This window comes from Cibotium barometz, chromosome 15 (genome assembly GCF_041138505.1).
Source record: "Cibotium barometz isolate CiBa-2024 chromosome 15, ASM4113850v1, whole genome shotgun sequence".
Lineage (NCBI taxonomy): Eukaryota > Viridiplantae > Streptophyta > Polypodiopsida > Cyatheales > Cibotiaceae > Cibotium > Cibotium barometz.
Window position 1 is genome coordinate 32,367,258 of NC_141060.1, and position 52,590 is coordinate 32,419,847.

A 52,590-nucleotide genomic window follows, 5' to 3' on the forward strand; every position below is an offset into this window, starting at 1 on the left:
CCAGGCCTCCCAGGCTTCTTCCATGCACCCCTATTGTTACATGCGGAAGCTCTGAGAGTCTTCTTTCAGCCCTAAACACCACTTAGAACATGCTGATGCAAAAATGCAGACAGAAGAGAGTACAAAGAGAGAGATGGCTGGAAATTCAGTATATTCATATGGTACAAAAAGGTACATAAATCCTTGCAGCCATGGGCTGCCTTGAAAAGGTAGTAAAATACCTAAACAAACTCCTAGTTCTATGACCCAGCCAACAAGAGGCTGAATGACTAAAACAATGTGCCTTTTATAGGCTGGAGAATATCCCATGGACTGGCCGACTGCTGGTCTGCCAGCTCCAGGACAAATACTTCACATAATGATGTGTCCCTCCACAAGATACTCCACAGAAAATGCTCCAAAATTTTGGTTATGTTCTGATCTTCTCTTCTTTATCTTGTTGCCTCCTTAGGGTTAGCCTCTGTGAGAAGCATGTACATGTGTGTGCACATGACATCCCCCTCTGCTAAACTTAATGACGGGATTCCAATCTGCTTCATGGATGACTATCATCATCCCATTTTGTTCCCGGAGTCCCTCTGTCATCCTTCCTACTCTGGCAACCTTTTCCCTGAATGCCCGGCCCGATCCCAAATCCACTTAACTCTGAATAAGATCTGTGCAGCTGTTCCATCCAGTCCCCAATCCGTTCCTGCCATGTCTCTTAACACCGTCTTGGTCTTCATTCCTGAGAAATGAGTTTGGCACTCTCACTCCACCCCATGGAGGATCATCCTTCCTTGGAACCGTTGCCCGAAAGCCTTTCCTGGCTCACACGACTGCCATCCCCTTTGGGCTTTGTGGAACATCACCAACCAACCTCCTGGGAGCTCTTCCCGGTCTTGTGTTCCTTGCCTTGGGCTTCGTACCTGTGCACTTTCCTGTACCTTGGACCTGTACACCTTCGTTTGGGACTGAATTAGGGTTTAGCCTTGTTGAGCTTAATGCTCTGATACCAATGTTACATGCGGAAGCTCTGAGAGTCTTCTTTTAGCCGTAAACACCACTTAGAACATGCTGATGCAAAAACGCAGATAGAAGAGAGAGTACAAAGAGAGAGATGGCTGGAAATTCAGTATATTCATATGGTACAAAAAGGTACATAAATCCTTTGAAAAGGTAGTAAAATACCTAAACAAACTCCTAGTTCTATGACCCAGCCACCAAGGGCTGAATGACTAAAACAATGAGCAAACTTGCCTTTTATAGGCTGGAGAATATCCCACGGACTAGTCGACTGCCAGCTCCTGGACAAATAATTCACATAATGATGTGTCCCTCCACAAGATACTCCACAGAAAATGCTCCAAAAATCTGGTTCTGTTCTGATCTTCTCTTCTTTATCTTGTTGCCTCCTTAGGGTTAGCCTCTGTGAGAAGCATGTACATGTGTGTGCACATGACATCCCCTATGCTTTCTCAGGTCTTGTACCCTGTTAGCACTCTCCCACATGTGGGCACCCGAGTAGATATTTGACATCAGTACGTAGCCTGAGCCATCATTCTGATCCCGCTTGACAACTTTGTCGTAGCACTGCACTCCAAGCTCCAAGTTGTAATATGTCCTGCAGCCAGACAGCAAAGACAACCACCCAATAATATCTGGTGCTATTGGGATACATCGGAGAAAATCTCGAGCCTCATGCAAGTGTCCCACACGACCCAGGAGGTCAACCAAGCAGTTGTAGTGTTTTGTATCAGGTAGCATACAGAACTTCTCTCTCATAGATTTCAAGTAAATTTGACCACCTTCCAATAGACCTGCATGACTGCAAGCAGTAAGAATACTAAGAAATATCACATCCTCTGGCTTTAAGCCTTGTTGTTGCATGACTTCAATGCAATGCTTGCCCAAATCGCCAGGGATGGGTGAAAGTCCTTGATGTAGCAAGCCCAATGCCAAAAAAAAAACCAATGGCATGCTCTTGTATCTGCAGGTGTGAGTGTGAAGCAGCATAGCTGTCCACCCAGGTTAGGACTGAAAGTACCCGCCACACAAAGCCCTCCCCCCGTCTTACCAACAGCAATTAGCTTCAGTAGACTACTTGAATGGGTACTATATCAAGATGGTGTATGTCCTGAGCTTTCTGCTATGGCCTGTTTGCAGCATCAGTGTGCCTTCACTTCTACCCTCATTTTGAGCAAGTATTATGGCTTCTAGCATTATCAAAGACTTCATATGAAGACCCACTTGAAGACTTCAATTTTTTATATTATACCAACAACATGGCAGCAAGTTCATAATGCAAGAACTTCTGGCTCAGTTTGCAAATCTGTGCACAGTGCATAGTCCTTTTCAGAGCCTGACACCGACTCAGAAAGTAGACACAGTTCCGGCACATATCCCTCCCTCTTAATGAAGTTGCTTAATCTCACAAACTTCAATAACTTATCATCATATTCTGTGCGGCCTTGACCTTCCACAAGAAACTCATGCACCTTACTATCGACCTCTATCCAGGCCCTCCCAGGCTTCTTCCATGCACCCCTATGCTTTCTCAGGTCTTGTAACCTGTTAGCAGTCTCCCACATGTGGGCACCTGAGTAGATATTTGACATCAGTACATAGCCTGAGGCATCATTTTGATCCCGCTTGACAACTTCATCGTAGCACTGCACTCCAAGCTCCAAGTTGTAATATGTCCTGCAGCCAGACAGCAAAGACAACCACCCAATAATATCTGGTGCTATTGGGATACATCGGAGCAAATCTCGAGCCTCGTGCAAGTGTCCCACACGACCCAGGAGGTCAACCAAGCAGTTGTAGTGTTTTGTATCAGGTAGCATACAGAACTTCTCTCTCATAGATTTCAAGTAAATTCGACCACCTTCCAATAGACCTGCATGACTGCAAGCAGTAAGAATACTAAGAAATATCACATCGTCTGGCTTTAAGCCTTGTTGTTGCATGACTTCAATGCAATGCTTGCCCAAATCGCCATTGCTGTGATTTGCATGGCCTGAGATCATTGCACCCCATGCAACAACATTGTGATCCAGCAATGTGGCCAAGAGTCTGTATGCATCCTCCAAACCTCCACATTTGGCGTACATATGAACAATTGCAGTCCTGCAGTCTACAGCTGATTCAAATCCAGCCATGACTATTTGCTTGTGTATCAGCCTTCCTTGCCCCAAAGCTCCAATGATAGTACATGCTTTCAAAAGTAACAAGCATGTGACCCTATCTGGCCTTACTCCCTCTTGCTGCATTTTCTCAAACAGATCAAGAGCACTAGAACCATTCTCATGCAAGACATAACCTGCAATCATTGCACTCCAAGTTACTACATCTCGGTTCGATAGCTTGTGAAAGACACTAGAGGCTTCCTGTACATTTCCACTCTTAGCATACATGTCGACTAGAGAGCTTCCAACTACCAAATCCAAGTCAAATCCACATTCAACTATCTGAGAATGTACAATCATGCCTTGCTCAATTGATTGTATGCTTTCACATGCTTTCACCATACACAAGTATATAGCTTGGCTCGGCATTATGCCATCCCGCTGCATTTTCTTGAAAAGCTCAAAACCAGTAACAGTGTGGTCGTGCTGGACATATCCAGCAATCAATGCACCCCATGCTACAACATCTCGACACTGCAAGTTGTCAAAAATTATGCATGCCTCATCCAGGCTCCCACACTTGGCATACATGTCAACAAGGGTGCTCCCAAGTGCTACATCGAATTCGTACTCACTTTTGATAACCTCATGGTGTATTAGCCTACCTTGGCTTATGGATCGTGAGCAGCCACATGCTTTCAGAACACACATATAGATCACTTTGTCCGGCTTGATGCCCTCTTTTAGCATTTTCTGGAAGAGTGAAAGAGCAGCAAGACCATGCCCATGATCAGCATAACCTCCAATCATTGCACTCCATGACACCACATCATGCTCTGGCATTTCTTCGAAGATTTGTTGTGCTTCATCTACGTTCCCACATTTTGCATACATGTCTACAAGTGTGCTAGCTGTGTCCACATCTGATTTAAGCTCCATCCTGAAAAGCTGATTATGTATCCACCTGCCCTTTTCTATAGCTCCTATGTTGGCACAAGCTTTCAAGACACTCAGGAGCACACCTTTGTTTGGTTTAATGCCCTTCGCTTGCATCTCCTCAAAAAGTTCAAGGGCTGTATAACCATCCCCATGCAATGCATATCCCCCAATCATTGCGCTCCATGAGACCTCATTTAAGTTTGCAATTGTGTTGAACACTTTGTGAGCCTCTTCTAGGTTCTTGCACTTGGCATACATATCAACCAAGGCACTCCCAATCTTCACGTCAGATTCATACCCAGCTTTGAGTATTTGGTCATAAATGAGGCGACCTGGCCCTACAGCATAGGTGGTAGCACAAGCTTTCAAGATGCTTGGAAAAATCACTTCATTTGGCTTTTTATTTTCTTCTTCCATGGCCATAAAAAGTTGTAGAGCCTGATCACTCTGCCCATGCTGTACATATCCACTGATCAGCGAGCCCCATGACACCACATTTCTAGACAATCCTATAAACACTCTATGTGCCTCATCTAGAGCTCCAAACTTTGCATACATGTCAATCAAGCTATTTCCAACTACCACTTCCGTGTCTAATCCACAACTAATCACACAGTCATGTATCAACCTTCCATGCTCAACAGCGCCTATGCTACCACACACCTTGAAAATACACACAAAAATAGAATTAGTTGGCTCTGCGCCTTCCTCTTGCATCTTTTCGAAAAGTTTGAGAGCAGCTAGAGCATGCCCATGCTCTGTGTATGCTGCTATCATTGCACCCCATATAACAACATCTCGATCAGGCATTCCATCGAATACTTTGCGCGCTTCCTCTACATTTCCACACTTTCCATACATATCAATAACTGCACTGCCCACCATCATGTCTGATTCGCAACCACTCCTCATCAATTGCCCATGGATTAGTCTCCCCATAGCTATGGCTTGTTCATTGCCGCAGGCTTTTAGGACGAACAAAAATGTAACTTTGACAGGAAGTATGCCCTCTTGCTGCATTTGGTCGTACAATTCAAGGGCCCTCTCACATTCTCCAAGCATAACATGTGATGATATGATGGCATTCCACGTATACACACTTGGATGTGAGACCTTATGAAATGCATGTGATGCTTCTAGCAAGCTCCCACATGAAGCAAACATGCGGATCAGATGGTCCCCCAAAACAGTGATCAAATCAAGCCCGTTGCTGATCATTAAGGAATGCACCTGTCTGCCTGCAGTGAGACCCTTCTCTCTGGTGCATTCCTGCACAAGATGATATAAGTCATCCCTTGAGATGGAAACCCCTTGCTGATGCATAAGGTTTGCAGCTTTAATTGCCTCATCTAGCCCCTTCTCCTCACAAATTTTGATGGCAGATCCAACACATAAATCACGATTCCACCATAGTCTGTAAGAACGGGTCAGAAAAAGTACGGGTGATTTGCAACCTGTATGTTTAAAGGGCATTCTAAAACTGTAAGGATGGCCTTCAAATGCTAATAATGGGCTTAACCATAGTCCAAATGATATGCCATTTTATTTGAGTCACAAGCTCGGATTAGGGTTTACAGAGAAGCGTTAATACTCAAACATCAAAACGTGGGGCAAAATGCTGATGCAATTATGGATTTCCAGAATTTTCTGAAGCATCTCGTCACAAGGTGAGAAGGTGGAGTTAGGATAAAATGGAACCTGAGATCCCCATTTTGGCAAACGATCTCAGAAACAGAACTCGATATCGTTACTTGGTGAGGGTCAAGCTTCCGGACAAGAGTTTGGGCAAAAGCTTCCGGTTCTCCTAGTTCACATTAACAATGGAATACGTGCGGACTGCTGGAGTTTTTGGCCGCAGGGTTTTCTTTGGGAAAACGTTTCTGAGTAATGCTTCTCGGCTTAAGAGGAAGGGATTGTCTTTGCTAAATATATCCCTTTTCCTGTTATTACCTTTCAATCTCATCCTCATCCTTATCACTCAAATTCATAAGGGTTCTTAAACTTCAATTGTGCTCTAGAAATGAGCTTGATTGGGACTCAATTGGTCAATGCTCCATGACAAAGACAAGCCATATCACAATAAGTATCTCATGTAGTATCTTCCCCTTATTTGAGATATAATTAGTATATGCTATTGTAAAGTGATCATAGCCATAGAGTAATTTACATGTGCAGTTTCACATTGAACACATCTTGTGCATCTTTACTCCATGCAAAGTTTTGTCAAATGACATTCTTGGTCTAAAAGTGATAAAGTGACGACAACCAACAAGTTTAGTTTAGCAAACATCAAGTATGCAACATAATCTGGGTTGTAAAGTAGATAATCAACTTACCGTAGTAGCACATAAGAAAGTAGATAATTCACATCCATGAATTGAAGTCGTATTTTTATTGGAATTAGAATATTTAGAAATAAGACTTGTATAAATTGATTGCAAATTTACAAAGAAACAAAACACACATTTTAAGGTTTAGCTCACAAGCCGTCATGACACTCTTTAAGCCAAAAAGCCCAAAAAAAAACTAAAAGATCCCAATTCACCTCTTAATGAGAGCCTGAGAGGCACATGCTCCTAACCAACACATCAAGCAAGACCTCCTTATTGTTCAAAGCGTTGTTCAAGCAAAGCCTTTCTCTTTTGCATGGGCAAGGTCTCTTTTGCATGGGCAAGGTCTCTTTAAGCATAAGCTAGTCACTTGGCTAGAGAAAGAGGCCTTGTAAGCTAAGGTAGTTTAAGAATTTTCTCATTTAGGTAAGGTTTTTTTCAACATCTTATTATCTGATGCAACCATTCTTCCCCAGATTCTATCCAAAGCTCCCTATTTTTCTTCATAAATTTTATTCATGTTTTGATGTAAACAAGGGGTTGGTGAATGTGTGTCCTGCATGGGTGGAGTTTGTGGATCTCTCACCCTTTAGATTTGGCCTTAATTAGGAGAGCTTTCTAAATCATTGAATATACCACTCTTTGTCCCTTCCAATCCCTCAATGGGAAAAGCCTTGCACAAGGTTTCAATAATTGGGATACTAAAATCTCTCCCCTTGTGCATGGTGATTCAACTACGCCAATATGGTTAGTTAAGAATTGAAATTCAATTTGAGTCCTTTCTTAATGCATTCTTCCTATGTGTGGAAAGTTTGGTCATTATGTTAAGGATTGTCTTGTTTTAAAAACTGGGAGAGTTGATGAAAGGATGGAAGGAAAGAACCAATAAAGGAAATATTAAACAGAGTTTAGCTACTAAGGGGTGAGAGGAGAGAAAAGGAGAATTGAAAAAGTTATAGAGAGGGTTCAAGTAAGGATGCAAAGAGAGCTAATCCCCTTAAAGGGTAAGGGAGTGATTGAACCAACGCATTGTCCCAATATAAGGCTTCTATAATAAAGGAATAATACTCTTAAAATCACACTCTCGAGGTGGGGAAAGTAGGTAGAAGTCATACTCCTAAAATCATCTTTTGAGGTGGGAAAAGTAGGTAGTTACCTAAGGATTCGAAGAACGGGGTTTTTTTTTGGCAAGCAAATTCGGGTGAGCAATTTCCCAAATATGGCGAGCAGTACATCATTTTACTCCATGAAAATTGTTCCAATAAAATGATACCCCATAACATTTGTGCACATCCCATACATCTCTAAAGTTAAATTATGAACATGAGTTGTCCACTAAACCAAATCAGGGTAAGTTCGTTCTCTGCGTAGACATTCAGTTACCTCCCTTTCTGTCAAAATTGGTTGATGAATAAACATATTTTCATTTTGGCTCAATCCCATGACTCTCATGTACTTGAAACACCAAGTTTAGAAGATTGAAACACCTACACTTGTGTAACTTGTGCATTAATATCTAATGCTTTCTTGATCCTTTTTGTAGCTTCTTTTGAAATGCATGTTCTGTATCTTGTGTGACGGCCATCTCATGACATATCATTTCTAAATGTGTTTATGTCTTCTCTAGGCAATGGCTTATCATCAATGCAATGGCTTATCCTACATGCCCCTAGAAAGTTGACATTCGATGTAGCTGCCTTTTTCCACATGTGACCATCATACTTATGATCCATGCCTGCTTGAGAACCCATGGTGGCAGGAAACTCAAATATTACATCCCCATCATAGATCTAAGAAGCTCATTCACCTGAAACAACCGTGGTAAATGTATCACTACCTTTGTCAAAGTGTTCTCCTTCTTCATGTTCAATAAGAACTCCACAGTGCTTTTTGATTTCACGGGTGAAAGTACTTCATGGTCGGGTAATTGGGTGTATTAGGTAGTGGAGAAGTAGTGTGTGTGATCAGGCCTGTATTCCCTAGCACCCTTTAGACGTATGGGTGCTATTTGAGACAAAGGAGACAGGATTGTACCCGAAGAGTAGATCGACGAGCTTTGGGACAAGGACACATGGATACTTTGCCCATGGTAGATAAACTACCCAGAGGGGGAGTTTCCTCTAGAGGAGGCAGAGTAGTTTCAGAGTACATTTCATTGTGCATAGTAGATCATTTGTATGAAGTATAGAGCTTATTTTTTGGGAATTTAAAGTTCAATGTTGGTTGAATGCAGTAGCCAAGAAAGGCAAGAAGCCTGGCACCAAGCAACAATCGGCCCCCAAGAAGAAAAAGGGTGTAAGAAATCAACAAACGAGGAGCCTCCATTATCCACAATCGAGACACCAATGCCCAAAAAAGGTCACGGCAAGGGGATGACATTGATGAGGGTTTCTAAGAAGATAGCCAATCCAAGGATGATGAGCGGAACTCGATGAGCACAGCAGTCCCACGCACAAGGCGAAGAGAGTGACCCCTTCACATGGTGAGAGCAAGGGGCAAGGATCGGAGGGGTTTTTAAAAAAGCGAGCCTTGAACTTAGAGTTTACGTGTTGTCTAGGCATAAAATTAGAGTTTTTCACAACACAATATATAAATACATCCCAATCCAAAAACAATGCATTCCATAAATTCTTTAGTGCAAATAACTTTCTCTCCTTGAGCTATGCGATCCATAAATACATCCCAATCCAAAAACAATGGAATCCATAAATATTTTAGTGCAATGAACTTTTATCTCCTTGAGCTATGAATTTTATTTCCCAATGAAATATTTGTGACTAGCATTACACTACCAATTAACCAGCTATAAATTATAAAAAACTCTAAACATTGTTGACTCACCAAGACAAAAACTATGCAATCCATAAATTCTTTAGTACAATGAACTTTTATCTCCTTGAGCTGTGAATTTTATTTCCCAATGCAATATTTATGACTATCATTACACTGCCAATTAACCAACTATAAAGTATAAAAGGCTCTAAACATTGTTGACTCACCAAGACATTGCAATCCAAAAACTATGTAATCCATAAATAGTACATCCCAATCCAAAAAACAATGCAATCCATAGATACATCAAAATGCAAAAACATTGTAATCCGAAAACATGCTGCCCAAAATAGGTCTATAAAGAGAAGCCCGCTATCTAATTGTCTTGCAATGGCGATGGGCCACACACAACCTTGGTGAGGCACTCATTCCACACAAAAGAATCACCCTTGATGCAGAGACAATAGCGAAATGTCCCTGCACTAGCCGCACCTAGACCTCCACAGCCTATGAATACATCAATGATGTAATCTTGCTCATCCGTGAAAGTAGTAAGCAACCATCTACAAGGTACACATTACATTCAAAAAATAACATTTCTCAATATATGGCACATGAACAAACTTATAAACTTATGAATATATGCTACATATGAATAGATATGGCAAATCACAAATCTATAAGAAAACCACACCTAAAAAAAAGCATAAGACCATTCTACTTCCCCTCTAACAGGAACGCCATCGACAAAAGTGCGAGTCACCTGGTCCCGTGTCTCACTCTCTACAACAAAGCTCCTAGTCGCTCTGAAAACATCCTCGGACAAATCTCTTCTCCTACCTCTGTCATAGTTTGGGACAAGCTTGTCCCCACGATAAAAAAGACCAATTGTAAGATCACACACCTGCAATATCATATCAAGCATGTAATTACCAACTTACATAATGTATCCCTGCAATAACAATGCAAAGACTCCAAGAAATATAACCTCCTCGAGTGTGAAAGGATGTCTATAGCCACTATCACACATGAGAGTCCATGTACGATGAACACACAAACCACCTTTCCCTACATACTTTGTCACCTTGCCAAAGTGTTCGGCAAGGCATAAAGTGACCAAAAATCCTTCATCCGCAAAGAAACTCGGCTGCAATATCCATCATGCCCTTGATAAGGGAAGTGGAGAAAACATTCCAATCTGGCACATCTATTGAAAAACAGTGTTGCAACCATCAAGAGAGTAAACAATAGAGCATACTCTGTAGAATGGTTTCAAACGAAGTATGATTAAAGCACTCACCACGCCCAGCCCATCCACCAACAAAGACGTCAGAAAATCAGAAATATGAGCCGTGCCACTTCTTTAAATGGAGCCCCATGATAGCTATAATTATATGTCGTGTTCATGCGCTCAAGAAACTTTTAATACTACGAAAACAATTACATATAGAAATGAAGTGTTATGAAGAGTAAACATTACACTTAAAAAGCCAAATATTTTATCACTTTCAAAATAGGGTATTAAAAGAACCATCTTTGTCGAGCAAAATCATCAATACACTGAATATCCACCGAAAGAGCGTCCACCACAATGGTGTACTAGAAGCCTTCAAAAAAGACCATTCGAATAACATGAAATCAAGAACATCTTTTTCCAAAGTCATTGTCTAGAAAAGGTAGCATCCCATATACCTGTTTGTCGTGTAGGGGGACACCTTTTTGAGGATTTAAGAGTGGAGTCATTCACACATGACAACGCCTCACGAACCATGCAAGACTCAGGCACACTTGACAGGCCTCCTAACATTGTACTATCCTCCTCCTCTGCATGTACCTGCTTGCCTTTATCATGTTTCTTTTTGGATGCGTCTTTAGAGGTTGTAGTTTCCACATCTTTCTTGCCCTTCTTTTCATTCTTTGCACCCCCCTTTATATCCACACTCATCTTCTTTGCAACGGGTGTTTCCCCAAGGGCAAGAAACCCTAGTTCCACATATCATGTCATTCATAAATACTAATTGAAAACATTAAGAACACGTAAAGGCTATAGTCCAAAAGACCCAAAACATTAGAAGTACTCACTATCATGCAACTCATGCTCTTGTTTGGGGATCATGTCAATGGGATAACCTATCCACCAAGGACAATGTTCAAACTCCCATTGCATGATTCCTCTCTCCAAAATGGTAGGAGAGAACATGGTAGCCTTGTCTAAAGGCTGCATCCACTCTTGAGAAGCCAATGGCATGGCTTCAGTTTCATTCTTAGCCATGCAATCATGGACCCATCTACAACATATAGAGATTTCATTCAAGACACACCCTTTATGTCTTTATGACAAGAACTCAATATGAAATGGATTATGATGGGAGAAATTTTATTTTTATTACATGTACACTAGTCTTTTGCTTGATGGTTGTAATTTTGGCATAGATGTGGAGTCTCCTGAACTCTTGATTTTTTAGCAAAAGCAAATGACAGTAGGCTTGTTGGATGTGGTTTCTCCTTTGCAATTTGAAGAAGGCCTTAAAGGTTTTCGGCAATTCCATGCCCTCCGTCTCCAATATCCAAACAAGAAGGTAACACTCACCATACATGTGGACCCAATATGCTTCCTTTCTTATGTAGTCTCTGAATTTCTTATAGTCAACAAAATGTGTTGCTTGTGGATCCTTTGCCTTTGTCAAGCTCATGGCGAAGAGAATTTCCTTTTTCCTATGTATCAAAACTCAAAGAGAGCAAATGCAATTAATCCACTTAAACATGTCACAAGACCATATCAAGCTCAAGCTAAAAAGAACACATTGTAAATTGAAGAGCTTCGGGAGTAATTATCCGCATGCTTTAAAACAACGAGGATAAATGGGTACCACTTGAATAGTTTCAGAAGACTATAATCTATTACTAGCTAAGAGGACTTTAAAGAATAGATACCTCTCTAGTGCTATCTTTGATGTGCAAAAGCAATAGAGCTTGTCTTTTGTAATTCCCATCATGTTTTATCATCCCATTTGAGCTCATATAGCAAGGAAAAGAACTCCTCACACCATTGGTGGGATTTGCAATGGCAAGGTATTTCCAACCTTTATCTTTCAACTTTTCTTGTTCCTTTTTGGATGCCAAATCCATGGCCACCTCCAAGTCAGCTCCAACCTTTCCCAATAGCTTTAGGCAAGTCCCTTCTTTTGAAAGAGCAAGACTAAGGTCCTCCTACATAGTGATATTTAATGAATGTTTACAATGCCAGAATAACTCGATACTTATAGAGAGAAGAATTACCTTCCACACTAATTGAGAGATGAGGCCACAAAGTGAATTATACCATGGCCGCACCGCACAATTAGCCCTTGTCTCAATCTCATACTCAATCTTTGCCCAACGTTGTTACTCGAGTGTCATTGTCATGTGCACAATGTGTATCTACCGTGTGCTACACGCACGCAAGACTAGTTTTTGAGGCTTGGGGAAGCTTGGAGCTAGGCAGGCTGATTGGCGAGCTGAGTTAGGGATAGACTAACGGGTGGGCGCCCAAGTGTGGACGCCCGATGAGACTGGCCAAGAGCCTATAAAAGGGTGGCCAAGGTTAGTCATTAGGATATAGAGAGTCTCGCGAGTTTGTGAGAGCTATATGGTCTTGGAGCCTAGATCTAGTGCAGACGTGCACCTGCTTTACGCAGCCGAGGCTGGCAGCAATCTTGAGGCCTGCGAGGGTAGCTTTGTTCCGGTATGGGACGTCGCGAGGAGGAGATTGGTCGGTACGTCAACCTAGTTAGCTCGTGGCTCGGTGGAGACAGCCAAGACTGTGGGCTGTCATGGTTGGGAGGTGAGTCAGGCCTGCACCCCCTTGTTGTTTGTCTGTTTGTTTGTTTGTTTGCAGGATTTGAGTCTCGTACCAGGATCGATCACGAGGAGATCCGATGGATTTGACAGTGGTATCAGAGCATGCCTCGTGAACGAGCAAGTGGGTAGGTAGAGAAGATGAGGTCAAAGAAAGGTATGTGTTCAAAAAGCTTGTTGTTTTTTCTGTGCATACTGTTGTTTTCAGAATAGTATGTGTTTTTTTTCATCAAAGAAACCCATGTTGATGGGGATGGTAGTCTAAGTAGGGTCGGTTTGCTTTGCAAAGAAGAGAAAAGATGGCTTTGAACTGTATAAACAATTTCAGCAGAGAGAAAACAAAAAAAAGCATGTTCGTTGCTTTTGGTTGAACGCGAACGAGATAGAGATAGAGAGAGAGAGAGAAAGCGTGTGCGAGGCGAACGCTGCAGTGCTGGTCGTGAAGAGCTGTTGGTCGTGACGTGTTGCACGTGGGCAGACGTTGGACAGGCGTTGGACAGCCGTGCCTATGCAGCCGGCCAGGCTTGCAGCCGGCCAGGCCTATGTAAGCGGCCCTGCTGGAGGGCGCATAGGCCTGCGTAGCCAGGTGGCCAGAGGTGCCTAGGCCTACGTAGCCAGGCCTACGCAGCCTAGCGCAGGTGCCCACCAGGCCAAGCGAGGCAGGCGCCCAGGCCCACACTTGTGGCCAGGCCTACGCGAGGCTGGCGCAAGCAGCACCGACAGCAGCATGGTGGCATTCGCAGGCAGTCGGCAGCGCTATTTCTGATGGGACAGAAAAAAAAATGCAAAATAGCAAAAGCATGCGCCTAGCCCGATTCAGCGCTTTTGTTTTTTTGGTTTTTATTAAACTTTTTTTTTACAAAAGTTGAGGGTCCCTAAGGTTCAATGTGTTTTTTTTTTAAGAAAACAGAACTTATATATATATATATATATATATATATATATATATATATATATATATATAAACACAAAAGCAAAAGCTCAAGAAGCTTTTGGGGCTAGCTATATAAACCCCTTAAGTGGGCTTCTTGCCACACATCTCTCAAGTTTTCAAGCTCTCAAGCTCTCAAGTTCACTCGTACTTTTATTGTGCATAGATCGAATTTTCTCTCCACTTACCCTCTTCACGATGTCGACCCAAGAATCGAAGTTTGGAGCCCCTTGTTGAACGCGAAGGCTTGCCGGCTACGGAAGATACCGATGCAGATCTTTTTGACAATTATGTGCCAAAATCAGATTTCCAAGAGTTCAAAGTAGCTCTCGAAGCTTCTTCAAAACTGAACGTCAGGCACAAAAATCGCAGCCCAGATGCAAGCTTTGCAAAACTCCATCGCTCTCTTGACCACTACTATCTCTACTCTATCGGGTATGGATACCTTAGCTTCTGCTTTGGGCCCCAACATTACTCCGAAACCGTTCAGGGCGAGCAAAAGCAGCGCACCAAGGAGATTGTGGACACTTGGCTACATAAGTGGCAAGTCCACTTTCAGTTTCATCCATATGATGATGGAAAAAGGATCCAGTTAGCAGCAGGTTTCCTCTCTGGCAAAGCTTTGCTTTGGTGGAAGGAACTCAACCCTATGCCAACAACTTGGACACAATTCGAAGACGTCTTCAAGAAAGAATTCCTCAAGAAAGAGAATGATTATGATATTGTTGCCCGGTTTTCAGCTTTGACCATGACCTCGCAACACCTCACTTATGAGGTCTACCTCCAGAACTTTAGGGACTTGCAGATGAAAGCTACAAAGATGGATCCCACTACTCTTTTGGGGTTCTTCGTAGCTGGTTTACCAGACTCATATTGTTTACAAGTTAAAAATAACAAATGCAAAACATTGGACGAAGCCATTCATTCAGCTCGTATCTATGATGATACAATGGTTTCTTCCAAGTCTAAACCCGTTATATTACCGAGCAGGGGAACAAGCATAAAAGAAAGTTCTCTACACCTATGGCTAACACGACTGAAGGAAATTCTTCAGACCAACCTTCGAAGAATTCAAGTTCGACACCAGCGAAGAAGAAACGACTCCTTAGGGCTTTAAAGCTCAAGAAGGAAGGACATTGTTTTATTTGCGAAGAAAAAGGACACGTGCGTAATGAGTGCCCAAAGCAAAAGGGTACAAAGACCAACGCAAGACCCAAGCCAAAGGCAGCTAATCAGTTGTCTTTGACAGGTACGTCAATAACTGTACTTTCTCGCCCTAGTACATGTTCAGATTGTCTGTTCAACTCTAAAGTATTTGAGATCCGTTATCGGAAAGGGTCCATGAATAGTGTTGCGGATGCGCTTAGTTGAATTAGAGCGGTGAATTCTTTGTCGTTCACCGAGATTTCTACTAACTTATTTCAGTCATTGAGAGGGCTTTGCAGGACTGATAGTTATTTTGGTCCATTTTGGCAGAAGATCCAAAACGAGAGCTTATTGATTGACCAAGACTCAATGATTGAGCAGTCTACCATTCAGGCTGCAGGAGGCCAGTGGATGATTCGGAATGGTTTACTATTCTGTAATGACAAAATTTGTGTACCACAGATCCCGAACATTAGGTCCAAGATTCTTAAGGAGTGTCACGACGCCCCTTCTGCTGGACACCGTGGGGTACACATGATGCTATCATTAGTGAAACACACTTTTTATTGGCCAAAGATGAAAGGGTATGTAGAAGATTATATTCTCACGTGTCAAATTTATCAGGCAAATAAAGCTGAACGCTTTAGACAGGCTGGGTTGTTGTATCCTTTATAAATCCCAGGTAATAAATGGGAAAGTATTTCCATGGATTTTATTACCGAATTGCCAAGAACACATCAAGTCCACGATTCTATTTGGGTTGTGGTAGATCGCTTAACAAAAATGGCTAGATTTTTATCGACCCGAAAGACTATTACAGCTACGCAATTAGCACGGCAGTTTATCGAGCAATTGTTTAGACTATACGGGTTACCGCAGGACATCGTTAGTGATAGGGACTCTAAGTTTACGAGTGATTTTTAGAAACTTGTTTTTGAGAAGTTGAAAACAACTTTGAATTTGAGTTCCTCAGATCATCCTCAATCTGATGGCCAGACTGAAAGAGTGAATCAGATTTTGAAGGATATGCTTCGAGCATATGTATCCAAAAGACAAAGTTCATGGGATGATTATCTTCCTATGTTAGAATTTGCATATAACAGTACTAAGCATACGAGTACAGGTTTTAGTCCTTTCATGCTTATGTATGATTTTCAACCTAGATCACCTGTTACAGTAGGATTCTCAGAACTTCAGCATGATGCAGCACGTAATTTTCTACAAGATATGCAGGAAATGTTACAAGCTGCGAAATAATCTATTAGAAGTGCTCAAGACCGAGATAGGTTTTATTCTAATAGACATCGTTCACCCAGAGAGTTCTCTGAAGAAACGATAGTGTATTTGCGAGTTCCGAAAGATTCCAAGACTTTACGGACAGGTCAATCTCCGAAATTACTGGGTGGAACAGATCAGTTAGTTACTCCTCAAGAAATCATAGATGTCGAAGACATGACATTTGTTCCGCACGAACCTGAAAAGATTCTTGGATTTTGTGAAAGAAGATTGCGTAATACGCTTATCACGGAATACAAGATCAAGTGGAAGGATCGTGTTGAGGAGGACGCTACATGGGATTGACTACTCTTCAGAGAGATTACCCTGGCTTTTTAGTGAGCTCTTAGAGGAAGGGGAGTATGTCATGTGCACACTATGTATCTACCGTGTGCTACACGCACGCAAGACTAGTTTCGAGGCTTGGGGAAGCTTGGAGCTAGGCAGGCTGATTGGCAAGCTGAGTTAAGGATAGACTAACGGACGAGCGCCCAAGTGTGGACGCCCGATGACCGGCCAAGAGCCTATAAAAGGGTGGCCAAGGTTAGTCATTAGGATATAGAGAGTCTCGCGAGTTTGTGAGAGCTATATGGTCTTGGAGCCTAGATCTAGTGGAGACGTGCACCTGCTTTATGCAGCCGAGACCGGCAGCAATCTCGAGGCCCACGAGGGTAGCTTCGTGGCAATATGGGACGTCCGCGAGGAGGAGATTGGTCGGTACGTCAACCTAGTTAGCTCAGCTTGTGGCTCGGTGGGGACAGCCAAGACTGTGGGCTTGCCCACGGCTGTCATGGTTGGGAGGTGAGTCAAGCCTGCACCCCCTTATTGTTTGTTTGGTTGTTTGTAGGATTCGAGTCTCGTACCAGGATCGATCACGAGGAGATCCGGTGGATTTGACAGTCATGTACCCAAGAATGCTCTCTTTGTTAACTATCCCAAACTTCTGACACATATATATCTCATGGGAAAGAGTTGGCTTCACATGACTTCTTGTGATGCTAAAAACAAACGAATAACCAAGTCAAATAGCATCATCTACTATATAAGAATGGAAAGAATCAAATAGCATACATACAAGAATAGAAAGAAACCCACATGTTTGTAGAATCTAGAGCTAGCAACAGCTCTCCTTCCTTTTTTTTTCTCACAATTGAGAAAGATACATTGAACCCACACATGATAATCAATTTGATTAGACCATGCTTAACACAAAAATAAACACAATGTTTAGGTTCACTCGAAACTACAAACTCAAAAGAAAGAGCCTCTCATGGTAAGGAAATTATGCATGCATGATGAAAGCACACCTCTCAAGCCCCATCATAGAGATCCGGTCACATAGATTGGACCTCGTACGAAAGTAACACTAGGATTTCACAAAAAAAACTATTTGTAAAAGATAAAGCTCACACTGTTGAATCTTAGAAACTCTTAACATAAACTCTCTTCCTCTGGGAGCACCCCCTTTTTTTCACATACCTTCTCTGGGATCTCTTTGAGCACGTGCGGCCTCCTATTCTTCTTCTTCGCTCTCTTCGTGAGGTTTTCTTCTGCTTCTTCTTCACTGGCGGGGCCACAAACCTAAACTTTCGATTGAGATGAAGTTTTAATAAAAGAGTACTATATAAATTTTAGGTTTTTGGAGGCCAATACTATATACTAAAGTTTTAATACAAGAATACTATATAAAATTTAGGTTTTAGATAAAAAGAAAAGTGTAGTATATTCTTATGATCCGTTGGCTCTAGAATAAATGAGTTAAGCTTCTCTAAAAAGCTTTTTGTATCTTACATGACTGTTTTTGAATAATACAATATCACTCGTTTTTATTTAACATACAGTAAAGTATATTAATTATAGAAAAGTATAGTATATTAATTATAGTATAGTTTAGTGTCTTATTTTTATTATATATAAAATATAATAAAAGGGATTATATTTTTAGTAACAAATAAAAGGGTATTTTAGGTATAGTGTATTACTTATAATACTATATAAATAGTATTACTTATAGTATAGTAATATAGTGTATTGTATATAGTATATTTTAGTATAGTAAAGTATATTTAGTATTGTATAATATAGTATTATATAGTGTATTATCTATGTAGTGTATTATAGAGTTTACGTAAAATATTATAAAGTGTATTGCTTAGTATAGTAAAGAGTATTACTTATATTATAGTATTATAGTGTATTAATTATTGTATAGTTTAGTATCTATATATAGTATATTTAGTGTAGCATAATATAGTATTGTATAGAGTGCATGATTGAGTATACATATAGTATTAAAGAGTATTATATAAAGTGGTCGTTGTGATCTAGGTAGGATTGTGTTTTTAAGGCCGCTTTGGAGGGTGATTAGGGTCTTCATTATGTGCATTTAAAGCTCTGAAGAGCCTCCAAAGAAGAGTGTAGCCCTCCAAACTTGCAGACCTCCTCCGAACGTGCAATAAGACGTAGCTATGCTTCACTCACCTCCACATGTCTAGCTAGCCTTGTTGCCAACTGCTAGCCTATGGGGTCGCCCTCTAAGAGACCGCCCCCATTACCATCCACATTTGGAGGTGAAAGGAGGGCTACCGGATAAAGCTGACATTTTTCAGCTTTTACTGGTTGAAAACCTCTCTAGAGAATTTAAGAGGGTTTGCAAACCACCCTCTACCCTCTTAGTTCGTTTTATGACCTGCTATTACACGTGTAGCCCCCTCTACACCTCCAAATGAGGAGGGTTATAGGGGCGGCCTATAAAAAAGGAACGTTAAATAAATGCAAGCATGTAACAATAAATGTTTTCCCTACAATATTTGGTATAAAGACTAATCATAATACAATATAAGTCATTCTGGTGTATTTGATTTGATGCACATATTCATGATAGGTTTAATCCCTCATTTACCATAAGATTTTATTATATATTTTTCCAAGAAGAATTTTGTACTTTAATTGAGAGGTATTTTATAATACTTATTCTGAGTGAATACTATCTGCAAAGATATTCAAGTTGGTGATAGTATGTTGATGTCTTCTTTGTGTTTAAGCTTAGATAACTCATTATTAAGGCCTAGATAACTCATTATTAAGGCCTAGATAACTCATTGTTTAGGCTTACAATGGCAATTATTGAAGCAACCATGTCATGGTATGTGCACATAGAGAAATTGACTCGCAATCTTTAGCTTAGGGATGGCAAGCTCCTTCTGAGCTCATATCATCTTCAATCATTGTTGCCCCCAAGTTCTGTTTTTGTTTCTCTGCATGCGATTTTGCATTTTGGTACAGACTTAACTGAAGTGGAGACTCCATATCAATGGGATGTAGATGGTAATAAAATGTTCTGGTTGGATTCATCACTTAGTTACCACTACAATTTTGTTCATAGCCAAGCTTCTTGCTACATCAATGATAGCGATAAGAGTCTGGAGTTTGACAGACCAAGTTTTGTTGATCCAGTGTTATCGACAATAGATGTTGAAGACGCTCCACCCAAAACAAGAGAGGATTGTGAACTGGTGTATATTTTTTTGGTGAGCATTTTTGAGCGAGCGCTTTTTGGTGTTTAGGTAAGCGAATTCTCTCTCTACACTTCTAAGTGTCTATCAGCTCTCTATGGTCTTCCTCATTATGACTCATGGTGACAGTAGAGGAGAGGAGTGGATGGATACAAGAGCATTATACACATTGCAACTCATTTACAATTATCAATGCATATCAAGCTATAACTACCATTACAAAGTCACCATATTATGATCTTAAACTTCCATTTTATATTCCCTTGAAAACTTACAAGGCCACAACATTACATGGCAAACACCTATGCCTTTTTCATCTACCCTAGCTTGCAAATGAAGGTGGAAACTTCAGCTCTTAGAGGATCCTCCTTTGCCTCTTCATCAATGATGCCAAAAGCTCTCCACATCCCAATGGGGCTGAAGCTACTTTCACCTCTAGCATGTTCTTGTCTCTGCAAGGTCTATCGCTTGGCATGTTTTCAGCTTCTTGTAGTGCTCATTTACTTCATAAGTTGTTGTCTATGCCTCCAAAACGGCATCCGATTTGGGTTCCTTTTCTTTGAGTTTCATGAAAGATTGAAGAGCTTTACTTAAGATGGTTGCAAACGTTGTAATATTAGAGGGATTACTAGATGAAGCCATAACCATAGAGTTCACAAGGACTCCATTGCAATATGAAGATATAAGGGGAGAGTGGTATGGGATGTGTCTAGAATAAGGCAATCTCTACTATTTTTATAACTTTAAAAGGAATAAAAATTTTCTTTTTCAAGCACTAGAACTCTTGTTTTAAGCACAACAAAAAATACTTTAATCACAATTGTTATTGTTTTAATGTCTCTAGCATATGCTCTCTCTCTCTCTCTCTCTCTCTCTCTCTCTCTCATGTTATTGAGATCTCACTCCAATTGGATCATCTCTCTCAAAAATATAAGCCATGGAAGGAGCAAAAATATGGCCATTGTCATAATATGAGTGAATGTCTAAAACCAATATATTTCATGGCATTACAAGTTACTGGAATATATCAGTACGGACATTGGACTCCCCGGTGGAAGAAGGGAGGTGGTATGGGGTAGGGACCTCTACCAAATGGTGCAAGTGCAGGTGGAAAAAGTGGCCTTGCAAAATCAAGCCATGGTGCCCATGAGGGAACAGCAAATAAAGCTACAGGGGATGTATGTGGCAGGACATGTCGATATTGGGGCTCCAATAGAACATCAAGTGGCCATGGCGAAGCACTAGACTATGTTGGGCTCATGGGTACCAGGAGGACTGGATGATATGGTGCCCCCACATCCACCTGCTGTTCTCATCGAACAATCTCATTGACCTCACCCCTGAAAAACTGGTTACCCAAATCATCGTGCACAGCAGCAAGTGGTCATAGACATGAACTACGGCACACCTCGTTGCTCTCCACGCTGATGCAATGTCATTGCAGTGTCCTGCATGCTCTAGCCATGGATCCAGTACCAAAAAAGCAATCTAGGATAGCATCCCCGCAATCAGTGAATGTCCCGAGAGTAACCACCTGCCATAGTAGAAGCCCACAATTACCATATGTACAAATGGACGTCAATGTCTAAGACATTGATTATATAACGATTTCACTACTTGAATCGTGCACATGATTACCTTGCGAAAGGCCCGTTGTGCTCAACAATATATTAGGTTGCCTCCTCTACTTTCGGCTACAAGAAGATATCATCGCCAACCTCAAAACCTCCGCAATCTGCAGCTACCTCGCCTCCCCGCCTATCATACTTAGAACAAGTGGATGTACTCTCACTAGGGTGCATGAAGATGGCCATGACCATAATAGAGACCTACTTGCATGAAGATGGCCATGACCATAACAGAGACCTACTTGCACACACTAGTAAGTACTTTAGGGAGGGAAATCATTGAGCTTGACTTTCACAAAAACCAAAGAATCTTGCACTCACCTCTTCTTGGCCATCTTCTGACATGACATAGAGATATCTCGGGACGCGCAAGAACAAAGTACTTCGCAATGTGAAGTTCCAAGTTCCTGCCTCCCGCACTGCAATCCCCAAGTGCTCCACACGTAGGGTGCACACCATATTGCCGTCGGCATGTAGGAATTCTGCAGCAAGCACAAAAGCCGACTCCACAAGTATCTCTCGAAAAACATTCCACCAAGGAACCTCTAAAATGCCCTTGTGTGGATACACATATCTATACGAAAATCAGCCCACACCAAGCGTACGCCTCCAAGGCTATTGAAGGCATCCATGCTTTTCCACCTCGTCATCAAAGATCCCATGAATCGCTGCAATACTGCAAGATTCCTGGAATAATAAAGCATGTAAGGGGAGTGCAAATGCTATAATAATGATGAATGGAGAAAGTCACTTGCACTATAATAATGATGAATGGAGAAAGTCACTTGCACTACTAAGAGATCGTACCTATGTTTTCACTTTCCCATAAGCATGCGAGATGGAGGTAATCAATGTTTGAGCTCAAAACTAAGTGCAGGGGGTTCACCATGATGGGACGGTAGTCTACATTTACAGAACACCAAATACATGTTATGAGCGTTGATGATGAATAAATGATGTAATGAATGCTTTGACATGCGAAGGGGTCACCTACTCTTTGCCCTATGCATGGGACTACCACTCATCTTCATGCTCATCATCCTTGGAATGGCTGTCCTCAAATTCCTCATCTGAGTCATCCCCTTTCCCAGTCTCGCCGTGACCTTTTTTGGGACAATGGAGGTGTGGATTTCTTACCCTTTTTCTTCTCACGAGAGTCAATTCTTGCTCGATGGCAGGCTTCTTTCCCTTTCTGGACACTGTATCCAACCAACATTAGAACTGTAAACTCCCAATAAACAGGCTTCATACCTTGTATAAATTAAATACTATGTACAAGGAAACGTACTCTGAAACTGCTCTGCCTCCTCTAGAGGAAACTCCCCCTCTAGGTAGTCTAACCGCCATGGACAAAGTATCCATGTGTCGTCCTTGCCCTAAAGCTCGTCGATCCACTCTTTGGGGTACAATCCTGTCTCCTCCACCTCAGACAACACCCATGCATCTGAAGGGTGCTCGTCTCGGGAATGTAGACCCGATCACGTATACTACTAATACACAGCCATTAGAAAGGTCTAAGAAACCAATACAAGAAGCAGGAGAGCTTCTCCACTATGCAATTGGGAAAAAAAAAAGAGTTAAGGTTCTTTATACCTGTACAAGAGGCGTCGTGATGTGCATGGTAGGTGTGGTTGTTGCTGGTCAAGATCCAAGGTAGCACGCATTTGTCCTTTCCACCTAACAAATGCCTTCTCAAAATGAGACTTCATGTAAGATTTCAAGGCATCCGTGATACCTACTCCAGAGTCTTCTGTGGCTCTTTCATGTATGCCAACTGCTGTAGGTGAGTCCGCCTCCAATTTCGTGTACAATTTGAGCGTGTACTCGATCAATTGGAACCAGTACACATGATGATGGATCCACATGAAGAAGGCTCTGTTGGATGGTGGAATCTGCGCATCCCTCATAGCAAACTTGCCACCAGCCAATATGTCAAGCAGCCTACATTTCCTGCATAATAAACAAGCATTAGGTTTCTAATAACTTTTTTAAAAAATGTAATGCACCAAGAGAGCTAAAGATCTTACTCTTGATTTAAAACATGTGCTCGAGAAATCTCGGCTAACTTCGATGTACTGAATTTGCTAGCCTTTTCGCCCCCCACTTAGTACGAGATCACTTTTTTAAAGAACTATTTCCTAGAGTCGCAATTGGCAATTTGTGCCAGCTCATGTCCCCTTTTAGTGAAGAGTGCCTCCATCTCCTTTAGGGAATCCCTATAGTTCTTGTCGAACAATTCTGCATCCATCATATATTCTCTACTCCCTCTCTCAGACAAGCTACTGATCTTGGCTTGGAACGTGGCATCAAATTCCGATTGCAATGCGTTTATATTTATTTAAGAAACATACTTCAAATTGAAAACATTAAGAAATATATTTTGAAATCAAAACATACTGCAATGCGCACACACCTTAAAAACTAATTATGACAAGAGTGCCATGGGAAGCTTCAACCACTTGGATCTGTTGGGGCCAACGTACTTACTACTGTGTGCACGTAGGTCATCTTCACTCACCCTAGTGAAAGTATGTCTAGTCGTCCAAAGTATGACAGGCGGGGAGGCGAGGTAGCTGCAGATTGTTCAAGTTTTGAGGTGGGCGACAATATCTTCTTGGAGCTAAAACTGCAAGATGAAACCTCGCCATACTAGTTGGATACAAACAGGAATCCTATCCGAGATGTTGTTGAGCGTAGTAAGCCTTTCGCAAGGTAATTACAGCACATGATAGTTGAGGCCTAAAATGCTTTTTCATAACGAAAGTTGCATCTCTCTATGGTGTCTTTGTGAAGAAGTAGCAATGATAGTCGTGTGTTCAACATCTTGGCCAGAGTTTGAATAAGCTTTAGAATACAATGCAAGTTTTAGACTATAATATGGTGCAATGATAGTGGCCCATGGAAGTAAAGAACATTGTGTACACACATGTTTTCATGTATTGTTGCGTGTGTTCAAGTACCTGTAGGTGTTTGTCATGTAATGTTGTGGTCTTGTAAAATTTGATTTAGAATGTAATGGAGTGTTGGATCATAATACGGTGTCTTTGTAAATGATTTGTAATAATGATAGTGGCCCATGGTGTGTAGTGCTCAACATCTCGTTAGGTATCATAGTAGAGGGAGAGGAGTAGACAAGAAGTGTAGAGAGAGAAACCGCTCACCTGAACACGAAAAAGCGCTCGCTAAAAAATACATCTGCCTTGCCTCTAGCCTCACCGTAACCATAAACCACCAAGGTAATTATGGTACTCTCCATAATTACAAAAAGAAGTTTAAATTTTGATATCTTCTACTCAAATTCAGGTAGAGGTAGAGGTAATGATCTCGAGGCCAAGGTGGTGGCTGTTTTGGAAATCAGAACTATAGCATAGTTCAATGATTCGTAGCAGCAACAAACACACACAGGTGGAAGAGGCCAGTCTCAAGGTAGGGGGAGCTAGAGATGCCAAGGCAATTAATAAAGACAACAATCAGGATTAGGTTCAAAGGATTAGTTTTATTGTTGCCAATAAGGTCACTTTGTAGCAAAATAATTATGCATCTTCAAGCATGCAAGCTGAAGATAAATGTGAGTAGTTGTTTGTCATGTTAAATTTAGTGAATATATCCACAAATAGTGATGATGTATAATATGTGGATTTGGGAGCTTCAACCACATAGCTTGTCATGGTGAGTGATTTAGAGAAGTAAAAAATATGGAAAAACTAGGTTATGTAAAGATGGGGGATGACACGGCTTATCCTATTGCTCACATTGGGAACATGCTATTGGCTATGTAGGATAGCAAGATGAGGTACTTGGTTGATGTACTTTATGTGTCTAACATAACAAAGAATTTGGTTTCTATTGGGAAAATGGTTGAGTAGTGTTTATAGGTACGCTTTGACCCTAAGGGCTACTATATCGAGGACTTTAAAAACAAATGTCGTTTGGTTGCAAAGGGCAAAAGAGTGGGTAGAATGTTATACTTTGGATGTAAGCATGCCTAAGGTTAAAGCTACTATGTTTGCTCAAGGTACAGATGTTATGGTCAATATAGATATTTGGTACAAACATATTGGTCATGTGAATGAGCAACGATTGAAGTCTATGTAGAATTTAGAAATTATTATAGGTTTACCAAAGTTCAATGTGGATGGAATGCATAAAATATGTGAAGCGTGTCAGTTTGGAAAGCAAACAAAGAATGTATTTCCACACGACAGGATGTAAGTAAGAGAGCACTTGATGTGGTGCACTCAGATGTATGGGGGCCGACAAAGGTAGCATCAATGGTGGGAGGATGTCGTTACTATGTATCTTTCATCAATGACCACACAAGGATGTGTGGGTCTATTTCATGAAAGAAAGAACACTTAAAGTTGCGAAGATCGACATGTTTAAGGAGAATGTAGCCTCTGTTAAAACTCAAAGGGAGGACTTCCACCTATGGGGGCTTAGAAAAGAACAAGAAGCATAAGCTGCACTAGCAAGGCTTGCAAAATGTAAAACAAGAAGCACAATTCAGCTCTAGTCTTTGTATATTCACATGCCTTTGTCTAGGTCATAGGCCTAATAATATGATCCATCTATACACACATTTGGGAATGTTCACGACATGCCTTTGTCTCTCTCTCTCTCTCTCTCTCTCTAGGTCCCACTTCACCATCCACACATTTTCTCACTTATTTGACTGAAAACACACTATACACACATTCCTCATACATAAGGGAAATAATAGAATTACTCCCTCCACCACCTAAAAGGTACTCCAACATTGAAATACAGAAAGACACTACTTACTCCCTATCTTTCTCTCATTTGTCCACAAGAATGGAGCCATATGCTCTAGTCTTTGTATGTTCATGACATGCATTTGTCTAGGTCATAGGCCTCTATGTGGCCTTAGTAGAAGTAATAATATGATCCATCTATACACACACATAGGTATGTGCCTTAGTCTCGAGGTATGTGGCCTTAGTAGACGTAATAATGTGACACTGGGAGAGAGACGCTGTGTGGACTCTTGTTGAAGATTGTCACAGGCATATTCCCATGCTATAGGAGGAACAATTCCCTCTAGCAAGCTCAGTTGTACAGGGTATGATACTACGATAGACCTCGATTGATCAGGCGTGAGAGAAAAAGAGGGAGGGAGAGGCGCGCGCGCGTACAGACAGACAGAGAGAGAGATAGAGATTTGTTTGCACAGCAGTTCCCCCAGGGGCTTTAACTTGGGACCAAGCAAACATATGTTCGGAGATCTTAGTAGAGAGATGGCCATAAGTGGCTTTTCCTTGTCTTCTGTTGCTGCTGAGAAGCAAAGGGCAAAGGAGCAGGTATCTCTTGGATTTTTGGCTTCGTTGAGGAGGACCGAACTAGGGTTTCTTCACGTTTCAAAGCATGTGCAAAGGGCTTCTTATTCATCTGTCCCTGTGCAAGCAAAGGCCAAAGGTATTGACGAAGAAGGGCAGTATGAGCTTCGAGTGTGCACTAACCGAACATGCAGAAAGAGTGGCTCCTTGCAAACCCTCGAGCTGCTTAGAGGCTTGGCTTCACCAAATGTTGCTGTAGAATCTTGTGGCTGCCTGGGTAAGCAAGAGATCGCTGATGAACAAAGACCTTTCTAGTTCATAATTCTCTTGTGATAATTCCTATTGCGGTTCATTTTAGACAAAGGGATATGGTTTTTCAAGTGGTGGCTCAGCTAGGTATTTTCAAGGAAGTTTTGAATCACAGTAGAACTTCATATGTCACATATGATAGAGTGGAATGTTGCCCGTTGGATGAGGAAGATTTCCCGCCCACAAGGGACAGATCTCCTCTGTTATTAGGCAGGAGCCATGTCTGTACAGGTCCACATCCCATTCCAGGCTTGGGATCATTTATGATATGGACATAGCTAGGGTAGAAAGGCTGGTACTGTGACACGCTACACAAATTTAGCGGACACTTTCATGTGAGGTATAACCATAATGAGACACGTATCTCTTTTAACCATCATTTTCTTCACAATCTTGCAGCAATTTTATTTCACCAATTCCATTTAAAAATTTGCTATCGAGAAGGGGCCAAATAGAGAATTGTGGTGAGGGGGAGTGTTGGTTAAGGGTGATGCTACAAAGCAAACGGGTTTTTAACAAATGTGTAATGAGAATGTCGTGAAAATAATTTTGGAGATTATTTATTTAGTCACTCCCCGGTTATGCTTTTTATTGTGGGGTGCAGTTGGCACCTGTTCCCCTACTGGCCCTGTTGATTCGTGAAATGATCGTAAACATAAGCTAGGGTCCTCCAAGAGACTTTTGATACCCAGACAGCTGATTTACCCCATGATAAGAACATAGGCTATTGATGTTTTGGACATTTCCTATGCCAACTCATCATGTATTGAACATTTTGAAAACATTGTACAGGGCGATGTGGATCGGGACCAAACCTAGTGGTCCTTCCAGCTGGGATTTTTGTTAGCCATTGCAATACGGGAACACATGCAGCTCGGTTGCTTGCCTTACAATGCAGACTGTCTGATCCTGATAACAATTTGAAAGCGCTAGCCCTCAAGCAAGAAGGAATCAAAGCATTCGAAATAGGTGACATCACAGGAGCTGAAAAGTTGTTTTCCCAGGTGAAGCCACGCTTGCATGTTGCATCAAAATATGTTACATATGCTGACCATCTGTGATGATTGAGGTTCGTATTCTTTGTTTTTGACTTCAGGCTATTGAGTTACAACCTTCTGGGGGGTTACATTTGTTGTATGCCAATAGGTTGGTTTTCTGACGACAATTTATCATGCATCATCTTCAAGCCCATTGATTGCTTTGTCTTCTATGGCAACTTTACCCATCTTCCCAGGTCTGCAGCCCGGCTAGCAAAAATTGATGCACATGCAGCTCTGGAGGATGCCATGCATGCTGCTGGCTTGGCACCCAGGTGGCACACGGTACAGTTTTGCATGCTTTGCTGAACTAGCTTGTATGTTTTTGTTTAACAAGGCGGTTTCTTTTTCCTTTATTTGGGACAATTTTCAGAGTCATTTATTTTATAAGATATAGATGAAGTGCTTTGCTTGGCTTCAAATTGATAGTGGTGGCATTGGTGTCAGCCTCTTTTACGACAGGGGGAAGCGTACATGCTTATTGGTGATTATGACGCTGCACAAGATGCTTTTAAGAAAGCGCTTTTACTCGATCCTTCACTCAGACGCTCGAAGTCTTATCAGGTAAACCTGGAGTTTCAATTTGCATTTGGTTGGTTCTTTTTTTAACACCACATAGCTGCTCCTTTTATTTGATTGCAGATGTATTTTGTAACATGATATATGTCCTGAAAGACGAAAGTATGGAATTTTTACAACTGCTAAACATACGCTTTGTTGTATGACTTTGCTGTTTAATGCTAGGGCTGAGTCTGCCCTCACATTTACAGATGTTGTAGAGACTACGTACATGGGTCCAATTAAGCAGTTGTAACATGCACGCTTGTGTAATAGGGATTTCACTATGGATGTTGCAGCTCATAGGCAGTGAGACAGAGATTGTCTGGGTGTGCTAGCGGAAGCCTAGTTCTTTTAGATTTTATAAGCATGAAGTTAAGATTATACCAAGAAGAGGAGAAAGTGAAACAACAGGGGAAGACTTGATTTTCTCAATCTAGTTTTATCGTACATTGCAATGTTGAATAGATCTTACAAATATGCAAATGTTCTTACTAGATTTGCTGGGAACTGAAATGGGCAATAGGCTTTAAGGGCAGGGTTGGGAACAGAGGCCTTCTGTGGTCCTCTCCTAATTGCTGAGATCTCCTGCAGTAAGAAACCCGCAGTGTGACATGTCTCAAATCGTTGATTGATGTGAGTCAATTGCTGCATGTTGTGTCATTGTGGATAAACTTCTTGCCCTTCAATATTCTTCCTGTCTTAGATGTGTTTGCATATATCATCTCCTGTTGGTGGCTATTCTGGTGTCTACAGGTGCCGTTCCCATGCTTAGGCACTCCCCTATTTTTCCCTATTTTATTGGGCCTTTGATGTGGGTTGCCCACCCTATTTTATGGCATCTTTCCCTTATTTTCACCATTTTCAGGTCATGTAGGAGTTTAGGAGGGTCGGCCAGCTCATATGGAGTGTATATATATGCTGCCCTCCCCCCTTACTTCCTATCATCGCTTTTGGTCATTTGGTGAGCACCTATAGCCCTCTGCCTATGGAGTCCACTCCTCACCTATGAGCTGGTTGTATCCATCTTTTTTGTGGTGCCGATAGACTTATTAACTCTACCGTCCCTATTCTTGGTGAAGGGACAATGTGCCTCATTCTGGATGGCAATGGAGGAAGTACACCTCGAGAGTGCTATATGTACCAGATTTAGGATTCCATCTCCTTTTTGTACATGAGATTTGCAAATTGGGCACTAAGGTGGAATTTATGGAGGACTCTGTGATCATTCGTGACCCTCTCACTTTTACAAGATCCTATGGCAAGGCATAGAGGACCATGGCCTCCACAAACTCATAGCTTTTTAGTCTCAGACAGGCACCCGCACAGGTGATCTTTGGCCTGTTAGATTTAGACATCTTCATTTGGAGGCCTTGCGGAAGGCTTTTCGGGAGGAGTTGGTGGATGGGTTGCCAGATGTTGGCACATGTGAGGGTCCTTGTCACTCTTGTCTCAAAGGGAAACAACATTGGGAGGCCTTTGCAAAGAAGGCTACACGGTGAGCTATGGCACCTTTGGAATCGGTTCATGTGGATTTGTGCAGCCCAATGTGCACTCCGTCACTTGGTTTTGCCAGTTATGTTTTTCTCTTGGTTGATAATTTTAGCAGGTATACCTGGGCCTAAATCCAAAGACGAAACTTTCGATAGATTCCAAACATGGAGAATCTTGGTGGAGAAATAGTCAAGACACTCTATCTTGACATTATGAGCCGACAAAGGAGGTGAGTTTACTTCTCACCAGTTTAACCAGTATTGTGACCTCCATGGTGTTGAATGGGAGTTTGCCAACACAGGTACTCCTTCAAAGAGAACGACGTGGTGGAGCAGAAAAACTGATGTGGGTTGCCCACCCTATTTTATGGCATTTATGCCTTATTTTCACCATTTTCAGGTCATGTAGGAGTTTAGGAGGGAGTCAGCGAGCTCATATGGAGTGTATATATATGCTGCCCTCTCCCCTTACTTCCTATCATCGCTTTTGGTCATTTGGTGAGCACCTATAGCCCTCTGCCTACGGAGTCCACTCCTCACCTATTAGCTGGTTGTATCCATCTTTTTTGTGGTGCTGATAGACTTACTAACTCTACCATCCCTATTCTTGGTGAAGGGACAATGTGCCTCATTCTGGATGGCAATGGAGGAAAGTACACCTCGAGAGTGCTATATGTACCAGATTTAGGATTCCATCTCCTTTTTGTACATGAGATTTGCAAATTGGGCACTAAGGTGGAATTTATGGAGGACTTTGTGATCATTCGCGCGTGACCCTCTCACTTTTACAAGATCCTATGGCAAGGCATAGAGGACCATGGCCTCCACAAACTCATAGCTCTTTAGTCTCAAACAGGCACCCGCACAGGTGATCTTTGGCATGTTAGATTTAGACATCTTCATTTGGAGGCCTTGCAGAAAGCTTTTAGGGAGCAGTTGGTGGATGGGTTGCCAGATGTTGACACATGTGTGGGTCCTTGTCACTCTTGTCTCAAAGGGAAACAACATTGGGATGCCTTTGCAAAGAAGGCTACACGGTGAGCTATGGCACCTTTGGAATTGGTTCATGTGGATTTGTGTGGCCCAATGTGCACTCCGTCACTTGGTTCTGCCAGTTATGTTTTTCTCTTGGTTGATAATTTTGGTAGGTATACTTGGGCCTAAATCCAAAGACGAAACTTTCGATAGATTCTAAACATGGAGAATCTTGGTGGAGAAATAGTCAGGACACTCTGTCTTGACATTATGAGCCGACAAAGGAGGTGAGTTTACTTCTCACCAGTTTAACCAATATTGTGACCTCCATGGTATTGAATGGGAGTTTGCCAACACAGGTACTCCTTCAGAGAGAACGACGTGGTGGAGCAAAAAAACTGATGTGGGTTGCCCACCCTACTTTATGGCATTTATGCCTTATTTTTCATTTGGAGGCCTTGCGGAAGGCTTTTCGGGAGCAGTTGGTGGATGGGTTGCCAGATGTTGGCACATGCGAGGGTCCTTGTCACTCTTGTCTCAAAGGGAAACAACATTGGGAGGCCTTTGCAAAGAAGGCTACATGGTGAGCTATGGCACCTTTGGAATTGGTTCATGTGGATTTTTGCGGCCCAATGTGCACTCCGTCACTTGGTTTTGCCAGTTATGTTTTTCTCTTGGTTGATAATTTTGGCAGGTGTACCTGGGCCTAAATCCAAAGACGAAACTTTCGATAGATTTCAACCATGGTGAATCTTGGTGGAGAAATAGTCAGGACACTCTGTCTTGACATTATGAGCCGACAAAGGAGGTGAGTTTACTTCTCACCAGTTTAACCAGTATTGTGACCTCCATGGTATTGAATGGGAGTTTACCAACACAGGTACTCCTTCAGAGAGAACGACGTGGTGGAGCAGAAAAACTGATGTGGGTTGCCCACCCTATTTTATGGCATTTATGCCTTATTTTCACCATTTTCAGGTCATGTAGGAGTTTAGGAGGGTGTCGGCCAGCTCATATGGAGTGTATATATATGCTGCCCTCTCCCCTTACTTCCTATCATCGCTTTTGGTCATTTGGTGAGCACCTATAGCCCTTTGCCTACGGAGTCCACTCTCACCTATGAGCTGGTTGTATCCATATTTTCTGTGGTGCCGATAGACTTACTAACTCTACCGTCCCTATTCTTGGTGAAGGGACAATGTGCCTCATTTTGGATGGCAATGGAGAGAAGTACACCTCGAGAGTGCTATATGTACCAGATTTAGGATTCCATCTCCTTTTTGTACATGAGATTTGCAAATTGGGCACTAAGGTGGAATTTATGGAGACTCTGTGATCATTCGTGACCCTCTCACTTTTACAAGATCCTATGGCAAGGCATAGAGGACCATGGCCTCCACAAACTCATAGCTCTTTAGTCTCAGACAGGCACCGGCACAGGTGATCTTTGGCATGTTAGATTTAGACATCTTCATTTGGAGGCCTTGCGGAAGGCTTTTCGGGAGCAGTTGGTGGATGGGTTGCCAAATGTTGGCACATGTGAGGGTCCTTGTCACTCTTGTCTCAAAGGGAAACAACATTGGGAGGCCTTTGCAAAGAAGGCTACACGGTGAGCTATGGCACCTTTGGAATTGGTTCATGTGGATTTGTGCGGCCCAATGTGCACTCCGTCACTTGGTTCTACCAGTTATGTTTTTCTCTTGGTTGATAATTTTGGCAGGTATACCTGGGCCTAAATCCAAAGACGAAACTTTCGATAGATTCCAAACATGGAGAATCTTGGTGGAGAAATAGTCAGGACAGCAAGGGTCCCCGACTCCCCGTCAATCAATCGGAGCGGTTGCATACCATGACATCACCTCAGGAGAATCTGTGCGTCAATCATGCACTTATGTCATGCATCCAGAAGGACTCGGAACCTACTCATAGTGGGGAGGCGCTTTCGAAACTGACTTGGAAGCAGAGCTCGACTCTATTAAGCGAATTAGACTTGGGAGCTGGTTTCTAGACCGGCAAAGTGGAAGGTGATTGGTGTCAAATGGGTCTATAAGACCAAGTACAGATCAGATGGGACTCTGGTTGATTGTTAGCATTATTCATCTCATGGTAGTGTGCCCAAGTTGTGTATCAGGGGTGCCCAGATTTATCCTGGGCAGCACCATATTTTTCCCTCTGGTCAGGGCCCTTAGTTGTAGGGTTGGCCACCTGTTTTCACGTGTTTATTATTAGCCAGTCGTGGGTCTTTTTTAGAGCAAGTCGGCCAGCTCCAGTAGGGGCTATATAAGGCCAGGCTCTTACTCATTTGTAGACACCTTGACAGGGGCTTCCAGGCCCGAGTCCTCCCTTACGCCTACGGGGACCACCCCTTGCACAGGGCTGTTTGTATCATTGCTTCTTCATCATTATGCAAATTCGTTTTTTTTCTCTCTATGCCTATGTCTCACGCTCTCCGCTGCGCACTTTTGACATGGTATTAGAGCACCGGGTTGAGGCTCTTCTCTGTCGTTTTTTTTGTGAGAAGATTTCTGCGTTTTTTGATACTGCTGGTTGCAGAGGAGTAGGGAGCGTTTTGGTCTTGTCTGGGGCAGCTGGAGGAGGTACAGGGCAGCCCCTACTGGCTGTGCTTTCTGCAGGTCTGGGGCGGCCAGAGTAGGTACCCTATTGACTGCGTTTTCTGCCCTTGTGAGCAGGTGAAGGGCAGCCAGCCTGGCTGCGTTTTTTTTCTCTGAAGGTGGGCAGCCTGGCTGCGTTTTTTCTTTAGAAGAGGTGCTGAAGGTGCTGTGTTTTCCTCTTCCCTCTCTTCTTGGTACACGTGCTGCCGGCTGGTTACAGCAGCGTTTTTTGCATTATCTCATCTGCGTTTTTGGAGGCAATGGAGGCAGGTGTTCTTTTCCAGGAATGGTGCCTTCCCACATGGCCTTGAGCCCTTGTTCGGCCAATGTTTGCTTTGTCAGAGTTTTCAGACTCATGGGTGCACACTTGGATTCACATCCTCGAGGTGTGTGGAAGACAGTTAGTCCTTTCTCAATAGCAGAGGGGGTCTATGAGTTTGTGCCAGTTTAGCATAGTTTTACTGGTGTACAGGTGTTTCCTTTAGGTTCTCAGGGTGTTCACCTTGAGAGGGGGATGTGGTTACTTGGCAAGGTGAGCCACTCCTATTCCCCAGGCAGATGGCCTTCTGGATTACAGGGTACAGGCACACGAGTCTTCATCCCTAGGATGAGCATTGATTTGGGAGCTTGGTGTACAGGTTGATATTGGCATTCATGGAGAGGCAAGCTAGGTCATTTGGTGACGAGAGCTGTTGTCGAGGTTCACAGGTACTTGCTCAGTTGCAGGATGGGAATAGGATGCATGGCAGGCGTACAGGTTCATTGGGTACAAGTAGGTATCAGTGGAGCAGCAGTTTGGAGCAGATGATTGACAATAGATTGTGCTTTGGGATGATGAGTTGGTATGGTTGGTTCCACATGGCCACGTGACTGGTTGGTTTGGATCTTGCCAGTTGGGGGTGTCAGGTTTTGGCAGGAGAGCTTTCTTGAGCTCCGTGCCATAGTTAAAAACCAAAGAGCTCAGGGGGTGTTGCCATGTGATTGGGTGACTCATAGGGGTGTGTGAGTAGTAGTCCCATCACGCAATGGCAAGTTATGGATACATGTTTTAGAGGTCAGGTGCCAGCGGGATTGTCAGCTATAGTGCTGGAGGTATATGTTTCTTCCACTTGAAGTGTTAGCAGGACAGAGAGGCATTCTTGGACCGAGGGATACATGGAGATCCAGAAATCTAGTATCTGGAGATTGGTGCTCAACAAGCTATAGTGCTGGAGGTATATGTTTCTTCCACTTGAAGTGTTAGCAGGACAGAGAGGCATTCTTGGACCGAGGGATACATGGAGATCCAGAAATCTAGTATCTGGAGATTGGTGCTCAACAAGCTCAGAGTGGGAGGCTTGAGTACCAGGGCTGATGTAGACATTGTGGGCCTCTAGGGTGTCTAGAGGGGGTGCCAACAGGGAGACAGTTTGGCAGTGTTCTCTAAGGAGGAGATTTTTTTTCTTGGAGGTAGAGTCAGACGACAGACATCTTTTCTTGGGCTGAAGAGGGAGCACATTGTGTGGACTGGTGTGATATAGATTGGGTTGGAGATATGGACATGTGGTGGTTCATTTTTGGATTTTGCTGGACTTCTAGATCGGGAGTAGTTTCTTGGAGTAAGTGGCAGAGGCAGGAGCAGATCGACTTTTTGACTTTTTGGAGGTTTCCTTTTCTAGCTCCTTGGACCGGTTTCTCTCCCAGGATTTGAGAGGGGGTGTTAGCATTATGCATCTCTTGGTAGTGTGCCCAAGTTGTGTATAAGGGGTGCGCCTTTTTTACTCGGGCAGCACCATATTTTTCCCTCTGGTCAGGGCCCTTGGTTGTAGGGTTGGCCACCCATTTTCACATGTTAATTATTAGCTAGTCGTGAGTCTTTTTTAGAGCGAGTTGGCTAGCTCCAGTAGGGGCTATATAAGGGCAGGCTCTTACTCATTTGCAGACACCTTGACAGGGGCTTCCAGGCCCGGTCCTCCCTTACGGGAGTAATTGTTCATCATGCCCTCACCTATGGGGACCACCCCTTGCAGAGGGCTATTTGTATCATTGCTTCTTCATCATTATGCAGATTTGTTTTTTTTCTCTCTGTGCCCTTGTCTCACGCTTTCCGTTGCGCACTTTTGACATGGATAAGCACAAGGCCAGGCTTGTGGCCAAAGGCTATTCTTAGAAAGCTGGTGTGGATTTTGATGATACCTTTGCACTGACTGCCCGGATGGTGACTATATGGACGATTCTTGCTCTTGCTGCACACTCTCATTGGCCCATCTTTCAGATGGATGTCAAGTCGGCATTCCTCACTCACACTTGAGATTCATATGATATGAATTGTGTGAATACTGTTTTTTAAGAGGGGAAAAGGGAAGAGGGGGCCTGCTTGCCTGCTTGTTGTTTACGGCTCTACGCGAGCTGTTCCGTCTTATTGGTTGCTGGCTGGCCCAACTCTTTTCTACTTTTAACCAGCAGAAAGACCCCCTTAGGGCCTAGGTCGTGTTTAGAGGCCTGCCATTTGGCTGATTATACACTCGCATAACTGCCCATTTTAACACCTTCCTTGTCCTTTTCTAGCAAAATCTTGTTAGCTTTCTGAATATAATGGAAGTTTCCATGTAACTTCGGTTTAAAGAGGCTTCTTTTTTTGTGGTCATATGGCCAAAGTTGGTGCAAAGCTGGTTTAATTTTTTTAGTTTTTATTTTGGGGATATTGATTGGTGTAGAACATGTTTGGAATCAGTGTGGGTGGAGCAAGGCTATTTTCGATGTTGCTAACCTAGAAGCTATAATGGATGGTTGCCTTTTCTCCATTTGCAGAGAAAGATTCGTGAACTGGAGAGCATTTTAACACCTATGAATACATTCGCTTAGCACAAACAAGGAACAGAGCCTCGCTCGTCTTTTAAAGATTATCTATACTTTTAACCTGTTCAGATACCGCATATGACATTTGATCCAATGGCTGAATTGTATAGAAGATTCTTATTCAAAATAGGCGACACATCTTGTAACCTCTTTTTGTGCCTAGTAGAAAGTTGTATTGGACAGAAACAGCTTTTTGGAATGTGAACAGAGTATATTTGTGAGCAGCCTCTCTCTCTCTCTCTCTCTCTCTCTCTCTCTCTCTCTCTCTCATTTCAGTCGAAGCTATGCCCAACTGCCCGGTAGATGCGGATCAGAGGGGATTACTATCCAGCATTCAGCAAACTGCTAGTGAAACAACTCCTAGGCAGCATGTACACTCGGTTTTGTCATATCTGTGGGCTTTGATGGCACCATAGAACTCCTGATCTGGCACACTTCTGGCCTATGGTCACTTTAGTTAATGGAAGGGCTTCCCAAGCAACCTACTCAACTGGAATTCATTTGTAACATATGTTGTCCTAAACATTACTAAAGTTATTGGAGAAGATTCACATGGAGACACTTGAATTAAATATAAGAGGTGGGAGCAATTCAATACACTGAGTTGGGGAAGTCTCTCTTTTGCATCTGCTTTAGCCTCTCCCAAGAAATTCTCCTGCAACAGGTCCGACCGAATGGACGATCAATCTGCAACATCAAATTGTTGAGCTACAGAAAAATTGATGTATTTTCAAGAGTAAATTAAAGGAGTTTGAGAATCGCTTGGCGACATCGGAGACTACTAGGTGGTGGAATCTGTTGCAAAGGCAAAGGTCAAGAATGTAAGGAAAACTGTAAAGTTAAAGCAGAGGAAACGACAGCTGAAGACGACAGCTGAAGACATACACAACACAAGCGCCTGGAGTAGCACCGCAGCTAAGAAATGGGCAATACTTTGAGAACAACATGACGCCATAAGAAAGTTAAAGAAGCCAAAATCAATTGATTATGTTCTCAAATGATTTGTGTGTAATGCCTCAGAAGGCTTTTCATTTTGTTTTCTTTGGTGGTGTATGATGAGGGCCGACATTATCTTTGCTTTGTATTTGTCTTGCAGGTCTATTTGGCTTGTTAATTTTAATCTCTCTCTGGGCTATTGCCATTCCCGGAGGCCTCTCCAGAGAGACACACACAGTGCAACCTGGATGTTCCATTTCTTCATCTCGCCTGACAAGAGGTGAACCGCCTCATACGTTAGTTATGACTTCCTGTGCTTACACACCCATGCCGCATGGTTTGCACCTTCAGAGCTACCCCTGAAGATGAAGCTCTATCGGATTTTTTCTTGTGGGTCTCATTTAGAGACTTGGATACTTGCATTGACACACATCTATAACAATTGCAAGTGCTTGGTATATTATTAGATTCATGGTAAGTTTCATTGCCTCTTCCAAAGAAGGTTTTGGCCTACTATCCAAGCACGGACTAACTGAATTGGTGTCTTGGGGCTTCTCCTCATGGAGCTATATAGATACAGAGATCTCATTAGAGAGGTTAGAGCCTAGAGTTTAAAAATGTCAGCTTTCTATTATGAGCTTCTTCTTGGTAATATAGGTAGAGGCACTAGGCCTCACAACCCACTAGATCCACCCTTGTCCTATAAGTCCTAGGTGACCGTCCATGTGACAACACTAGATCTAGTAGATCTTTCAGAGGCATAGGGAGGCCCTGCCATAGAAGATGGACATAGGGAGCATATGTGCGGTCCGGAATGATGCACCTTCAATGTGACCATGTCATAGGTGTCACCTTATATTCATGATTTGGATCCTATGGAGCCCCCAAAATGGACTAGACATCACATACATACGGCACCACATGGATATAACCACCCTCCAATAAACACGTTAACTACATGGTAGCAAAAGGGCCTTGTCCTATGAGTCCTAGGCGACCATCCATGCGATAACACTAGATCCATTAGATCATTTCAAGACACAAGGAGGCCTTGCCATAGGAGGTAGACATGAGGAGCCTATGTGCGGTCCTAGATGATGCTCCGACAATGTGATCATACCGTAGGGGTGGTACCTTATATTCATGATATGAGCCAAGTGACAACTTGTACAAGTATCTTGTCTCTTTACATAATCACTATTGTGTATGTAGGTAGTTTTTTCATTTTTCTTTCTTTCCGCATACATATGACACCATAGGGATACAAACACCCTCCATAGAGCATGTCAGCTGCATCGTAGAAAAAGGCCCTCACCCTATGAGTCCTAGGTGAGACCATCCATGCGATAACACTAGATCCATTAGATCATTCTAAAACACAAGGAGGCTTGGCCATAGGAGGTGAACATAAGGAGCCTATGTGTGGTCCTATATGATGCCTTGACAATGTTATCATACCATAGGCGATACCTTAAGGATGTCCATGATATGAGCCAAGTGACTACTCATACAAGTGTCTGTCTTTTCACATAATCCCTATTGTGTATGTAGCTAGTTGTTAACATTTTTCTTTCTTTCTCTATACCAATCATCATGAACTATTGTAACTCATATTGTCGTCTCATAGATCATTTGGGTCTTTCTTACACGCACACATGTGCATGCACGCATGTATACAAACCTGTGTGTGTGTGTGTATACACACATGTACACAAACACACATGTATTTGTATATGTATGTATACGCACGTATACATACACATACATATACATATATACATATGAATAGATATATACGTACGTATATATGTATATGTCCATGTATATGTACACACACACACACACATGTATATGTATCTATATGTATATCTATATATGTGCATATACATATATATACATAGGTATATGTGTGTGCGCACACGCACACGCACACACACACACACACAAGTAAAAACTTGTTAGATTACCTCATTGAGATGAACACATCATATAAAATTGAATACCCTCATTAAAACTAAGAACTTCACTTTTAAAATAATATTTTTGACAAAACCTAGTGAATAAATAAATAAATATCTATATATGTATACACACACACACGTATATATATATATATATATATATGTATGTGTGTGTGTGTGTGTGTGTGTGTGTGGACATACACACACGTATACATACATACATGTGTATGTATGTATGTAACCATATGTGTATTTATCTTTATACTTACATGTATACACACACATATATATCTATCTATATCTACACACAGACAACACATACATACACATTATATATATATATATATGGACATATATATATATATACATAATATGTACATATTTATATACATACATACATAGATACATAGTCCACACGTATATATACATAGATACATACATACATACATACATACATAGATACATACACACATAGATACATAGTCCACACGTATATATATACGCATGTACATACATATGTACATGCATACATACATGTGTATATCTATGGATGCATATATGTACGCATGTACATGCATACATACATGTGTATATCTATGGATGCATATATGTATGTATGTAACCATATGTGTATTTATCTATATACATACATGTATACACACACATATATATATCTACACACACACACACACATTCACTCACACATCCATATTTATGTACACACACATACACACACACACACACACACACACACACACACACACACACACATACAATGTATATGTACACATACACATATCTATTTTTGGGAAATCAATAGCTTCTATTGAGATCGTCCATCTAGGTTTGGGTGAGTTACACTAAGTCCAATTGTGTTCATCCTTATGGCTTCCCATCGAGTGCACTTGTTGATTTGAGAAAGAAATGAATGGGGATTTGAGTGAAATTTTGGAAAAAGATTCTATGAAAGTCTTTGTGCCAAACATTCTAGGTATTCAATCAAAATTTAAAATTGGTTAGAGGTATTTCTATTAGCCAAAGAAATAACACATGAGGAACAAAGTTATTTTTCAATTCTATGGAAGTATTTGTGCCAACATTCTAGGTATCCCATCAAAATTTAAATTTGGCAAGAGGGATTTCTATTAGTCAAAGATGTCAAGTAATGTTGACCTTTACATAAAATTGTTGGCAATGTCAAGTAATGTTGACCTTTACATAAAATTGTTGGCAATGCCAAGTCAACAAAGCATAATTCTTGAGACAAGGTGGATTGTTGCATTTCTTAAAAGGAAGTGGAAAAGTGTATTCATTGACTTTATCGGCACGGATTAGTCAAGGGCATGATGTTGTTTGGGTAGGTTTGGATTGATTAACCAAAAGGCTAGGTCTAACCTTATTATAGAAATAACTACTGCTCCTCCATAGTTGTTATGTTTGTTTGTGGAAAAGATATTAAGCTTATATGGCTTGACTATGAATATCATTATTCTTGTTTGTGGAAAAGATATTTTCCACAAACAAATATTATGTTTGTTTATGGAAAAGATATTAAACTTATATGGCTTGCCTATGAATATTGTTAGCAATAAAGATTTTAAATTTACTGAATTCTTTTAGCAGCCAGTGCTCAACAAGTTGGATACTCGGTTGACACATCAAGAGGGACTATCATATACATAAGAAGGCAATTCAATCTCAAGGAGGTAGTGTAATTGGAAACAAAGCATATTTTGCTTATTGAGTTTACATATAATAGCATAATGCATGTAACCCCATCAAGTTGAGTTTCTTAATGTTTATGTATGGATTTCAACCAGGTTCTCCATCGTCTATTTGATGATGAATGTCAAGCTACATTGTGAAGTGTAAGCAACCAAAAAGTGAACACCCATTTAACATGTTCTCGATCATCTATTTGATGATGAATGTCAAGGTACACTGTGAAGTGTAAGCAACCAAAAGTGAACACCCATCTAACAAGCAGCAAATAAACATATTCATTGTGGTCATTAGTAAATGTGCATGAAGCTCAAAATTTAACCACTATGTTGTCAAAGAGCACTCTTGTATGCACATCTAGCTGCAATAGCTATGATTTTTTAAATATTTTTTTATAAACATATGTAGCATCATAAGCCTACTGAGACCCACATGCCCATTTTACTCATCAGTGTTTTTTGTAAAGAGCATCAATTTCATTGTTCTTTCCACTTCTGTAAATTGAACTATAATCACTTAGGCTTCTTATTGGCAATATGTAAAAGGAAGCAATTGATACTCAAAGCAATATGTAAGGTGGTAGATGGAGAGAGAGAGAGAGAGAGAGAGAGAGAGAGAGAGAGAGAGAGAGAGAGAGAGAGAGAGAGAGAGAGAGAGAGAGAGAGGTTTGGTGGGGTGGGAAGGGGGGGAAGGGGAAGTCAAGCTTGGAGGAGGGAGGAGGAGGAGAGAAGAGAGAAAAGACAAGGGTAATAGAGGGTGGATATTGGTTATCAAAAAATCTCGCTCCATGTCCATCCTTGGCATCCTTGGCCGATGAGGTCTTGGCCCTATCTCTTGGTTCAGTTGTGGATGAATTCAAAAAGCTTGCTCCATGTCCATCCTCGGCATCCTTGGCCGATGAGGTTTTGGATGATGCATGCTCTATCACTTGGTTTAGTTGTGGACGATATTGGTTGTCCAAAAAGCTTGCTCCATGTCCATCCTTGACATCCTTGGCCGATGAGGTTTTGGATGACGCATCCCCTATCTCTTGGTTCTATATCATTGTTTTGTCTACTAGATCTATTGCCTCGTGAATGTATAGATTTTTAGAGGGTCGTGAAGCCTCTTGCTCTTGAGACCAATCATAAATCCAATCTTCTGCGAGTACTACATCTCATTTGGAGATACTTGGTTCTAGAAATGTAATCCCGCATTGTTTTTCCCTCCTCTTGCTTGTGAGGTTATAGATTTGTCTAATGGGGCTCCATCTTGCTCCACTAGGCAAGAATCCCAAAATGAAAGTGTGTCTCAAGACCTCATACATCGGTGGAGAGATTCTAGGTGATTGAGAAAAAATAGGCTTTTGGTGGAGATCTTTAAGGAGCTTGATTTTAGCCAAGATGCTCTTCTTGAGCTATTAAAATATGTAACCATAGAGTGAGAATTGCAGCAGTCCTTCTTTTGATTATGGTGGATTGTTTATTCACTTCTATCTCCCATAGCTAGGTAGCTAAGCTAGTATAAGAGCTAGGAAGCTAGTTTAGAGTAGGCTTTCTTGTTTCCCACAGCAACACATGAAGCTTTGAATACATTAGAAACTATAGCATTAATATGGACATGCAGTAGAAGCTCCTAGTTTTTGTAGCAATAGATCACCAAATCCTTCACACTTGTGCAAAACAAATTGCTGAGTGTTGGCCGGCCAACTTGCACGTTTGGTCGCTGCCACCGCCCAGGTCGTCGCTCAAATTGTCCTGTTGTGTAAAAAACTAGGGGTCAAGCTTTCTTGCTGTACCCAGATGGATGTAAGCATCAAAGCGGATTATTCCCGGATGTGTGGATTAGAGGATAGACAACTGAGTGGTTGAGTTGAAGAGTTCATGAGTTGAGCCATTGTCGGTGTATTGTACTATGAGAGTCCAAGCTAATATTGAAGAATGTCTCATGGGTTAGTCTCTAACTTGTCTCTGTCTACTCCGCATAGTTCTATCTATTATGTGTTAATTACATTCCTGTCTAGACGTGGACTCCTATCCGGAATCATGAAGGACCTAGGAACTAACCTGCTTGTAGTCATGACTAACTCCCCAAGCTTAGGCAGATTGGAAGCTCAACACTCTAGCATTGGCTTGTCGCATTGGACAAAGTTGCATTAGTCGTCGCTGCACTTCAGCCTACTAGGTGGTCTAGAACCACGTAAGTGCTAGGTCTTGATCGAACACCGACACTTTTGGGCAATCTTGTTGGGGAACTGGTATGCCAGAAAGGGGAGTAGGAAGGTAAGAGGTTAGTTCTGCATAGGAAGTCTGAATAGAGAGATTAGTGATGGTAGATCAAGAAACGAAGTGTGCATGTCCTTGTGTTGGGAATGTTCATGAGGGAGCCTTAGTAGTGCAATGGATGGTGCATAGAGAATGAGGGAAGCTCAAGTAGAGCAATGCGGTGCCACCATAGGAAGTCAGAGGCCTTAGGAAGTGAAGGGCAAACGCATCATCCAAGAAGACTTATGGAAGGGATCTCGTGCTCCTAGCAAGAACGATAGAATCAGGAACCTCTGAGAAATCAAGAGGGAGAGGAAGAGTAATAGGAGCTTCAAGACAAAAGGTAGGAAGATCAAGAAGAAGAAGAACCGGTAGCTGTGGGAAGGATGTCTCTCAAATACCTGATATTCAAGGGCAAGAGTGAGGAGGATCCAAATGCTCACATCTTTTCCTTTGAGACTACCTTCTTGGCCACCCGAGCTCCATCGCCGCAAAAGACAAAGTACTTTGCAACAACTATTGGTGGCAAGGCCACCAAGCTGGTATGCCCAATATGGTATGGGGCACTTCGAGACGTTTGAGCAATTAAAGAAGGCTTTCCTGAAAAGATTTAGGAGAGACAATATCATCATGGAGGTGCTGGAAAATTTGCAAAGGCTAACTCAAAAGAAGAGGCCAATAGAGGATTATGCAACAGAATTTAGAGCACTGCTAATGCGTTGGATCAGACCAACAAACTTGCCCTAGCCACACTCAGTCACAGTGGTTTGTGAGAGGACCGAGGAAAAAGCTCCAGACCACGGTAGTTTTGTACGATTTGGAGACCCTCACCTTTGAGCAAAAGGTGGCAGGAGCAACTAGAGCTGAGGGGATCTTACAGCAGACAAGCAAAGATCCCAATAAGAAAAAGAAGAACAAAAGAAAAAAGAAACTTCCAAGTCAAATTCTGGAGGACACTTCAGAATCAGATTCTAGTCAGGAATTAGATGCCAAAGAGCGAAAGCCCTAGAAGAAGAAAGATAGGAAGCAGGCAGTGGTGGATGTTCAAAAAGAACTGAAGGTCGCCCTAGCCACGCTTGCCGGAGGACACGCATGATCTGGACTGAGACCATACGTCTGGTGCACGAAGTGTAACAACAACCAGGGCCTACAAAGGAAGAGTGACGGCAGAAATAGAAACCACACCACTTAAACATGTTTTTACAACACTCAAAACAACAATCCAAGAGTGGTGGAAAAACAACAGTGTCAGGTAACATGTCCCAATTGTCAACCAAGTCGCCACCACTGGGCCTCAAAATAACATACCCTATGGAAGAGGAGGTGGAAGATTTGGATAAAAGGGAGTCGAGCTGATATGCGACTATTACAGTGCCCCAAGGCATAGGCAAAATGATTGTCCCTCAACGACATCAGTAGGAACTACAAGAGGCAAGGCCGCAAAGAGAGGCAAACCCAACAGGAATTGATGCAACGGTGAATACGGTGAGTGGATCAGTGGTGGTGGGCAAGAAAACCATAAGAAAAGCCACCAATAGTGATGGCTATGAAAAAATCGCAAGGGCTTGTCAAGACGGTGTGACAGGCAAGAATTTCGAGGCAAAACAGAAGCATAAGCCAAAACAGAAAAGCCAAAACAGTAGGCACAAGCCAAAACAAAAGCATAAGCCAAAACAGTAGGCAGGGCATCAGAGCATCCGAGAGAGGAAATCACCAACAAGCTTGTGTAGAGTGCACAAGGAATGGTACAGACAATGCAAGAAAGTCCACTCTTGAATGAGCATGCTGACATGGATTCGGATAGGACAAGCTTGGTCAAGAATCGGGGAAGAAATTGAAGCATGTAAGAAGCCGCTATGCAATAATAAGACAGTTGAAGAAAGGATGCCAAAGTGCCAACTGGATCCCATCACAACCCAGAGCAATAGAAGCGTCCTGTGCAAAAGGAAATTTAAAAAAAATTGGAGCTTGTACGGATAGGAACACTGACAAGGGAAGGTCAGGAAAAAGAAAGAGAAGTGGAGGAAGAAGGAAAAGTGTACAGAGGCTAGAGAATGCCCAGTGACAAGGACCAGAGCAGCAACCTCGGGGAGGAATATGATCTGTGGGAGGACTCATCAAGATGAAGCTGAACATCACATTGGATCAAATGCTAAATCTGGTGCCCAATTATAGGTAGTAGCTGCTCCAGGCCATAGTGCCAAGTGAAAGATTGGTGCAAATGCCCGCGCCGCTAGAAATGGAGAATCCGGCTACAAAGTGCAGGAATGTGGAAATAGTCCAAGACTGTGAGACAGCCGTTCCAAAGGTGACCTTAAAAATAAGAGGGTAGACAGTGTCAAGGGTTATCCTCCTGGATGGAGGATCAGGAGTAAACATAATATCAGACAGCCTAGTGAAGAATCTAGGAATTACAGATATGTAGCATGTTCCATTCCAGATCTGGATGGCTAATTAGAAAAGAGTCCGACTAGTTGGAATCATCAGCAGAGCAGAGAACAAATTAAGACAAGATGCATGTTTACTACCGTGTTTATAGTCCTTAAGATGACTGAGATTGTGCGGGTGCATATCCCATGCTATTGGGAAGACCATGGCTTAGAAGTGGAAGAATCAAGCACAACTGGGATACGAAAAAGATTACGATCTAGAGAGGGAAAAAGAAGGTATGCATCTCGGTTTGCAGGGAAAGATAAGTTAAATCTGACCAGCCAACTGCTGCATGCAAAAGGCCTAAACTACTTGGAAGGGGTGGAAGATGATTGAAGAAGAGCATATCGTGAAAGAGAATCTAGACCTGTTGTCACTTTTCGAAGCAACATTGAGCGGATTGTACAGAGATACGGTTTAGAAGTCTCGGTCGCTCATCCTGAGGTGCTCATGAATGAAGAAAGTACAAAAGAAGGTGAGGAAGACACTCAGGACCGGCGGATAGAAAAAATACAGGCCGAGTAGGAAAAGGCCATGGTTTCCCTCAAACAGGAAGAAGACCAACTGAAGAGGTGTAATATCAGGGTCCATGAAGATGAGCTTGAGGAAGTGAACCTAGGAGAAGATCAAGAGTCAATGCAAAACTAAATCAAGAATTTAGAGGAAGACTCCTACAGCTGTTGAGATCCTACAAGGATGTGTTTGCATAAAACTATCAACACAAGATCAATCTGAATGAGGATGCAATTCCTATCAGTAGTAGGCAGAGTATGTATAGAATGAACCCTAACTACACCAAGCTAATCAAAGAGGAGATAGATAAATTGTTGAGAGTGGATTTCGTCTATCCGGTTGATAGAGAAGAATGGCTATCACCCATGGTCATTTTCTTGAAGAAGAATGGGAAGCTCAGAGTCTATATAGACCACCACAAACTGAATGCCTCCACCGTATCGGATCCTTTTTCTCTACCATTCATAGGTTCTCTACTGGATGTTGTCAGGACATGAGACATACTCATTTTTGGATGGGTTCAATGGGTGCAACTAGGTGCGCATGGCTTTGGAGGATAAGGAGAAAAAAACCTTTGTAACAGAATGTCGACGGATAGAAAAAATACAGGCCGAGTAGGAAAAGGCCATGGTTTCCCTCAAACAGGAAGAAGACCAACTGAAGAGGTGTAATATCAGGGTCCATGAAGATGAGCTTGAGGAAGTGAACCTAGGAGATGATCAAGAGTCAATGCAAAACTAAATCAAGAATTTAGAGGAAGACTCCTACAGCTGTTGAGATCCTACAAGGATGTGTTTGCATAGAACTATCAATACAAGATCAATCTGAATGAGGATGCAATTCCTATCAGTAGTAGGCAGAGTATGTATAGAATGAACCCTAACTACACCAAGCTAATCAAAGAGGAGATAGATAAATTGTTGAGAGTGGATTTCGTCTATCCAGTTTTGAAATTTATTCTTTTCTACACAATCTTGGTTGACCACGCACTATGCAATCTCTTCATCCAGTTGGCGCAAGAGTTGCTTGATTCTATGCACTTCTGACTCTTCCAGGGAGAGTCTTTCCACCACGGCTATCTTGAGGCTTTGTGTGGGGAACTCCATGGGCACTACTACTTCTAGTCCATATACCATGTTGAATGGCACAAGTTGCATTGCATTCTTGTACGCTGTTCTGAATGCCCATAATGCTGAGTGCAACTTTGTGTTCGAGTCTATCCTGTTTTCGTTTATCGTCTTGACCAGAATTTCTTTCAGGATTCTATTGGTGGATTTTACCTGACCATTTTCCTGCGGGTAGTGAACTATTGATTTCTTATGTATGATCATGTGTTGCTTTGTCAGCTTCTTGATCACTTCATTGAGGAAGTGGCTCCCTTGATTGCTGACTATATCAGGCATCCAAATCTTGTCATGATAGTTTCGTATAGAAACTTGGCCCACTGACAATGCCTTATAGTCTCTCAAAGCCTTAGCTTCTACTCATTTTGTGCAATAATTTGTATAGCCACCAGTATGTATATCTATTCCATGTTCTCTGATATGCTGGCTTGAAAGGGACTAAAAAGTCCAGACCCCATTTTTTGATCGGGGTGGGGCATTCTACCTGCATCATTTGGTTGTGCTAGCCTCTGGCACATGTCACACTCCTTTGTGAACTTGTGGGCATCTTTTAATGTTGTAAGCCACCACAATGTTGCTTGAAACACTTTTCGTCCCATGACCTCTCTGGAAAAGTGTGAACAGAAATAAAAAGTTCAAGATCCTTGAGGAAGGAGAAGCAGTCTTGCTATTCTCATCAAGAATGGGATCTCACCCAGGAAAGTTGAAGATGAGATGGACATACCCATTTAAAACTATCAGAAAAATGGGAACGAGAACATTTGAACTAGCAAGCATGGATAATGAAAGGCTAAACAAACTCAAGAACGGATATAGGCTGAAGACTTATCATGGAAGGATGCCAGAACACATGAAGGCCCACCCAGAGTAGTCTAGACACACATCATAAAATGAAAGGAAGGATGTTGGGAGAGATAGAGAAAGAATGAACTTGTCATGGAGTTCCACATGGGTAAGGTTGCCATGGAAGCTTGCTCTTGGCAAGAAGATGTACTACCAAGATTATTAGCATTTGTTAATTGTAATTAGGCCCTTTTTCCATTGTCTTATATGCTTCTCAAACTTTTCACACTTACTTTTATAAGCACCCATGCTTAGCTAAGCCCATATTGTGTCTATGTATATAAAAGTGGTCCCATGATCATGGCCCATGGATCCCATCCACATATACATGAAGTATGCCTCATAAAACCCATGTTACAAACCATCCCTCCCCTTAGCCTCCAAACCACAAGATAGAGCTATGCTTAGTATCAAGTAACCCATGAGTGAGTGTAGAAGATCACATCATCTACAAGACAATGTATGCTTTCCAAAGATGATGGCCCATGAGATCACATGGTTGCAAACTGCCTTACATATTATCAAGCCTATTATGTGACACCAAAGGGGAGGTAATATCAAGGGAAGGCCCACATAACAAGATCTAGCCCCAAATCCATCTATCGTAGCTCTCAAATATGCACTTCCAAGAATTTCCATCCACATATCCAGTCCGTAAATGTCTCATAAATATATGCATCAAGTTTCCAACAACCCTTCAAATTCTTCAAGCATAGAAGTGGGCTACCATTGAGCCTCTTTGGTGGGTAAACCCTTCCACTTAACATGTTATTCCACCATAGAATGGTTGCAAATAACTCTCTCCCTTTTGCCCATAATCTTTTCCAATACATGTTCAATCATGCCTTCTTCATCCATGGGAGGGAGCTCATCACACACTTTCACCTCTCCGAACCCATGTACCCTTTCAAATGTGATACATGAAACACCTCATGTATTCTTGTAGTTGAAGGAAGCAACAAACGGTATGCTACTTCTCCAACTCGCCTCAAAATTTTGTATGGTCCATAGTAGCAGGTGGGCAAGCTTGGTTGGTGTTTCCTTGGAGAGAGAAATATCTTGATTTGGAAATTATTAGGAAAACATAATCCCCAACTTTGAACTCAACTAGCCTCCTATGAGCATCAGTATAGTGCTTCATCCTTTCCGCTCTTTGTGCTTAAAAATAATCATTGGCATGTTGACCTTGTAATCATAAATAGCCTCAAAGTAGGACATACCAATGCTCACATAGTGACGAGGAATATTGTCTGCAAATTTGGCTAATCTTAGGCACTAAGTAGCCACTCATCCCAAGTATGTTGCTTGGCATATGGCAATAGTGTCTCAAATATGTCTGCACTCCATTGGTCTTGGGATCGTATGTAGTACTTGGAGTCATAGCCATACCCATATTCAAAAGTCTTCCAAAATAAGCTCATATATTTGGCATCTTGATCATTCACAATGACTTGATGTATTCCATGTAACTTGATGACATTCTCCATCAAATTGTCATGCCACCATGGAAGCCAAAACCTTCATTTTTGTGGGTATGAAGTGGGCTGATTTTGTCAATCTATCCAACAGAACATATATGCTATCCATCCCCTCCTTGTATGAGGGAGTCCCATGATAAAATCCATGCTTATGTGCATCCATTTTCCCTTCAGAATGGCCAAGGGCTGAAGAAAACCACCCATCTTATTAGTTGGATCCTTATCCATTTGGGATTTTAAACATACCCTCTGCGCTGATCTTGGGAGCATATGTAGGACTTGGAGACTTGGAGTCATAGCCATACTCATATTCAAAAAATGTCTTCCAAAATAAGCTCATTTACTTGGCATCACAATCATTCATAATGAATTGAGGTATTCCATGCAATTTGAAGACTATCCATGAATTATCATGCCACTATGGAAGTCAAAACCTTCCTTTCTATGGGTATAAAGTGGGCCTAATTTTGTCAGTCTATCCACCACAACATATATGCTATCCCATCCCCTCTTTGTATGAGGGAGTCATGTGATGAAATCCATGCTTATGTGCATCCATTTTCCCTCCAGAGTGGACAAGGGCTGAAGAAAACAACCCATCTTACGTTTGAGATGCCCCTTCATCAAGCAAGTAATCCTCTTCTATGTCAACGATCCAATCACAATGCACCTCTAATATGGATGCCAATGAACATGCACACATTCTAGAGAGTCAATCATCAACCAAATTGTCCTGTTTTGTGTAAGTGATCTTGAAGTTATAATTTTAAAGAGTAGCAACCCACCTTCTTTGCTTGAGAGAGAGATTGGTTGAGATAAGAAATATTATAGAACCCTACGACTCCTCACATAAAATCTACTTCCATAGAGGTAGTGGTGCAATTTCTTGATGGCATGCAAGATAGCAATCATGTCTTGATCGTATACATGCATTTGCATCTCCTTATAACTTGGCTTATGGCTCTCATATGCAATCACTCCATTGTCTTGATACAAGATGGATCCAATGCCTCTTCCACATGCATCTGCTCTCATGATGAAAGGATTTGAGAAATTCAAACACAAGTATAGGGGCTAAAGTGAGCGTATTTTTTAGCTCTTCAAAGCTCTTGTTAGTTGTGGCATCCCAAAAGCATGCCTCTCTTCAATTTATACATAAAAGGGGTTGCAATTTGTCTTTAAAACAAGGTTATTGAGTATTTAAAGAAAATAAAAATGATGGACATCATAACAATGCTACTATTAAATTTCGCATAAATCTATATTTTGAATCAATAATTTACTCAAATTTACTTTGTTGAGTAAACTTTTCCTTTGCAAAGTGCTTAAGTAGCTAAAATGTTTAAACAATGAAATATTGAATCTTGAGACTTATTTTTGTTTAGATAAAGGAAAGCCTTGTATCTTTTCTTTTTACACATTTATTGTAATGCTGATAATAAATGACTAGAAATGTTAATAAATTATAATATATGGTGTGTTAACCTATATACTAATCAATTAATAATTGTACGTGATTTATAGTAAATTGGACATACTTTGAAATTGTGTATTGCTATCAGTTAATGCTCAATCACACCAGCATATCTCTATCATTGTTTACATTTTTCCTTGCCTTGTTGATACTATAGTTATGCCTTCTTCAATAGTACCAAATATGGTAGGGAAAAGTGTTTGTCAATTAGGTATCATACAGATTTTTGTGAGGTTACATTGAAAGATTTGAAAGAACTTTTTGATCTTACTGATTTTGATATAGCTCTTCAACAAGAAACATTCAAGCAAGATATGATGCCTATAGTTGATCTTAAAGATGGTGAAGGTGGTTACAAGTTAGATGGGAAACTACATCAAACATTCAATCTTATTATAACACTAAAAATGGGGAATATGAGCTAAACAACTATAGCTTCAGATCGGAATGAGATAAGTGTTAGTTTGTTTGTGTTGCATCTACTATTACTATTGCTATTGCTATTGCCATTGCCATTGCGCACAATTCCCTTCATGTGGCATTGGTTTGAGCTAAGTCAGTGGAGAGAGTTGCAGAACTGCCTATGAGTTACAATGGTTGCATTGTTTTTGAGTTGCCTCCCTCACCAAAGGGGTCTCCCATGCTAGGAATGGACCATAAATCTGATGGCCATGTGTGGACAGAATACATAACATGTTCAATTGATGCATTCAATGGGGTGGTTAGAATGAATAGATGTGGTTAGAATGAATAGATGTGGTGGTTACCTGAGGTGTATCAATGTTGATTGTGCCTTCCTTGAACTAAGAGTGCTAGTAAAATGAAACTCATTGGAAGAAGGGAAAACAAAGGAGAATATGCCATGACTATTTACATATGAGTACGGTTCTCTAGTGTGTTTGATTTTGGTCAAATTCTTATGTTATGTCATGCCTTGCATTAATATATTATTGTATTGATAATGAGAGACTGCACACAACAAGGTGTGAAAGAGAGATCATGTGGTTTTCATTAGAATGAACATGGGGGATCATACAAAAAGATGCATCAAACTTGAGTTTCAAGAGGACCAGAAAGTGTGTTGTAGAAAGTGGAAGAATGCACCTTCAAAAGCCTCTGCATGGAAATATCTAGTGAGGATCTCAAAAAGTGGTGGAATAAAAAACATGTAAAGGAAGGTGAGTTGCCAGCCCTACAAACATGGTTGGCTTGGTGGGGTGTGAGAGTATCACATTGGGAAGGTGTTTCTTGCACAAAATGCAGGTTTTGT

The 52,590-nt window shown here is 41.7% G+C and overlaps 2 protein-coding genes across 3 annotated transcripts; one reads left to right on the plus strand and one right to left on the minus strand.

Annotated features, from left to right (window-relative positions):
- Positions 1-2,276: 2,276 nt before the first annotated feature.
- Positions 2,277-5,519, minus strand: LOC147631183 (pentatricopeptide repeat-containing protein At2g33680-like). The gene has a single exon (XM_086809155.1). The coding sequence runs from the start codon at positions 5,517-5,519 to the stop codon at positions 2,277-2,279; it is 3,243 nt and encodes a 1,080-aa protein (XP_086665281.1).
- Positions 5,520-26,425: 20,906 nt separating this feature from the next.
- On the plus strand, positions 26,426-36,820 carry LOC147631184 (uncharacterized). 2 transcript variants are annotated; one of them, XM_086809510.1, is made up of 6 exons: positions 26,426-27,051; positions 27,876-28,087; positions 28,180-28,229; positions 28,318-28,405; positions 28,583-28,684; positions 36,549-36,820. In XM_086809510.1, exons 1-6 carry the CDS (start codon positions 26,712-26,714, stop codon positions 36,600-36,602), a joined length of 846 nt encoding a protein of 281 aa, XP_086665636.1. In that variant the 5' UTR covers positions 26,426-26,711; the 3' UTR covers positions 36,603-36,820. The 2 variants fall into 2 exon arrangements, with proteins under 2 accessions (XP_086665636.1, XP_086665635.1); XM_086809509.1 differs by having other exon boundaries at positions 26,428-27,051; positions 28,568-28,684.
- The last annotated feature ends 15,770 nt before the right edge of the window (positions 36,821-52,590 follow it).

Excerpts from the sequence above, each read along its gene's own strand:
- LOC147631183 (XM_086809155.1), bottom strand. The coding sequence starts at position 5,519 with ATGCCCTTTAAACATACAGGTTGCAAATCACCCGTACTTTTTCTGACC.
- LOC147631184 (XM_086809509.1), top strand. The coding sequence starts at position 26,712 with ATGTTCGGAGATCTTAGTAGAGAGATGGCCATAAGTGGCTTTTCCTTG. Across the intron at positions 27,052-27,875 it reads AGAATCTTGTGGCTGCCTGG|GGCGATGTGGATCGGGACCA; the intron begins GTAAGCAAGAGA and ends AACATTGTACAG. Across the intron at positions 28,685-36,548 it reads GACGCTCGAAGTCTTATCAG|AGAAAGATTCGTGAACTGGA; the intron begins GTAAACCTGGAG and ends CTCCATTTGCAG.